The 72,089-nt window shown below is 39.7% G+C and overlaps 1 protein-coding gene and 2 pseudogenes across 1 annotated transcript; 2 read left to right on the forward strand and 1 right to left on the reverse strand.

Annotated features, from left to right (window-relative positions):
* Positions 1-30,585: 30,585 nt before the first annotated feature.
* Positions 30,586-50,663, forward strand: LOC127123696 (leucine-rich repeat receptor-like protein kinase TDR; annotated as a pseudogene).
* A 10,223-nt stretch (positions 50,664-60,886) lies between these two features.
* LOC127123697 (proline-rich protein 3-like) lies at positions 60,887-61,414 on the reverse strand. The gene has a single exon (XM_051053900.1). It carries the CDS (start codon positions 61,412-61,414, stop codon positions 60,887-60,889), a length of 528 nt encoding a protein of 175 aa, XP_050909857.1.
* A 5,145-nt stretch (positions 61,415-66,559) lies between these two features.
* LOC127123698 (leucine-rich repeat receptor-like protein kinase TDR) lies at positions 66,560-68,534 on the forward strand (annotated as a pseudogene).
* The last annotated feature ends 3,555 nt before the right edge of the window (positions 68,535-72,089 follow it).

The following is a 72,089-nucleotide window of genomic DNA, read 5'->3' on the forward strand; positions in this document are numbered from 1 at the left end:
TTGAAATACGTGCTTAAATACATCTTAGTTCAATTTTTAGCATAGTAGTTTTTGGTGCCTAAAATTAATATCATGTTTTGTATTATTTTCTCACATGTTGAATTTGTCAAAGTTAAAATTCTAAAGACCATGATAATTTATTGATACAACACATAATTACGTTGCTAGTTATAGATTTTTTAAGCTTTATTTGAGAGTTTGAATGAGAGAGTTAAAAAAAAGATTCTTTAAAAAAAATATAGAGAATTCTTTAATATTTGTTGAATTTATTTTTCTATGAAATGATAAAATAGTGTTATCATTAGAATATTTTTATTTTTTAGGATACTGTAATAATACAAATTATATTCGAACAATCGGTCAAAACTCTCCAAAACCTTCAAAACTCCTCACCTAAGTCATTCTATTATTTTCACTCAATCTTTCCCTTTTTCCAAAATTCGTTTAATTCACTATGTTATTATCAATAATTTAATATATTTTCTTAACTTATTTTAGTATAAACTATAGAACAGTTTCAGAGAATAATTTCTTAAATTATTCATATTGTATTGTAGTACATATATATACACAAGAGCCCCTATAATTCCTATTCTATTAAGGGAATATCAGCTAACAATTATCACACTGTAGAATTGACTAATTTACAGCAAGCATAATATTTGATTTCCTAATTTAGCTAACACATAGAATACTCTGCATTGAATACTCTGCTTGCCACTACTTTGGTGAGAACATCAGCTAACTGCAATTCAGATCTTACAAAGGGAAAGGAGATCTTACCAAGGGAAAGGAAATTATTCCATCTTCAAGCTTCTCTTTGATGAAATGTCTATCAATCTCTATATGTTTTGTTCTATCATGTTGGACAGGATTATGAGCAATTGATATTGTTGATGTATTATCGCAGTACAAACGCATAGCTTCATTAGGTTTAAAGCCCAATGTGGAACTATTATATACACTACTCACATACATTTTTAACAATTAATATTTAAAAGAATATATTAAAATAACAAAATACATGTACTGGTAACAGTGACAAAGTTAACGTCATTGAAACAATCATACTTGATATATAAGATATCTATTTAATTTTTTTTTTCAATGCACTTATAATTGATGTTTTAGCACAACTACCAACTGAATTTAACGAGATTTAAAACACTTAATTTATTAATTGATCATTGATTTTATAATACATAACATAAACGTGAATATCATATATTTAAATTAAAAACAGTATAGAATATAATGCCGATGCATTATTCTGAATAATTAAAAAAAAGAAATATATATAAATTTGCATTTTTCTTGTGGAAGAAGAGGAGATATGTCTCTTATTAAAAAAGTTTGGGTTTATAGATATTCATCCCTTTCAAATTATAAAAAAGAAAAAAGAAAACCAAAAATCTAGCCTAAAAGACCATTTACAAGGTGAGTATAAAATCAATGGTAAGAATCATCTAAGCCTATGAACTAGCTATCTTATGGAAGGCCATTGTCCATGAGAGTTCAAACGATGAAGATGAATTCATTAAGAGTAATGGCATACATGTCATAAAGGAAAATAGCACTTCTAACCCAAACATCCAACAAGTCTTCTAGTATTATGATCATATTTTGGAGAATGCAAGATGTTGATGTAAAGAAGGGTGAAGAAAGTGATTATAATGTTTTGGATACTCGAAAATCTTATTATATATAGATGAAGGATTTAGAATGAGAATGCCTGTGATTTCTCTTCAACAGTTTGATCTCAATATATATCTAATTAGATTTGATTCAATTATAATCAGATTATTTCAAATTTTAGTTTTTTTATCGGATACAAAATAAAATAAGATCATAAAATTTATTAAAAGGCCTTTATTTTCGGAATGGATTAGATCTCAACTTTTTCTACCATATATAATTTTTTATTATAAAAAGAAATCGTTCGTGGGACCTTTTTACTTTCGATTTTTTAAAATTATTATTTTTTGTTAGTCTTTTAGTTGCTTAATAACCCTTTATCTATCTATCTTTTTTGTTATCCACGTTAGCATTGGTATGCCTTTTTTATTATTATTACTTTATATTAGTTTGATATCTTTTTTATTGAATAATTTTTTTATAAATATGATGATATAAATAGAAGATAATATTGAGAGAAATAAAAGGTCGTTAGAACATCTTTTGTTTTAAAGTAAAAAGAGAGACTATAATATGACATGATTTTTCTCTAACCTATTTTGAATGAATTGAATTTGTATAGATAGACTACGTAAATAGAATTTGTATTTGTATTCAATCAAATTACACTATCTAATATTTCTGATTTTTTTAAAATTTTACAAAATTAATATTAGAATGTGATTTGATTGAAAATATGTGCGGAAAAAGAATAGATTATCAATGTATTATAACTTAATATATTTTTCTTAAATTTATCTCCAAATGAAAAATTAACATCATGGATACCAAATAACTAATAGATAATTAAAAAATATCCAATAATCATGCTTCCATTCAAATCTTAATCAAGACTATACAACCTTATATATATATGGTCTGAGCTACTCGTAGCCTCCTGTTGTCCTATGCCCCACTATATTCTACACATATTTTTATTAATATTGAGATGATTTTTTAATATGTTGAATGAACAATGCTTATTAATACATAAATTAACATTGCATTATATAAAATATAATTGATTCAACTTTTTAGTATGTAATTGCTATTTTGAAATACGTGCTTAAATACATCTTAGTTCAATTTTTAGCATAGTAGTTTTTGGTGCCTAAAATTAATATCATGTTTTGTATTATTTTCTCACATGTTGAATTTGTCAAAGTTAAAATTCTAAAGACCATGATAATTTATTGATACAACACATAATTACGTTGCTAGTTATAGATTTTTTAAGCTTTATTTGAGAGTTTGAATGAGAGAGTTAAAAAAAAGATTCTTTAAAAAAAATATAGAGAATTCTTTAATATTTGTTGAATTTATTTTTCTATGAAATGATAAAATAGTGTTATCATTAGAATATTTTTATTTTTTAGGATACTGTAATAATACAAATTATATTCGAACAATCGGTCAAAACTCTCCAAAACCTTCAAAACTCCTCACCTAAGTCATTCTATTATTTTCACTCAATCTTTCCCTTTTTCCAAAATTCGTTTAATTCACTATGTTATTATCAATAATTTAATATATTTTCTTTACTTATTTTAGTATAAACTATAGAACAGTTTCAATTATCACACTGTACAATTGACTAATTTACAGCAAGCATAATATTTGATTTCCTAATTTAGCTAACACATAATATTTTACCGCTAACATGATATTTTATTGCCTAATTTAGCTAACAAAGAATATTTGACATATTCTAACATCCCCACTCAAGTTGGTGCATGGATATCACACATTCCCAACTTGAATAATGATTCATTGAATACTCTGCTTGCCACTCCTTTGGTGAGAACATGAGCTAACTGCAATTCAAATCTTACAGAGGGAAAGGAAATTATTCCAACTTCAAGCTTCTCTTTGATGAAATGTCTATCAATCTCTATATGTTTTGTTCTATCATGTTGGACAGGATTATGAGCAATTGATATTGCTGATGTATTATCACAGTACAAACGCATAACTTCATTAGGTTTAAAGCCCAATGTGGAACTATTATACACACTACTCACATACATTTTTAACGATTAATATTTAAAAAAATATATTAAAATAACAAAATACATGTAATGGTAACAGTGACAAAATTAACGTCATTGAAACAATCATACTTGATATATAAGATATCTATTTAATTTTTTTTCAATGCACTTGTAATTGATGTTTTAGCACAACTACCAACTAAATTTAACGAGATTTAAAACACTTAATTTATTAATTGATCATTGATTTTATAATACCTAACATAAACGTGAATATCATATATTTAAATTAAAAATAGTATAGAATATAATGCCGATGCATTATTCTGAACAATTAAAAAAAAGAAATATATATAAATTTGCATTTTTCTTGTGGAAGAAGAGGAGATAATTCTCTTATTAAAAAAGTTTGGGTTTATAGATATTCATTCCTTTCAAATTCTAAAAAAGAAAACAGAAAACCAAAAATCTAGCCTAAAACACCATTTACAAGGTGAGTCTAAAATCAATGGTAAGAATCATCTAAGCCTGTGAACTAGCTATCTTATGGAAGGCCATTGTCCATGAGAGTCCGAACGATGAAGATGAATTCATTAAGAGTAATGGCATACATTTCATAAAGAAAAATAGCACTTCTAACCCAAACATCCAACAAGTCTTCTAGTATTATGATCATATTTTGGAGAATGCAAGATGTTGATGTAAAGAAGGGTGAAGAAAGTGATTATAATGTTTTGGATACTCGAAAATCTTATTATATATAGATGAAGGATTTAGAATGAGAATGCCTGTGATTTCTCTTCAACAGTTTGATCTCAATATATATCTAATTAGATTTGATTCAATTATAATCAGATTATTTCAAATTTTAGTTTTTTATTGGATACAAAATAAAATAAGATTATTTAAATAAAAGATCAAAAAGTTTATTAAAATGCCTTTTTTTTCCAGAATGGATTAGATCTCAACTTTTTCTATCATATATAACTTTTTATTATAAAAAGAAATCGTTAATGGGACCTTTTTACATTGCATTATATAAAATGTAATTGATTCAACTTTTTAGTATGTAGTTGCTATTTTGAAATAAGTGCTTAAATACAACTTAGTTCAATTTTTAGCATAGTAGTTTTTGGTGTCCTAAAATTAATATCAAGTTTTGTATTATTTTCTCACATGTTGAATTTGTTAAAGTTAAAATTCTAAAGAGGATGATAATTTATTGATACAACACATAATTAAGTTGCTAGTTATAGATTTTTAAGCTTTGTTTGAGAGTTTGAATGACAAAGAAAGAGAGAGTTGAAAAAAAAAGATTCTTTAAAAAACTATTGAGAATTCTTTAATATTTGTTGAATTTTATTTTTGTATGAAATGATAAAATAGTGTTATCATTATAATATTTTTAATTTTTAGGATACTGTAATAATACAAATTATATTCGAACAATCTGTCTAAACTCTGCAAAACCTTCAAAACTTCTCAAATACAAATTTTTAGTTCTCCAAATTAGAGGAATTTTGATTTTTGAATAAAAATAAATTCCTCAAAACCCTCCTCACCTAAGTCATTCTGTTATTTTCACTCACTCTTTCCCTTTTCCAAAATTTCTTTAATTCACTATGTTATTATCAATACTTTAAAATATTTTCTTTTCTTATTTTAGTATTAACTGTAATATAAATTTTATTAATAAAAGAATTATAATAGTTTTGATAAAACTTATCTAAACTGATAAATATCAATATCTCTTCACTCAAATTTAAATCTTAAATATATTATTTATATATATTTTTATAATTATTGTCATTTATGTATACAAAATAAAAATTGTTATACCAATAATATTTATTTATTATTAAATTATATATACTTTACACATAAAAATAGTGTATTATACTCCAAATATAAGTTAATTGATTTGTACATTGCTAAATAATATAAAACATTTATACATATATTCAATTACGTCTCACAAATATATTTTTTTCTTAAAATATGTTATAAATAATAAAAAAAAGTGACATTATAAGAAAATTTAATTTATATATAATTAATTTTTATTATGCCCCGAAGACACATATATCATAATATATATATATATATATATATATATATATATATATATATATATATATATATATATATATATATATATATATATTGTTGGATGTTATATAAGTCAAATGCAATGTAACTATGATCAGAAGCATGTTTGGAGAATAGCTTATTTGAGAAGCTATTTGAAAAAGCTGCCAGAATGTTGCAGGAAAACCAGAAAAATACTTTTGTTTTTAGGTTGTTTTTGTTTAGCTTTTGTTTGTTACTTTGTTTAGTGTTAGTAGGCACTATATATACATTTTGTAACATGTTGAATGAATTAAGGCCATATGATTTTTACCCTCTCAATTAATCTCTATTCTCTCTAAAACTTCATCTTCCCCAATCCTCCAATTTCACCAAAATTATCCATCACCTCCATTGATTCACATACAAGCTTTTGTGCTTGTTCCAACATTTGGCATCAAGAGCATTGGTTCCGATCCTATTCCGCTACAATGTCCGTTTCAAACGACAAGATCCCCACCAATCTTCCCATTCTTGATTCAAAGAACTACAACAAATGGTGCAAACAAATGAAAGTTTTGTTTGGCTACCAAGACGTGCTCGATGTGATTACTACCGGTGTTACCCCTCTGGTTGAAAAGGCTACAGCTTCCCAACAAGCCACTCACAAAGAAGAGAAGAAGAAAGACTACAAGGCTCTCTTCTTGATACATTCTTGCGTCGATGAAGACAACTTCGAAAAGGTTGGTGATTGTGACTCGGCGAAGAAAGCTTGGGATATACTCGAGAAGGCGTATGCGGGAGTTGACAAAGCGAAGGTGGTGAGGTTACAAACTCACAAGAGGCAGTTTGAATTACTCCAAATGGAAGAGAAGGAAACGGTCAACGATTACATAACGCGTGTGACGCGTTTGGTGAATCAAATGAAGGCTTGCGGTGAGTCGGTTTCGGAGGAAAACATTATGTCGAAGGTGTTGCGTTCTTTAACGGCAAGATTCAACAACATTGTTGTTGCGATTGAAGAATCGAAGGATCTCAAGACCATGACGAAGGATGAACTACAAAGTTCATTGGAAGCTCATGAACAAAGGATGGATGAAAGAGGAAACGATAAGGCAAAAGCGGAAGTGGCTTTGCAAGCTCGTTTCAATGAGAAGAATAAGAGATCGAAAGGGAAATGGTCTTCTAGAGATAAGAAGAATTTCCATAATTTTGGTGGAAAAGATCCACAAAATTCAAGAGGACAAAGAGGAGAAGGAACCTCCAAGGATGGTAGTCAAGGAAACTACAAGTCGCTCGACAAAAGTACCAAGAGATGTTACAATTGTCAAAAGCTTGGACATTTCTCAAGAGATTGTCGTTTCAAGCGCAAGGAGAGTGATTCGGATGAAGCTAAGGTTGCTAGGCAAGAAGTGGATGATGATAGCACACTTCTTGTGGTGATTACGGAGGAGAATAATGGCATGGACAACAGTATAAAGTTGCTGGACAACAACTACTGCAGTGCAGAAAAAGTGCAGAAAATGCGTTCGGAGAAAAACGCATTAGTAACGGTTCGAGATGGAGGCCAAGGTAGTGATGAGTGGTACTTGGATCCTGGTTGTTCGATGCATATGACGGGTAGAAAAGATTGGTTCGTGAAGATCAATCAAGCCACGCGAAGTAGAGTGAGATTCGCGGATAATACGACTTTAGCGGCCGACGGTGTCGGTGATGTCTTGATCATGAGGAGGGATGGTGGTAATTCCTTGATCAAGGACGTTTTGTACATTCCTGGAATTAAGTGTAACCTTTTAAGCATTGGCCGATTACTTGAAAGGAATTACACAATTCGCATGGAAAACAAAGTATTGCGCGTTTTGGACCAAAATGGAGTTTTGATCCTTAAGGCTCCTATGGCTTCCAATAGAACTTTCAAGATTGATTTGAAAGTTATGGAGCATTGGTGCTTAGCTATTGCTGCAAGTCGTGAGGAATGGTTATGGCACTACCGTCTCGGTCATCTCAACTTTCGTGATCTCGACGCGTTACAAAGACATGGTATGGTGTCCGGGCTGCCAAGGATTAATATTCCAGCTGAAATATGTGAAGAGTGTGTTCACGGGAAGCAACACAAGAGTAATTTCAACAAGGATGTGGGTCATAGGACCAAGCATCACCTTGAGGTGGTGTGTTCCGATGTATGCGGACCGATGCAAGTCAATTCCTACGGTGGCAATCGATACCTTGTCATGTTTATTGATGATTTTAGTAGGAAGTTGTGGATTTACCTCATTAAGAGGAAGGATGAGGTGTTTGAAGTGTTCAGACGGTTTAAGTCAATGGTTGAGCGCCAATGCGGTAAAAAACTCAAAACTCTCAAAACGGACGGTGATGGTGAATTCACATACGGTGAGTTTATGAGCTATTGCAATGATGAGGGGATAATCCGTGAGGTGGTGCCTCTCTACACTCCACAATAAAATGGCATTTGAAATTCTAGTTAACAGACTTTCGATGTCACACTGGATGTTATGAGATCCAATTCTGCGCAGACAAGAATTATGCATGTCATACGGTGAACTGACTTGGGGTATTTTGCTTTTTATCGCAATGTCGCGGATAGCAAGAGTCGCCACCGACTTTTCTTTTATCCAATAAGGAAAGGTGGAAAAGAACAGGAAAGACCTCAATAGATTTTGGGTTCGGGAGGTACATTATACAAAGGGAAGGTATTAGCACCCTTTGTATCCATGGTTATCCATGGGCTCTTAATTGCTGGATCACTTATATTTTTGTCTGAAAAGTGTTGGTGAATTGTTTAAAAATGTTTCGAAAAGAGAGTTTAACTTTGTAATGATTCTCGTATGAATGTATACAAAGTATTTATCCCGTTTGATTTTGAAAAACAGTTTAGAAAAATATAACTTGGTAATGATTCTAGTATGAATGTATACCAAGTGGTGATTTTCTAGGACTTGCAAAGTGTGAGGGGTGGAAAATGTTTTAGGTTATGATCCAGTAATTGAGAGTTATACCTTCCTAAGGTCGTTATGGGCATTTCCTATCCTTATGAGGGTAAAACTGTCCTTACTATTGAGAAGTGAGTAGTTTTATCCTTTGGATGTAAAAGGGTCATTGTAGGGTCATCGATAGGTCATTGAAGGCAACAATTGTAAGGATACCTTAGCATTCGAAGGGACGATCATCATTTAACCGTAGGCTACACCGAAGGGTCATCGAGGGACAAAATCGTATTTTCGAAGGCAACATCCGAGGGACCATGATTTATTTTATGATGATTTAACCGAAGGGTCTTTGCTAAGTGTATCCCTACATTCGCGGGACACGACCGTTATACCGTAATACCGTAGGGCAGCAAAGAGAGGTCCAAGATCACATATTTAAAGGCCGTATTTTACAATCAATTAGGCAATTAGGATGAATCTCCACATTAAAATCAATACATTAAAATCAACTAAGTAATTGAGGGTGGATCTCCACATTAAAATTAATACATTAAAATTAATTAGGTAATTTAGGGTGAAACTCCACAAAGGGCATCCCACAAATAAAGTGGAATACCTATCTAGCTAGCTTTCCCGGCGATGTGTGAACCTTTGCAAAACTCAGCAAACATGTCAGAATACCAAATTAGGGTGCAATCGAGAATTACACCACAAAAGAAACCAGAACAGCAGTAGGGTCAGATAAACAATGCATGGCTATGATAAACACATGACAGGTGGGCAAAAGTCAGAACAGAAAAGTCGGTTGCTGTCGCGTTCGCTCCTGCTTCGCCTAGCGAAGTCTTAGCGAACACTCGTTGCATGCTCGCTTAGCGATGTGCTAGCGAGCGGCTGCGGATTCCGGTTTTAATAACGATATAATGGCAGCAAGCTTCACACCTTATAGCATTCATTACAGAGATTATGTGGTTAGACATTCAGATGTTCATGCATACTTAAATTCATATGTAAAACTTAAGATAGTTTCATAAATTCAATCATGATACCATGTGCAAATTAAGAACATAAAGTAGTAATAGCAATGCCAACCTGTTTGTAATCGAATTGTAACCTTGAATTGGCCGATCGGATCGAATTGAGCAGAAGTGACCTTGCTGCCGCCGGCTTTTCCTTCAGGGTTTCCTTTAGAGTTACTCGGAATTCTCAGGGTTAGCCTCCAGGGTTTTCCGTCTGTGAACGCTAGGGTTTGCTTGCTAGGGTTCTCCTTTCGTCCTTTTTCGTCCTCCCTTTTTCTGACTGGAGTTGTGGTATTTATAATGCCTTTTTTCATGACCTAATGGGCTCAGAGTGAAGCCCAGAATTTTCTGTTATCTGTCAGCTTCGCTAGGCGAGCGTGTATCGAACGTTCGCTAGGCGAGCGTGCAGCGAACGTTCGTTAGGCGAAGGATTTGCTCGCCTAGCGAGCAGGCCAGTTTGGGCCATTTTCTGGATTGGGCCACTCGTAAGCTGGGCCTTTGTTCCTTTAAGATCAGTGTCATAAAAATGAGTCGGAGTGCCCTGAAAAATGTCTTGAAATATTAATGGGCAAATTTTGGGGTATGACAGCTGCCCCTGTTCAATATTCTTGAACCGAGAGAGTCAGAATGGTATGTACGCCATTCGTGGTCTGGAGGTGGAAGATTATTGAACACTTAGGATGCCCCAAAAATTTGCACTTGTCAATTAGTTAGTCTTGATGGAGATGGGTTTAAAGATGCCATCTAGGAAGTTTGATGATGAGAGCTTCAGAGTACGTCGTACGTTAGAAGATATCTGAAGTCATGGGTGTCACTGGGTCATACGCTAGACCGTATAGTGAGTCATTCATTAGGCCGTCGACTTCACTGGGGAGTTAGAATGGGTCATACGCCGCTGGGGATAACAGATCAGAATGGATCATACGCTAGATCGTATCTGAGTTGCAGAATGGGCCATCTGTTAGGCTGTATCTGACGAAAAGTAGTCGTACGCTAGACTACACCTCGGGATGTACCGTACGCTAGGTAGTATCTGAGGAATGAAGATCCGAATGGGTCGTACGCTAGACCGTATTGTTGGAGGAGTAATATGTTGTGCCGAATCAAAATGAGATAAGAATCCGAATGAGTCATACACTGCTGGGGATAAAGGATCAGAATGGATCGTACGCTAGATCGTATCTGAGTTACGGAACGAGCCGTCCGTTAGGCTGTATCGTTACTGGGGGTGAAGGATCAGAATGGATCGTATGCTAGATCGTATCTGAGTTGTAGACCGAGCCGTCCGTTAGGCTGTACCTGATGATGAAGGGGGTAGTCATACGCCAGACTACACTTCAGAATGTACCGTACGCTAGGTAGCATTTGAGGCCTTAAAGGTCCAAATGGGTCGTATGCTAGACCGTATTGGAGTTGTTGAAGGTCGGAATGGATCGTACGTTAGATCGCATCTGAGTTGAAAGAGTCATATGTTGAGCTGAATCAGAATGAACCGTACGCTAGGCTATATCTGATAGTATTTGTATATGTTGTATTTGCAATAAATGTCTGGGATGGGCTTATAGATGCCATCGTTAGGAGGATGTCAGAATGAATGTTGACATGGAGTATATATGAAAGATATAGTTGAATCCTGAACGTAATTGATGAGGATGTCCGTCTGAATGGACCTTTGTTTTGACTGTATCAGGGGAATAATTAACCTGAAAAATAAAGTTAGCTTCATGCCATGTCATGATGCATGAGATGTTTTATGCTTTCGAAAATAACTGCGAACGATGTATGCATGCGTATGCTGTGAAATGATGTAATGAATGAATTATGCATCTGAAAAGTTCTTCCAGAGGACTCTACTGGGGAAAACAAATCTCAATCTTCTGGTTGGGAGATACTGGTATCGATGACCCTTTCTTAGCCGGGGATGCTTGATTTCTGTCTGATGGTAGAAATGTTCAACAGAAGCCTGGCTGGGGGTGGAAGAGATGACCCATTTGTCTAGTAATGCCACTCTCTTCTGGGAATGACTGGCTTTGCTGGGGGATAGGATTAGCAACGGATTCATTGGAAAGCATGATTAGACCTTCTCCTCGATCCTGAAGTGTAGTAGTAATCGCTATTTCTATTTTATGCACGCATTTTTGGTAAACATCGATCATATCCAAATGCATATATTAATTCGAATTAAATCAATGGACGCTTATGCAAACAAAACAGAGAAAGTAAAACAAAAGCATTTTTTTTAAACTAAAATTATATTGATTTCGAAAGAGGGCCTATAAACAGGCAATTTTGTGTACAAGGAGACAGAAATCCTAGTAAGAGGAAATTGTCAAGAAAACAAAGAGAAAGTTATGCCGAAAACGTCCTATTGACTTTAATTCCCCTACTGCCATTATGTCTTCAAGCCTCTCATCTCCTGCTGTCGGATAGAAGTGATTAGCTTGTTCAGTCCTTTGAACTTGGATGAAGCTGTCTGAGAACGGGACATAGTCATACGCTTTGATCCCTAATTTTTGCCTGGACCGCCTTTTCAAGTTTTCAATCCACCAGGATACCCCTTTTTGCCCAAGCCTCCTTTTCAGGTTTTCGACTTGCCGGGTGTACATTTTTATATGTTTATCCCTAAGTTTTGCCCGAACCCTTTTGGTTCGCCGGGATGCCCTTACTTTTGCCTAGGTACGTCGACCTAGCAGGTCTCTTTTATGCGTAGTATTTTTTGACCATGTCTGCGTTCACGGGATGCGGGAAGTCTTCGCCGTCCATTGTAGCTAGTATCATGGCTCCACCAGAGAATACCTTCTTAACTACAAACGGCCCTTCGTACGTGGGAATCCATTTGCCTCTGGGATCACCCTGTGGTAGAATGATACGCTTTATTACCAAATCGCCAATTCGATATACCTGTCTCTTGACTCTTTTGTTAAATGCCTGGGTCATGCGCTTCTGATATATCTGTCCATGACACACAGCCGCAAGTCTCTTCTCATCGATCAAGTTTATCTGGTCGAGTCGGGTCTGAATCCATTCATCTTCATCTAAGCCCGCCTCTTTTATGATTCTTAGAGAGGGAATCTGGACTTCCACTGGTAAAACGGCTTCCATTCCGTAGACTAAAGAGAAAGGAGTTGCTCCTGTCGAAGCGCGTACTGAAGTGCGATAACCGTGAAGAGCAAACGGTAACATCTCATGCCAGTCTTTGTACGTCACCGTCATCTTTTGTATGATCTTCTTGATATTCTTATTAGCAGCCTCCACGGCACCGTTCATCTTTGGCCGGTACGGAGAAGAGTTATGGTGTTTTATTTTGAACTACGTGCAGAGTTCAGTAATCATCTTGTTGTTCAAATTAGTACCATTGTCAGTAATAATTCTTTCAGGGATGCCATATCGACAAATGAGATTATTCTTGATGAATCGTGCCACCACATTCTTGGTGACAGAAGCGAATGAGGCGGCCTCTACCCACTTTGTAAAGTAATCAATAACAACAAGGATGAAACGATGCCCGTTAGAAGCAGTAGGTTTAATCTCTCCAATCATATCAATGCCCCACATTGCGAAGGGCCAAGGTGCTGTCAACACGTTCAATGGAGCAGGAGGCACATGTACTTTATCCGCATATATCTGGCACTTGTGACAAGTTCTGGAGTGATGGTGACAATCAGCTTCCATGGTAGACCAATAATACCCTGATCTCAGAATCTTCTTGGCCATTGTATGTCCACTAGAGTGAGTCCCAAAAATACCGTCATGCATGTCTTCCATAATCTTTTCTGCTTCCTTTTTATCCACACAACGAAGCAAAGTCGAATCATGATTACGTTTGTATAATATTCCATTACTCAAAAAGAACTTAGCGGAGAACTTCCTCAGAAATTTTTTGTCATTGATGGATGCCCCTTCAGGGTATTCCTGAGTTTCCAAATATCTTTTTACTTCGTGGAACCAAGGTTTCTCCTCTACTCCATCAGCGTTAAGTTCATAACAATACGCTGGTTCATCTAACCGTTCAATGGTGATCATGGGAGCTTCGCTGCCCCATCTGACTCTGAACATAGATGACATGGTAGCCAATGCGTCTGCCAACTGATTCTCTTCTCGTGGAATGTGTTTGAATGTAATCTCTTCGAAGTATGGGATTAATGTTAACACCCGCTCTCGATAAGGGATGAGATTCGGATGTTTAGTGTCCCATTCTCCTTTGATCTGACTGACTACTAGGGCCGAGTCTCCATACACCCTCAAAAACTTGATTCTCAGGTCTATAGCAGCCTTAAGTCCCAAAATACATGCTTCATACTCAGCCATATTGTTGGTGCAATCAAAGCATAGTCTGGCAGTGAAGGGCGTATGGCAACCCCGGGGAGATATAATTACAACACCAACACCGTTGCCCAATGCATTAGAAGATCCATCGAAAACCATAGTCCATCGGGATCCAAGTTCGGGTCTTTCATCCGGTCCATGTTCTTCCTGATCAGTAACAAGCATGACATCTTCATCCGGGAACTCAAAATTCATAGATTGGTAATCATTCACCGCTTGATGAGCCAAATGATCGGCTAGCACGCTTCCTTTGATTGCTTTCTGGGTAGTATACTGGATGTCATACTCTGTTAAAATCATCTGCCATCTTGCTATTTTTCCGGAGAGGGCAGGTTTCTCAAATATGTATTTGATAGGATCCATCTTAGAAATCAATAAAGTGGTATGATTCAACATGTATTGTCTTAGTCGGCGAGCAGCCCAGGCCAAAGCACAGCAAGTTTTCTCGAGCAGTGAGTATCTTGTTTCACAGTCGGTAAACTTTTTGCTAAGGTAGTATATGGCATGCTCTTTTCGGCCAGACTCGTCATGTTGTCCCAACACACACCCCATTGAATTTTCTAACACGGTCAAATACATGATTAAAGGTCTTCCTTCAACTCGTGGCATCAGAATGGGAGGTTTTTGAAGATACTCCTTGATTTTGTCGAAAGCTTCTTGACATTCATCATTCCATCTCATCTCTTGATTTTTCCTCAGTAGTTTGAAGAGGGGTTTGCAGGTAGCAGTCAAGTGGGAGATAAATCGGGCAATATAATTCAAACGTCCCAAGAAACCTCTGACCTCTTTATCTGTACGGGGAACTGGCATTTCTTGAATAGCCCTCACCTTAGCCGGGTCAACCTCAATCCCTTTACCACTGACAATGAAGCCCAAGAGTTTGCCGGATCTTACTCCAAAGGTGCATTTGTTCGGGTTCAACCTCAACTTGTATTTCTTCAACCTCTCGAACAGTTTGTATAAATGACCGAGATGCTCTCCCTCAGTATGAGATCTGGCTATCATGTCATCCACATACACTTCTATTTCATGATGGATCATATCATGGAACAAAACCACCATAGCACGCTGGTACGTTGCCCCTGCATTCTTTAAACCAAATGGCATTACTTTATAACAGAACGTGCCCCATTGCGTTACAAACGTAGTTTTCTCCATGTCCTCAGGCGCCATCTTAATCTGGTTATAACCTGAGAATCCATCCATGAATGAGAATACCTTGTGTTGAGCGGTGTTATCTACCAGAACATCAATGTGCGGAAGTGGAAAGTCGTCTTTGGGACTCGCTTTATTCAAATCTCTGTAGTCTACACACATTCGCACCTTGCCATCCTTCTTCGGCACTGGTACCACATTAGCAACCCATTGAGGATAAGAAGTAACAGCCAGAAAACCTGCATCAAATTGTTTCATAACCTCGGCTTTGATTTTCTCAGACATTTCAGGACGCATGCGACGAACCTTTTGCTTAACAGGATGACAATCTTCCCTCGTTGGCAGCCGATGTACTACTATATCAGTATCCAGTCCTGGCATGTCGTCATAAGACCAAGCAAAAATCTCTACATAGTCATGTAACATCTGAATCAACCTTCTTTTGACACTGTTTTCCAAGCCTGCTCCTATTTTGACTTCTTTCTTGTCTACTTTGGTACCCAGATTTACAATCTCAACTGACTCCTCCTGCGGCTGTATAGTCCTCTCTTCTTGCAGTAACAGTCTGGCAAGTTCTCCAGGTACTTCACAATCTTCCACACTTCCATCCTCGGCTTGGTAGATCGGATTTTCAAAGTCATAATGAACAGTAGTAGAACTATTATCAACAGGATCCAGAGTGGGTATGGATCTGCAATTCGTTACGTGAGTGTGTGTAAGAAAACATAGCTTGTTTGGAAGATGACAGAAAAGACAAAGAGCGCAATATTTGAATGCAAAAAGTCCATTGATTTATTGAATATGAATATGCTTATGAAAATGACAAAACCCTTAACAAATTAGCTATTGTGCCCCGGGCATAGACACAACGCTTGGAGAAGTTCAATTGTAAAAAAAACAAAAATTTGCAACACCAAAATAGACAATAACAATTACTCCTGACTAAAGGAAATCGGGATAGTGTCTTCAGCCTTCCAATTATTGAGTCCGTCGCCAATTGTTGGGAAAATCCAGCTATCCAGGTCGCAATCGCTGTCAGCGTCTTCTACAGCATTAATTTGACTCTTGGCTACCTTCTCAGAGCTAAACCCCAGGCCAAATTTGTCAGACTTGTACGGTACGTCGATCAGTTGACCCCAGCCAGTACATCCACCATCTTCAACCACAGCTTGAGCGTCCTTCAGGGAAATCATAGCAGGAGGAGTCCGAATAACCTTGGGCACACCGGAAGTTGGCTTAAGGACAGGATTGGTCGGAGGAACTACTTCAAATGACTGACAAGGAGTCTCAATGAATTCACCATCCATCTCGACGTATCTGAAGGCATGCACACTACTGACAATGTACTCTTCTTCTCCACACACGGTGACAATTTTGCCCTCTGTGGGATACCTCAGCTTTTGATGGAGAGACGAAGCTACAGCACCTGACCCATGAATCCAAGGGCGTCCCAGTAAGCAGGAATAGGCAGGACGAATGTTCATTACATGGAAGGTAGTATTGAAGACTTGAGGTCCTATCTTGATAGGGAGGACTACTTCGCCATGGACAACACTCTTCGCACCATCGTAAGCACGTACCACAATGTCACTAGGTTTCAGTTCGATGCTTTTACAGTCCAGCTTATCCAGCACAGCTGTTGGTAGCACATTCAAGGAAGAGCCATTATCGATCAACACATGAGACAAAGTGATTCCCCTACACTCAATGGAGATATGCAGGGCTTTATTGTGATTCTTTCCCGCTGGTGTCAGGTCAGCATCGGAAAAGCCTAGGCCATTGTCAACAGCCAAGTGAGCAACATAAGTTTCGAACTGATCGACAGATGTTTCCTGAGGCACATGAGCAGTCTTCAAGAATTTTATCAATGCATTGGCATGAGATTCAGAAGATAACAGCAAGGATAACATCGAGATCTTAGACGGGGTATGCCCCAACTGTTCTACCACATCGAAATCACTCTTGCGGATGATTTTCAGCACTTCTTCCATTTCCTGTTTGGCAACATCTTCGGGAGTAACTTCGACCGGTGTCTCTGACTGAGAAGGATTGACTGGTTCCTTTCCTCGAGTTTCAAGGACAGGAGGTGAGATTTTTGGAGAGAAGATCCTTCCACTTCGAGTAATTTTACTAGTCCCAACGATGCCATTAGGATTAGTAGAATTGTCAATTTGCTTTACGCCATGGACGTAAACATCACCGCCATAATTCCACGGAATAGCTTTGCTTGAGGAATACGGGATCGGGCCAGGTGCAGTAATGATTAGGGGAGCTACCCTGGGCTCAACAGTAATCTTCACAGGCGCCCTAGTAGCGGTAATCTTCACTGGAACTTTGGACCTAGCAATCACAGATATTTCTTCAATAGGGTTTTCCGCCTTAGGAATCTTTTCGAAGAGAACTGTACGATCATCCATCAGCCGTTGAATACCATTCTTCAATTCCCAACAATCATCTGGTTGGAATATACAGAGATTGCAATCTTCAGCACAACCTGGAAATAAACCAGCTTGCAATAAATTCCTCTTTATGATCGGGAGAGGAGATGTTAAGTCCGCCACATTGGAAACGTGATCGTCGTCATCCACGGCATTAACCGTCTTGTCATGATTAGGCATAGGAGCAGTGATGACATTAGGGGTCTCCGGAGGCTCAAACTCAATTTCTCTAACTTCGATCATATCCTGAATCTTATTCTTCAATGACCAGCAATCGTTTGTATCATGCCCGGGGCTATCGGAGTGATATGCACACCTGGCATTAGGGTTATAACGAGAAGAAGTAATGTTGGGATTCGTAGGAGGATCTCTGAGGGTGATCAAATTTGCCTTTAGCATTCCCTGCAGTGCCTGTGCCAAGGTCATATTGATCCTGGTAAACTGCCTTCTTGGCCTGTCTTGTTTGGGCTGGAAGTTTTGAGATGGTGGTGCTGCAATCGTAACTGCTCCGATGTCATGGTCACGGTTTTTCTTGTTACGACCCTTTTGACCGTACACAGCATTTGATTCATTCCTCCCCTGATAGGACCTTTTGGTGCTTGCAGAGGCAGCCGCCTGTATCTTTCCACTTCGGATGCCGCTTTCAACACGTTCACCTGTCAATATAAGTTCAGTGAAACCTGATGAAGAACTTCCCAGTAGATGGCTGTAGAATGGGTCGGTCAGTGTGCCCATGAACATATCCACCAATTCTCTGTCAGTCATAGGGGGTTTGACTCTGCCAGCCAAATCTCTCCACTTTTGAGCATATTCTTTAAAGCTTTCTTTAGATCCCATAGTCATATTCTGCAGCTGTAGTCGGGTAGGCGCTAGTTCAGAGTTATACTGGTACTGTTTATAGAAAGCTGTTGCTAAATCAGTCCAGGTGCGGATGTCAGAGCTCTCGAGCTGATAATACCATTCCAACTGTGTGCCAGACAGGCTCTCTTGGAAGAAATGGATCCATAGCTTCCTGTCAGTGGTATGCGGCTGAATCTTTCTCACATAAGCTCTCAGATGCATCTGAGGACAGGACGCACCATCGTACTTAGTGAAAGTGGGGATTTTGAATTTGCGAGGAATGGTCACATCGGAGACCAGACCCAAACTTTCGAAATCCAGACGGGGCGCCTTCTGACCCTCCATAGCTAGCATACGTTCTTCCAGCAACTTGTATTTATCATCTCTTGGAGAGTACTGTTCATTTTCATAATCTTCATCGTCGTCCTCAGGGTTGAAGAGATCGACATTCTCCTCTTCTGAATCATTCTCTGTCTCCTCTTCTGGACCATTCGGGATCCCAAACTTGACTCCTGCGGCCTGTCCTTTACGCCTTCTGCCCGGGTTAATGAAACTCACAGCTTTCTTGTCCTTCTTCTTTTCGAGCAAAAGAGCCTTCAGTTCCTCCTGCCCCTTGGATAAGCTTAGCATCATCTCCTTGAATTGAGCATTCTGAGTCTGGAGATCTTTGACAGTTTGTTCGAGATCCATTTTTCTGTTTAGAAGGAAGACCGTGAGAACATTGAACTTGTAGAATACCTGTTATGCAGAGTTATGTTATGCTATGCAATGTATGAAATATTTTCAAGGACTTTTGGAATTTAACTTTGCGTAAATCACCAACAAGAGAGAAATGTTTATTGCTAATTTCTTTGACCAATGTTCATTACAAAAGGAATAATAATAAAAATACAATGAAAGCTCAAGTCTCCCAGGGGCGGCTTCTTTTTGGGCGAAGATACGTATTGAGTCTTCGTTCCTCATTAAGCTGACTGGTAAGTTCTAACACTTTCTTCCTTTCTGCGACGAACTGAGTCTCGAAAGTATCCCTTTCCTCTCTCAACTGGATCCAGGATCTCTTTAGTTCCTCAACATTGGTAGGCATATCTGGATAAGGAATGATCTGAGGAGCACCTCCTTCAGCTTTAGGTTCGACAATCTGAGATCCGATTGCAAGATATGGCATGACAAGTTCACGAGCTCTGGCGCGTACCCATCTGAGATAAGGTTCCATAGGAATAGAATTTTTCTGTCCTAACGTACCTCTCTTCACCATGCCCCAAGCTCGTACAAATCTTTGACGGAGGCCTTGGGAATCGTTGTCATAGTCGAACACAATGCCTTCGATGATCATTTCATGTGGACCATCTCTTCGAGCACAACCAAACTGTCGCAGAGCTAAAGCAGGATTATAAGTAATACCTCCTCTTATTCCTAGGAGTGGTACATTAGGGAACTCGCCACAACGGTCAATGATGGTAACATTTTCCTTGAACTGAGGACACCAACAGATGTCTGGGTGGGAGAGCGACATTATCCTTTGAGACCATTTCAAATTCTGCTCGTTCTTCAAGACCGATTGAGGAAGGTGCGAAATAAACCACCTAGACAACAAAGGTATGCAGCACATGAGAGTCCCTTGCTTCTTCATGGTACGAGTGTGGAGGGAATGCAAAATGTCTCCCAGCAAGGTAGGTACAGGGTTATGAGTGAGAAATATCTTAATAGCATTCATGTCTATGAATTGGTCTGGACTAGGGAATAACACCAAGCCATAGATTAGCAATGCCAGGATGTCTTCGAAAGCACGGACATTCATAACTTTTAAGAATTCTCGGGCCTTATTTGTCAGGAATTTGGCCAGTAAACCCTTAACTCCACTCCTTGTTACCCAATTAGCTTCAATGTCGGACTTCGTCATGTGTAAAGCTGCGGCAACTTCTTCAGACTTCGGAACCTTTTCTAAACCACCGAACGGTAGTTGATCAAGGATAGGTATCCCAAGCAGTCTGGAGAATTCTTCCAATGTGGGTACCAACTGATAATCTGGGAATGTGAAGCAATGATGTTTAGGGTCGAAGAACTGGAATAAAACTCTCATCATATCTTCTTTGAACCCAGTGGTAACTAAATTGAGAAGAGAACCATGTCTCTTGATGAACTGCGCATGATCGGAAAGTTCTGACACTAAGTTCTTGAGTTGAGGAGAGATTGCTACAAGATTAATCCGGATGGTCTTCCTGGGAGCCATAGCTTTACAAAACAGAGCAAAGTTAAATCCCTAAGTCCTTGAAATGGTTATAATGTCATGATATTATGATGTTATGATGTTATTATGTTATGATGTTATGTAAACAAACACAAGCAAGTCACACAACAATCACTCCTAAGTTTTAAGGCTTGCATGAGTTCCATAGGTAAGTACCCTCCCTACTGAAGTTTGGTTGGTTCAACCTGTCCTAGAATAGTAACCGGGTTCTAAAAGGATCTCCAATCATTGACCTTCCTTCAAGTCCACTTCAGTGCAACACCAAGTGGTTGACCGAAGCTTCCCTAAAGTCCAATCTCAAGGAGTGTAGTATCGAGTCTCGACCAACCCCAGTCGGAACCGAAGTCAGTTATCTCACTACTTTCTAATGGCCAGGATGAGTCAATTAGGGTTCTAAAGGTCTGGTTAATGCTTTAATGACACCACGCAGATGCCAAATTTTTCCTCAAGTAAACATGAGGAACATCAGGACATCCAAAGTGTCACATTAACCGTAGCCATCATTTTAACCATTCCAGTATACGCCGGATAGTCGCGATGATCTATTGCTACTTACCTAAGGTACACTAGATCCGGGTGTAGGATCTTTCACTCAAGAATACCCAAGCAATCCCTTAAAAGTAAATCAGACAATTTTAAATAAGTGATCTTGTTTTTTTTAAGGTAACCTCTCTTGTAAGTATCCCCAGCAGAGTCGCCAGTTCTGTCATACGGTGAACTGACTTGGGGTATTTTGCTTTTTATCGCAATGTCGCGGATAGCAAGAGTCGCCACCGACTTTTCTTTTATCCAATAAGGAAAGGTGGAAAAGAACAGGAAAGACCTCAATAGATTTTGGGTTCGGGAGGTACATTATACAAAGGGAAGGTATTAGCACCCTTTGTATCCATGGTTATCCATGGGCTCTTAATTGCTGGATCACTTATATTTTTGTCTGAAAAGTGTTGGTGAATTGTTTAAAAATGTTTCGAAAAGAGAGTTTAACTTTGTAATGATTTTCGTATGAATGTATACAAAGTATTTATCCCGTTTGATTTTGAAAAACAGTTTAGAAAAATATAACTTGGTAATGATTCTAGTATGAATGTATACCAAGTGGTGATTTTCTAGGACTTGCAAAGTATGAGGGGTGGAAAATGTTTTAGGTTATGATCCAGTAATTGAGAGTTATACCTTCCTAAGGTCGTTATGGGCATTTCCTATCCTTATGAGGGTAAAACTGTCCTTACTATTGAGAAGTGAGTAGTTTTATCCTTTGGATGTAAAAGGGTCATTGTAGGGTCATCGATAGGTTATTGAAGGCAACAGTTGTAAGGATACCTTAGCATTCGAAGGGACGATCATCATTTAACCGTAGGCTACACCGAAGGGTCATCGAGGGACAAAATCGTATTTTCGAAGGCAACATCCGAGGGACCATGATTTATTTTATGATGATTTAACCGAAGGGTCTTTGCTAAGTGTATCCCTACATTCGCGGGACACGACCGTTATACCGTAATACCGTAGGGCAGCAAAGAGAGGTCCAAGATCACATATTTAAAGGCCGTATTTTACAATCAATTAGGCAATTAGGATGAATCTCCACATTAAAATCAATACATTAAAATCAGCTAAGTAATTGAGGGTGGATCTCCACATTAAAATTAATACATTAAAATTAATTAGGTAATTTAGGGTGAAACTCCACAAAGGGCATCCCACAAATAAAGTGGAATACCTATCTAGCTAGCTTTCCCGGCGATGTGTGAACCTTTGCAAAACTCAGCAAACATGTCAGAATACCAAATCAGGGTGCAATCGAGAATTACACCACAAAAGAAACCAGAACAGCAGTAGGGTCAGATAAACAATGCATGGCTATGATAAAACATGACAGGTGGGCAAAAGTCAGAACAGAAAAGTCGACTGCTGTCGCGTTCGCTCCTGCTTCGCCTAGCGAAGTCTTAGCGAACACTCGTTGCATGCTCGCTTAGCGATGTGCTAGCGAGCGGCTGCGGATTCCGGTTTTAATAACGATATAATGGCAGCAAGCTTCACACCTTATAGCATTCATTACAGAGATTATGTGGTTAGACATTCAGATGTTCATGCATACTTAAATTCATATGTAAAACTTAAGATAGTTTCATAAATTCAATCATGATACCATGTGCAAATTAAGAACATAAAGTAGTAATAGCAATGCCAACCTGTTTGTAATCGAATTGTAACCTTGAATTGGCCGATCGGATCGAATTGAGCGGAAGTGAACTTGCTGCCGCCGGCTTTTCCTTCAGGGTTTCCTTTAGAGTTACTCGGAACTCTCAGGGTTAGCCTCCAGGGTTTTCCGTCTGTGAGCGCTAGGGTTTGCTTGCTAGGGTTCTCCTTTCGTCCTTTTTCGTCCTCCCTTTTCTGACTGGAGTTGTGGTATTTATAATGCCTTTTTTCATGACCTAATGGGCTCAGAGTGAAGCCCAGAATTTTCTGTTATCTGTCAGCTTCGCTAGGCGAGCGTGTAGCGAACGTTCGCTAGGCGAGGGTGCAGCGAACGTTCGCTAGGCGAAGGATTTGCTCGCCTAGCGAGCAGGCCAGTTTGGGCCATTTTCTGGATTGGGCCACTCGTGAGCTGGGCCTTTGTTCCTTTAAGATCAGTGTCATAAAAATGAGTCGGAGTGCCCTGAAAAATGTCTTGAAATATTAATGGGCAAATTTTGGGGTATGACAATGCAGAACTTAAAAGTAAAGTGCAGTAAATAACACAAGAAATTGTTTACCCAGTTCGGTGACACACACACCTACATCTGGGGGCTACCAAGCCAGGGAGAAAATCCACTATTAGCAGTATTAATCCAGGCCTTAAACCACCTGTTTAATCCTATCACTTAATACCTACCCAATGCAATTTCAATCTTAAACTAAGACCAGAGTTCCTACTCACTCCCCCTTAATCACCTCAGTGATTACAACCTTTAATTTGTTTAAAGTTAAATGGCGAAGTTATACTTCAAACAACTCTTGATTGTGCTTAACAGCTTTAATCAAGAAACACAGCACTCACGCTTAAAAGCTTAGAGTGACACAACACTTACAACTCAATGAACACCCTAGTCCAATGCAATCATCTAGGTGATAATTGCTTGGCTCACAAATACAACCTAATACAAACCACAATTAAAATACAGCAGTGAAATACAATGATGTATTTAATGCTTCACACTTCAAAAACCCTGAATTGCTGAAAGTAGGATTGCCATCCTTTTATAATGCAGCACTTGGGCCTTGTACTTGAATTTCCTAAAATTAAGGTTAAGCAAGTTAACCTAATTTCCACATATTAGGGTGCTAACAAATAGGCTATTTGTTAGGGCTCTTGAATTTAGCTCCTCTGTTAGTTTCCTGGATTTTAGAACAGCTGTTAGATTCCTGAAAAACAGCCTGAGATAAATACTGAAACAGAAAAACTAACTAGCCTACACTTTAGCATATGCTGTCAGGAATGAATGTCACAACATTCAGTTTGACGTCCAGAACGTAGGCCATATGCTAGGTCTGTTATTCTCCTGAAAAACAGACTGAAATAAATACTGAACTGTAGCAGAAAAACCAACCTGCCTATAATTCAGTATCTTCTATCAAGGATGAATGTCAAAACATTCAGTTTGACATTCAGACAGTAGGCTATGTGCCAGGTCTGTTATTCTCCTGAAAAACAGCCTGAAATAAATACTGAACTATAACAGAAAAACCAACTAGCCTATAGTTCAGTATCTGCTGTCAGGAATGAATATCATAACATTCATTGTGACATCCAGACAATAGGCTGTGGGATAGGCCTGTTATTCTCCTGAAAAACAGCCTGAGATAAATACTGAACCATAACAGAAAAATCAACTAGCCTATAGTTCAGTATCTGCTGTCAGGGATGAATGTCATAACATCCGGTTTGACATTCAGTAAGTCCTGTATTGAATGACTGTCATAAAGAACAGAAAATCAGCCTGCTGTTAGTTTCCTGAAAATCAGCCTGAGATAAATAACAGAAAAACTAACTGGCCTGTCAGGAATGAATGTCATAACATTCAGTTTGACATTCAGAGAATGCTGTCATGAATGATTATCATAACAGAACAGAAAATCAGCCTGAAATAAATACTAAACTATAACAGAAAAACTGATTAGTCTATAATTCAGTATCTGCTGTCAGAGATGAATGTCATAACATTCAGTTTGACATTCAGTAAATCCAGTATTAGCTAATCCTGCAGCATACTACTTAAGCATGTCATGACATCAGTCAAGACATCTAAGTACAGTAAGTGTTTTAACACAAAATGCAGCCAATCAAAAACATCTACAAACTCCCCCTTTGGAATTTTTTTGGCTAAAACACCTTGGCATCACAACAGAGTTCACAGTAGCGGAAAACACACATCCAAGCAGAGAATTAAATTGGCTAATACACTCAGCACTCATAGAAGTTAAACTTCAAATAGCAGCAACACAAGTAGAATGCACACAACACTATAACCTCTTGTTTAGAAGACCTTCAAACAGCAGCAGCACAAGTAGAATGCACACAGCACCATAACCTCTTGTTTAGAGGACCTTCAATGAAATCTCAATGAAATCTGTTGTCCTGGGGTACATTTGTACATTTGTTACTCCCCCTTTTTGTTAAAAATGTTGCCAAAGCAACACTTAATATTACAGACCAACAAAAATAAAATTACAAGCAAATTTCAGAAATACACACTTGATTTTACTTCACAGTTTCAATCAAGAATACACACTCTTGATCTTGCTTTACAGCTTTGATCAAGACTACACCCACTTGATCTTGCTTCACAGCTTTGATCAAGTAGACCCACAGTCTTGCTTCACAGCTTTAGAGTGACGAATTTCAGCCACAAATCAGATCTTCAATCAAACACAGATTGCCATTAAGTGTGCAATCACAAAACACCAGACATTCACACTAAATGTTCTGTGTACAGGGTGTCATGACATCGGGTCTGACATCCTGGAAAATTCCTGCATAATTCCATAATTTCTTTTATAACTTCCATCAGGTACAATCATATCAGATGCCATGACTTTGTGTATGACTTCTTGAAACACTTCTGCATGAACATGTTCTTGAACTCCAGCAGGTACATATCATATCAGATTCCATGACCTTGTGTATGACATTCTGAAACAAATACTTCATGGACATGTTTTTGAACTCCAGCAGGTACATAGGGTATCTTATGTTAAGACATCACACATAACATCTTGTGAACACTCTTTGTTTTACCAAAATTGCTCCCCCTTTGGCAAATTTTGGCTAAAATATATATCTTTCTTTTTTGTTCACAAGGTAAACTATCAGCAGTTAAACAGCATAACAATAGTTTAAACAGCAGTAGAAGCAACACAATTACTAGCTTTATAGTTACTAGTAATACACACATGCACAAGGGTACTTCTTCTTCCCCTAAATCTGTGCAACAAAAAACAGAATTACTAGTTAAGGATGCAACTAGTAAGACACACAACTGCACAAGGGTACTCCTTCTCCTCCTAAATCTGTGCATACATCAGATACTAGTAACTCCAGCACCTGTACCAGCCAGAATGTCATCCTGACATCTGCTTCAACATCAACACATGTGTACCATATCAGACATCCTCTTTGACATACTGTAACTCCAGTACCTGTACCAGCCAGAATGTCAGTCTGACATCTGCTTCAACATTAACGCCTGTGCACCATATCAGACATCCTCTTTGACATCTGTAAACAGAACAACATTCTTGTTTTAACACCTGTGCACTTCCTTCAACAATAGTTGTCCTTCAGTTCAGCTACATACACAACTGCTTCCACATTCCACATCAACACTTATCAACCCTTCTCCCCCCTTTTAGTCAAAATTGACCAAAGGTGACAAATTAGACAAAATAAATGTCAATTAGTCTATCAGAGAATGTTAGGACAGATGTTATAACATTAAACATGTTAAAACATAATAGTTAAGCAGTGCAAACCATCATCATACACAGCTGTGATAGCTGAGATAATGAACAACTCCAAGGAACTCATTAAGAGCCCAAAAAGTTACAAACAGACATCAATGAGGCCTGCCAGCATCCAACCATCAGCACCACATCTTTTGCCACAGCACATTCTTCACACAAATTAACAATAAATTCCTTTGTCAACATCTCATAACACTTGTTGCAAGTGAAATAACTAGTATCTGTTGACCAATCAGAGCACACTTTCAATTGTTTAATAATCTGAGATATTAAACAGTAAATTCCTAACATCATTAGTTGCTATAATTCCTTAGAAAGGCATATTCCAAATTTTCCCCTTAAATTCTCAAACTGAGTAGCATCTAATGTCATGACATTCTGAGTGACATTATACTCAGTCAGCATTTGTTTCATCCATACCAGTTGGGAACAACGACTACCAGATGCTATGTACTCAGCTTCTGCAGTGGGTAATGATACACAGTTCTGTTTCTTCCTTTCAACTACACCATTTTGTTGAGGAATAATAGGTGAGGACAACTCATGACTTTCAATCTGCATAGGTCCCATTAATTCCATGTGCAACAGTTCCATAGTTTTGGATGTTGTAGGATGTCCAAGCTTAGGATGTGACATCTTGGTTAGCTTGCCAACCTGACATTCTCCACAGACTTTTCCTTCATCCATAAGCAGCTTTGGGGTTCCTCTAACTGCTTCCTTGGATACGATCTTCTTCATTCCTCTTAAATGAAGATGTCCAAGTGTTCTATGCCACAACTTCACTTCCTTTTCTTCCTTGGCTAAGACGCACATTGAGGAGTAGTTTGAGACTTCAGGTTCCCATAGATAGCAGTTATCTTTGGATCTGGATCCTCTCATAACTTCCTTATTTTCTCCATTCTTCACAACATATTCTTCCTTAGTGAACTGTACATTGAAGCCTTGATCACATAGCTGGCTTATGCTGATGAGATTAGCAGTTAGACCTTTTACTAACAGCACATTATTCAGTTCTGGAACTCCAAGACTGTTCAACTTTGTCGTATCTCAATGAAAAAATGAGAACACGACCTAGCGAAACGCAATCGCACGCTCACAATGATGGACTGAACAGAGTCGCCACCGAACTTTATTTATTCCTAAATAGGAAAGGGGAAATATCGATAAAACCCAAGAAAGAACGACAATGATTATTGGTCGTCGCAACCAAATCAGGGTCCGGGAGTCGATTACGCAAGGGGAAGGTATTAGCACCCCTCACGTCCGTTGTACTCAACGGGAACCATTAGGTCAGTTGTGCGCGTTAATGTTAGTTTGAAATGTTAGGCTTTTCAAGTTATTAGGTAGGAAAGAAAGAATAGAAGAAAGGAGAATATTTTTTGGATTTTCGACGAAGGACTAAACCTAAGTTTTTTATTAGTGGGCCTGACAAGATTTACAAATCCTGCTCCTACGTATCTCAATAGAGAAGTCAAGGCTTACGTAGTTCTGGGTAGAAAAATGTTTGTTTGTTGGTCGATTTTAGCGAAAGCTACTTTGTGTCAAATCGACGAAAACATTGTTGGACTACCCAAAACAGGTGGAAAAACATTGTCTTGCATTGTTTTGAAACAAAGTACTTTTCGTTTGAGAAAAGGTTTGAAGGGTTAATCGCACGGCGGCGAGAAAAAAAATTGATTGGTTTGATGTGTTTTGAGTAATGGCGAGAACTTGGATGAACGAGATATCCATCTCGAATCCTAGTCTCAGGAGTGCATGGTATACACCACGTTCCATTTCCATCTCATTTGCAAAAATGTTTAATAAGCATTAAGTGTTTTTTGAGGTTTGATTGAGAAAGGGTTTAAAGAAACCGTATTAACAATTTTAAATGATGGCGAGAGCTAAGATAGGCGAGGCATCCGCCTCGAATCTTAATCTCAGGAGTGCGTGGTATACACCACGTTCCGTTTCCATCTTTATTGAAAGGTGTTTAGATAGGAATTAAGTATTTTGAGTTTTTGTTGTGAAAATGACTTGACACTAGATCAAGCATTGATGGACGTTTAAGAGAAATATTTGAATGAGTGTTTGAGAGAAAACAAAGTAGATAAATTTGGATGATGGCGAGAACTAGGATGAGCGAGACATCCGTCTCGAATCCTAGTCTCAGGAGTGCGCGGTATACACCATGTTCCATTTCCATCTTTATTGAAAAGGTCTTGAATATGAACTAATATTTTTTTGATTTTTTGATTATGAAAAATGGCTTGACGTTGGATCAAGCGTTTGATGTAGGTTTGAAAGAAATGGAATAGAATGGGAGGAAGAAATGAATTTGATTTGTTTATTGAGAAAATACTCGACGTTGGATTGAGTCTTATTTTTTTGATATTTTTGGAAATTGTCGATTTTATTCTTGTGTTAGTAGCTAACTAAACAGTCAAGCGAATAAAGAAATGAAAAGCAGTAAAATTATTACACATCGGGGGAGTGGGGTACATTTTGTCAAATGGGGATTCAAAGTACTGGAATAATTAAATCGGGCCCAAACAAAAAATAATGCAATGTATGGGTGTAAGTGCACGAGAACTGTCTCATTGTAAGAAGGCCCAAGAGTAAGCCATGTGAAGAAAATAACACAACAAGTTATATTTACAACACACTTAAAAATTAAATCAAAAAAAGATAAAATCGGGATTTGCACGGATGGAAATTGAGGGACACAAAAACCCTAAATAATGTGCTCAAAGTCGGTTTGCACATGTTGACAATAATCGAAATGTCATATGCGATTAACCAAAACGCGGCGAAATACTATCAATATATCGATGAAAATAATCATAGATAAACAACATGGAAATTGTTGAATCCATAAATTAAAATCGAGGTTTAACAATTAAAATAAATAAAAGGGGTAAACATTAAAAAATGAGTATGGGAGAAATTAGGTAAAAATAAACATGGGAGGATTAAAAAGAATAACATAAAAGAAATTAAAATGTTGCAAAACCAAAATACCACACACAGGTATTGAACCCACCACTCAAAGGGAGGTGAGATTACTTCCCCTCCACCCGGCCACTGATGGTCCCTTATTAGCCTAACAACGACCCAAACATATGACCAAAGAACCAAATGAAATAAAAATAGAAAAAAAATGAAAGTCAGCATGGGCCACAAACACCTGGGCCGAATGAACACCCAATAGCCTCTTAGACTGTCTGGGTTCGGGTCAAAGGTGAACCGTTCCGGCCTGGCCCAAAAATGAGGAAGTAATGGGAATACCAAACCAAAACCATAGCCGCATGGCCGTTGGGTGGTTATCAAGGGGACACGGTTGCCATTAATGGCTAGCTGGCACTTTTAATGAAGAGCCACCGAAATGAAAAGTCCAAAACTTTAAAACAAGGAGACAAGTCTTTAAATGTATTAAACATAAATTAAAATACAATACTATTATTTGTCTCTTCTTTTGTTTAAAGGGAAGACAAACTATCAGAACTAAGGAAAAACTCTTCCTTTGAAAAACAAAAGTTGGTCAATGCGAGAACAAATAATACCACGAATGAAATGCAAAGAAGGAAGAAAACCAAACATAAACCACAAAGAAGGATAAGGATGAAGCAGAAATCCAAGAGAAAGGAAAAACCAAGCTGGAATGAACCTACGCTTACCTCTTCACAAAGAGATCATCAGCGTATGTTGGATCGTTTTTCTTCAAAGGCTCTCCCTCGTCGACTCCTTCTTCACGTACTCGCTCGCGTACTCCGCTTTCGAAAAAAGCTTCATCCAAACGCCAGCGAGATGAAGCTCTAGGGTTCTCTCCACAGAGCGCCGCCTCCAGGTTCTTTTCACTCTGTCTCGTTTTAAATTTTCTAGGGTTTTTTCCTCAATCCAATGCTCATGCTTCTCTCTTTATCTGATGATATGTGGTCCTGCATTCCGTACCATCCTGAGCTGGCATTATCCGTTAGAGAAGGATTCATTTTCAAAGACCCCTTTGTGAGTGGTGGAGTGAGTCTGTACGAGAAAATGCCTTGGGATTTTTTCCGCTTCTAACCTTGTGGTCCCCTGCTTCTTCTCATCCAAATCCATTTGCTGTTGGTAAATAAGTAAACCCTTTGAAAACAGATTTGAATATGTGTTTTAACGGATTATACTGATTTGTGTCTTGTTGTTGACTTGGGGTAAACCGTCTCTTTTCGCAGGGCTTTGGTGCGATTCATTAGGAGGCAAAATGTTGTGGCATTGGCTCTGTGTATTGCGTTGCTCTTGATGACGTTTTAGGTTATGTTGCAATGAAAACAATAAGGGGGAATAGCAGAAAGTTAGACCAGAAGCTTGTAGATTCATTTCTTGCAGAAGTTGAAATACTAAGCAAAATTCGGCATAACAACATTGTGAAGTTGATGTGTTGTATCTCAAGTGATGATTTTCTACTACTTGCATATGAGTATCATGAACATCAGAGTCTTGGTAGGTGGCTACAAAAAGAATAGGACATCGGTTGCGTCCAGTACGGTTCATCATGACATCATTGATTGGCCGAAGAGATTGCATATAGCCATTGGAGCTGCACAAGGTTTATGCTACCTGTATAACGATTGCTCGCCGCCTATTTGTCGCATTACGCGAAAAACCGGCGGGAAAACAAGAACAACAGAGCCGCCACCGTGCGTTATTTATCCCAAAAGAGGGAAAGGAAACGCTCAGAGTAAACCTGGAAAAGACATGGTCTCGCGACCAAAGAGAATGGGATCGGGAGTCGGCTATGCGAAGGGAATGTATTAGCACCCCTACGCATCCGTCGTACTCGACGGGATCCACGCACAATAGGAAGGAAAATGGTTGCTAAAAACGCTGCTCATACACACACACACTGGCTGAAAGAGACGCAAGAAAACAGACTGAAACGGACTCGGTAGGATACCGTATCCTGGGCCTACTTAGTCTATCAGGCATAGACATCAGAGTCGAAGTAGTTCGGACCGGGGAAACGACACATGCTCGCTAGGATGTCGCATCCTATGCATACGTATCTCCTCGGACGAAGGAGAATCAGAGCATTTGTAGCTCGGCTGACACGCACACAAACAAAAGCAGGCAAAGGCAAACGTGGAGCCTGAATGCCAATCACTGGTCTTACATCAGCATCCGAACCAACAAACACACACAGGAAACCAACTGCCAATCGCTGGACTTACGTCGGACTCCAACCAGAAAAGGAGAAACAAACTCACACAAACAAAACAAAAGGGCGAACGTGGAGCCCGAATGCCAATCACTAGACTTACATCAGCATCCGAACCAAAACACACACAAAGGGTGGTTAAGACACAAAGGGTTGAAAAAGAAAAAAGGCGGAAAAAGAAAAAAGGCGCCCGGAGAGATCAGCTCATCTCCTGCCTACGTACCTCATCTGGTATGAGGATCAGGGCGACGTAGTTCCCCTACGCAGGGAAAAAGGACTAGCCTAACCAGATAACAGAGGGAGACACAACACTAGGGAGACTACGACTCGAGCCTAGATGTTGTCATGCAAAATCGTCCCTAAGTTAAGGTTTCTAGCTAACTTGCACAGGAAGCAAGCCTATCCTAAACATGACTTGCACAGGAAGCAAGCCACACCAAACCTAACTTGCACAGGAAGCAAGGGTCTCGATTGCAACTAGGGCAAGAGAAAGGGGAGGTCTCAATCGCAACGAGGGCGAGAGAAAAGAATTAGTGTTAGTTGTTAGTCAAACTCGACAAGACATCGCATCTCGTGCCTACGTATCTCATCTGGACATGAGAATCAGAGTTGCCGTAGTTCGGCTAAACTATTCCCGTTGGTTTGTGTTTTTTAAGTGGACAACGTCACTGCGCAATCTACCTGATGCTCGACCTTTGGAGACTTACTCACCTGTAGTAGAAGGAGTTAACGTATCCTTAAGAGGGGATAATGTTTGTTTGTGTTTTAGGGAAGCTCAAGCAAGAAAGGAAGTCCTATACGAAGGAACCGTGCTACCTTAATTGACATGCAAACGAGACTACGCGGAGTCTAGCAAACCTAGGGGATACATTCACACCACACAAGCACATACAGCATGAAATAAACACACCAACAAGGGGCTCAAACATCAAGGCTAGGTTTTAGTCGAGGGGTCATATCAACCTCAACAAACAAACCACTGGAACTGGGCAGTGTTAGCTCTTAACCTTGCCATTGAGGGGCTAAGGTGAAGCAGATGAAAGGTGAGTGAAGATAAGACTTCACAGCTCTTATCCCTGGCCTGGGAGAGCTTAAGACAAGAATGTGTGGGTTCAGAAAGTGGGAACCCTTCTACACATTTGAAACTGACTCAACTGTACAATTGTACAAGATCTTGGGTTTGTATCTGCAATGCATCAACACAGTGGTGTGAGCAAAGCAGATGACACATAGAATAGCAGGGGATAGATTGCATATCCCTTGGGTTCTGCCAATTGCCTCTTCACTTAGGAGGTCTTTGAATATGTACAAGGACAAATGTAAACAGTCACAAACATTACCTCTTAAGGAGGACTTCAGACAGGTGCCTGGCCAAGTAACAGGCCAGGTCTTCCATACTACATGAAGATAGAAAGGTATACCTCAATGCAAATTGCTTAACAAGCAAAGCAAAGCAAAAGTTCACAAGGAACTGAGCAACTAAAAGCACCTGAAATAGTCAAGCAGACATTAGTATACAACTTCAAGATCAAAGCAAAAGGAAACAGATCAACAGTCAATCATAAGCAAGTGAATGTGCAAGGCACAAGGCTCAAGGCATGTAAGCCAAGCAACCTACAAAACAAAGCATTTTAGTCATGATAAACAAGCAAACACAACCAAATTGTATTGGTCTCATTGGACAATTGTTGGTTAACCTGAAAAAATGAGCTCAAATGTGAGTAACAGGACCACTAGGGCAAGCCTAGGGTCAAAAGAGAATGAGAAAGTTAAAACAGCAAGTGGCAAGTATCCAAAATCATGTTCAAACAATCAAGAAATAAACCCAATTGGTTTCACATTCATATCAATTATTATCATCATTTCATGAACAAGTTAGGTCAAAGCATGGCATTTAGAAGCTCATAGAAGTCAACAGCAAGACTTGAATCAAAATCAATCTCAAACATTTCCAAAAATCACCAAATAAATCATGATCAATCACAACCCACAGCATGGTAAGCATGTCAAATTTCATCTCATTTGGACAAGTAGAAAGTGGTCAATGAAAATCAGAAAGGCAATGCAATTCCAAACATGCTCAAAGAAGTCAACCAAACATGCATCAACTTGAAAAAATCATAAATCAGTGATAGCATATGAGAAATGAATGGGACTAAAACCATGGCAAAGATTAAGATGTCTACTAATCACATATCAAATTTCATGTCCATCTAATAAAGTATGAGCATTTCACAAAACAAATGGGAACAAGTGTCACAAAAAGTCAACATAAGACCAAACAGGGGACAAAAATCTCAATCAATTGGAAAATGCCATAAACAAATCCACAAAAAATCACATGTAAACTAGACATACTCAAGCTCAATCATGCAAAAATTCAATCCATTTTGAGGTCAAGAAGCACGGCTATGAAAATCATCAAGTTGCACATCAATGGTGTGACACAAATTGTCACACCCTAATTCAAAAATTCATAACTCTCAAACCAGATAAGATAAATTCACAAACTCTACACCAAAATCACCATGGATGTGTCTAGTTTATGCACAAAAAATTTGGAAGCCATTGGATAATGCATCACCATTTCACAAGTGTTTTGGCAAAAGGTACAAAATATGAGCATATGAACAAAACCCTAGCACCAATTAAAATCCAGCCATCCAAAAATTCTGGAAAAAATATGACAAAATAATAGAGATCATGATGAATCTAATGCAAAAAATCCCATTCAAATTGGATTAAAAATGATGGAGTTATGATTTTTACAAGATGATGATCAAAAATGAAATTAAAATGAAAAACAACATTATTTAATAGGTCATGTGCCACGCTGAATGGCAAACTTGTAAATATGAGGGTCACTTATTCAAACGCGGCGTTTAGCATACATGAACGAAATAAGTTGATTGGTCGGTTCAATGGAACAGTAACAAGGCCATGCAATGCACGTGAAGACAGAATTATGGGCAGCTCATGAACATCCTAGGGTTTGTACAGTAACCTTCATCTTCTCAAATTCGACTCAAAATTTTTCATGCCCAGAAACACAAATTGAATACATCAATGTAATCAGCAGACAACAAGCATGCATAATCTAAAAGCCATTTCCATTAAATCAACTTAAACAGCACGAATCAAACCAAAACATATTTCAACAACAAACTTAAAAGCTAGATTTCTCAGCCAATATGCAATCATTTTCAACCATTCAAAGTTCATTAGAATCATGGTAAGAAGACCTATCATAAGCATGTTATAGTTTGGTAAATGGAGCAGATCGAAAACTCACTTGATTTTGAAGTAACTGATGGAACAATGAGGATTTGGCTCCAAATGCCTGAAACAGCTGCTCCACGAGCTTCCTGAAGTTGAATGGAGGAATGATTATGGCTCAGCAAGGCTTGAAATAGTCCAGATTTTGAACTGCCATGGGAGGGGATTGTTAAAACAGTCGTGAATCCCTTACTTCCAGCTGGGATTTTAGGCTTGCAATAGGCTCAAAATGGTTTGTGAATGGTGAAGCAAATAACCCTAGCTCGTGTGCTTTGGGATTTTTCAGAAAAATATGCAAGGTGAAAGGATGAGCATTTGAGAGAAAAATGACTTTTCTGTATGTTTTTAGTGGCTGCTAGGGTTTTTAGAGTGACAGAAAATGAGTTAATATATGTCTGTTTAAGGTTTACTTAATGTATGCTAAACATAATTTGGTTAAAAAATGAAATTTGCTAATTGGAGTGATTTGGCCTAAGTGGATGGTGCATGAGCAAAAGCCACGAAATTGGGCTTGCAACAAGTCAAAAATACCATTTCTGAACATATTTGAAAGGCCAAGTGGATTAGAAATGGTTAAATCAAAAAGTCAAAATTTCACTTCACTTAAAAATAATTCAAGTGAGTCAAAAAAGGCCATTTTGATCCATGAGGTTTTGGTGCATGAGGGTTACATTTTTGGAAAGAGGAGGTCAAATGTGACTTGTTGGAAAAAACCCCACCCAAATTGGCCAAATGGTTTGAGAGATATGGCCTTTTGAAGTTCAAGAATTTTTGAAAATGATTTGATCATATCTTGCAAACCATACAGGGGAATTGAGAGTTCTTGGACGTTTTGGAAATGGGAGAACAAGATCTTCAACTTTCATGTTGGGCAAAAATTCATTTGAAGCTTGTATCATGATGTAAGTTTGGGGTCAAGAAGTTTCCATTTTTGGCAGTTAAAATTACAGGTCCAGTTTCTATTTTTGGAAATTTCTGATTTGGCTTCAAATTCTTCAATGATGATGTTTGCCATGATATATGAGGCCTATTTGGGCATGAATGAGCCCTCTCAAACCAAATCCAACCATCAAAACCATAAAATCAGACACAGTTGACCAAGTTTGACTTTTTAGGGTTTCTGACTGACTGTGCATTGACTGATGACTTCTGAACATCCAATCCTTGACCAAAACACTTTAAAAGGATCCCTAGGTCATGTGAACATGTTGGACCAACCCTAGGGCCTTGGCTCAATGGAAAATGCACTGACTTGCTTGACTAACTGATCTCCTGACCAGCTTGACCTAATTCTTCTGACTGGCTTGCACTTGAGGCAAAGGGACAATGCAACGTTATGCAGTGGACCATGTTAATGCTATGACCTAATAATGAAAATGTATGTACAATGATAGGTGCAAATTTGAGGTGCTACAGCTGCCCCTATTCAATCAGCTGGGAACCCGAACGGATGATAGCAATGGCTGTCAGACTTTCAGGGTAAACAGGGATTGAATACCAAAGAACCGTAGAATTTGCACAAACTGGATATAATACAAGAATGCCTGTCAGGATCGGCAAAGAAACAGTCTTGAAAGAAAAATCCGTCTGGAACGGAAAAAAGAAATCGGCCTGAATACCGAAACGGAAACGTCGACCTGGATACCAAAATAAATGGTAACACAGGGATAACCATGGCCTGAGCGCCGCTCGTCAGTCTGAATACTGAGCATCGGTGTATGAGAGATTTGATGTCGATCTGAAACATCGGAAAATTGGCCTGGACGCCACTTCGATCTGAATACCGGAAAATTGGCCTGAGTGCCATAAGTACATCGACCTGATCGTCGGAAACTTCTTCGGTCTGAATACCGGAAAAACATAAGTACATCGACCTGATCGTCGGAAACTTCTTCGGTCTGAATACCGGAAAAACATAAGTACATCGACCTGATCGTCGGAAACTTCTTCGGTCTGAATACCGGAAAAAACATAAGTACATCGACCTGACTGTCGGAAACTTCTTCGGTCTGAATACCGGAAAAATTGGCCTGAGTGCCAAAGCGTGAATTGGTTTGTGTTCCAAAACACTCAACATCCTGAAGAGGGCTAGAAAAGCAAACTTGTTAAAGGATGGACATTCGATTCCACCAGGAATACGAATCTTACTCGACTGGGGAGGACGACTTCGACCCAAGAGCGCATGAGACATATTATCTATAGCCGTCAGAACGTAGATAATAACCTCGCATGGAAGATTATCCATAACCGGGTTGTAGGTTGTTAAATGAATAAACGACCGAAAACATCCTGAAGAGAGCGAAGGCAAACTTGTTAAAGGATGGACATTCGATTCCACAAGGAATACGAATCTTACTCTGCTGGAGATAACAATCAAAAGATTGACCAAAGAGTGCATGAGATATATTATCTTTAGCCGTCAAAACGTAGATAATAACCTCGCATGGAAGATTATCCATAACCGGGTTGTAGGTTGTTAAATGGATAAACGACCGACATCATCCTGAAGAGAGCGAAAGCAAACTTGTTAAAGGATGAACATTCGATTCCACAAGGAATACGAATCTTACTCTGCTGGAGATAACAATCGAAAGATTGACCAAAGAGTGCATGAGATATATTATCTATAGCCGTCAGAACGTAGATAATAACCTCGCATGGAAGATTATCCATAACCGGGTTGTAGGTTGTTAAATGGATAAACGACCGAAAACATCCTGAAGAGAGCGAAAGCAAACTTGTTAAAGGATGAACATTCGATTCCACAAGGAATACGAATCTTACTCTGCTGGAGATAACAATCGAAAGATTGACCAAAGAGTGCATGAGATATATTATCTATAGCCGTCAGAACGTAGGTAATAACCTCGCATGGAAGATTATCCATAACCGGGTTGTAGGTTGTTAAATGGATAAACGACCGAAAACATCCTGAAGAGAGCGAAGGTAAACTTGTTAAAGGATGAACATTCGATTCCACAAGGAATACGAATCTTATTCCGCTGGAGATAACAATCGAAAGATTGACCAAAGAGTGCATGAGATATATTATCTATAGCCGTCAGAACGTAGATAATAACCTCGCATGGAAGATTATCCATAACCGGGTTGTAGGTTGTTAAATGGATAAACGACCGAAAAGAAAGGCATCGGTACCAGGACTAGGTATGCAAAGATGACCAATCAAAAGAGGATAAAGTTGCTAACTCTGAGCAAATATCCAAAAAGAAGGGGAAGACCCAATGGGGACAATACTGCTTGATCAAAGCAAGTATCCAAAGGGGAAAGAATATCAATATCACAAACCGGATACTGATAACTGCAAAGAGGGGATTACATCTACCGGTTAGTAGGCAGAAAACCACGGAAAAGTAACCAGTCATCGATAGGATGAGCACACAGGGTTAACTCCAACAAGAGGATGAAAGTGAGATTTTACAACTACCAGCTAGTAGGTAGAAAACCACAAAGATAGGACTTACAACTACCGGTTTGTAGGTAGAAGCCACAGAAAAGTAACCAGTCATCGATAGGATGAGCACAAAGGGTTAACTCTGCTAGGGGGTGAAAGTGGGATTTTACAACTACCAGCTAGTAGGTAGAAAACCACAAAGATAGGACTTACAACTACCGGTTTGTAGGTAGAAGCCACAGAAAAGTAACCAGTCATCGATAGGATGAGCACAAAGGGTTAACTCCAACAAGGGGATGAAAGTGGGATTTTACAACTACCAGCTAGTAGGTAGAAAACCACAAAGACAGGACTTACAGCTACCGGTTTGTAGGTAGAGGCCAACAAACTCCGCTGAGGATAAGATGAATGAGTGTCGATTAGTGAGCGACTATTCATTTATGCCCCAGGGAGGCACGGGAGACAGCCAACAGGAAGCCAATTCAGGATCGATCCAAAAGGCAGACTGAAACAAGACTCATCCTAATGAGGAAAGAACTCAATAGGGAAAACCCATCCCGTGTAGGGAGGGAACGGAAGCAACCGTCATCCACGAGGATGTATCTCAGTGGGGAAATGGCAGGAAAGGATAGACACTTTCTGCTTAAGGGGTTGACTCTACATGGAGAGATCAGACACACCCAACTCTACTAGGAGGATCTACTGGAGAGATCTGTATTAACAAATAGCAGGAGACAACCATCAACAGATACATGGCAACAGCTGCATCATGAGTATCCAAATGTTATGATTATGCATGTATGCATTCTACCTAAAATGTATGATGAATGCTGACAAACAGACATGCTCAACACACAGGTCCGGGAATCAACCATCCGGAGATAAAACCAAAGTCACCAGAGAGCCAAGAAAATCCACTAGAGACTGGGACAATAGGGAACAATCATCCTGCGGGGAGAGGAGAAGACTGCTCGGCTGGAGAGACGAACGCTAACGTCTTCAGTAAACACTCTGCTTGGGGGAACCGCCCCACAAAAGTATTCCAACAGCAACCTTGCTGGGAATGCCCCACGGTAGGGCTCAAACAAACCTATACTGGAGATGCCCCACAATAGGGCTAACAGGGACTTGGAGGAAGAATGTTGTACTGCCGGGAACATGAAGATAACAACTTCAACCAACACTGCACTGAGAAACCTTGCTGAGGAGAAACCACAAGGGGTTCGACAGGAGAAAGATAAAGTTATGCTCGAGATACGAACAAATGTCTTACCTGTTGGTAATCATACCACCCTCGGGAGAGCACTGCGGATCTCCTAAGTATCCTTCCGTCATCGTGAACGTTCACTCTGTTTAAGAACAATTTTTTTGAAAAATTTGTTTATTTTGAAAACAATGATACTTTATCAGTTAAAACGTGCAAAACATTTGTTGAGTTGAAAACAAATAAGAGTGCAAATAATGGGATAAAAGCTCAAATTGATGTGATGGAATGGTAGTCTGCAAAGGGCGAGACTCCATAGATCTGTACAAGTTTGAAATCGGTGATATATATTGAAGAGGGCTACATTGAACATAATGACCTTTCCTCTACCATTCCGAATTTTCGATGTATTCGGAGCTTCAGTCGACGACGAATCGAGAATCCCTGACGGATGACAGATATACAGCACAGTCTTGTCAAGATGCAGTTACTTGCCAAATCCCTAATTTTTGCCTAGATTTCCCCAGTGTGAGGTGCTCAATCTAGCGGGATGCGAATTCTCTTTTTTTCAATGTCTCTAACTTTTGCCTGGATCGCCCTTTCGGGTTTTCAATCCACCGAGACGCTCCTTTTTGCCTAGGTCGCCCTTTGGGGTGTTCGACTTAGCGAGCTATTCTGTTTTTTTTTTGTTTAGGCGAAGTATTTCTTGACTGCATCGGGATTCACAGGACGAGTGAACTTCTTCATCCATTGTAGTAAGTGTCAGAACACTGCCTGAAGAGGCTCTCTTGACAACATATGGACATTCATAGCTTGGGGATTCACTTGCCCCTGGAATCGGGCACGAAAGACAAGACTTTCTTGAGCACAAGGTCCCTCGGAACACATGAGGCTTGACCTTCTTATCGTGTGCTTTCTTCACTCTCTGCTGATATAACTGACCGTGACACATGGCAGTTGATCTCTTCTTTTCGATCGAATTCAGCATCAGCCAACTAGGGACTTTGAGGGTGCTATTTCTCTTTTGTTTTTTTTTCTTTCTTTTTCTTTCTTTTGATTTCTTTTGATTTCTTTTGATTTCTTTTGATTTTGCACCCTCTCTTTCTTTGTTTTTTTTTTTGATTGATTTTTTTCTTCTCTTTTTTTTTTTATTAATGCCCCAGTTGGCTGTTCTGCTGATTCTCGAGATGCAGCTGAGTGATCTTCTTTTCTTGCTCAAGAAATCGGGAAATCTCGTCAGGAATCCCTTCAACATCATCTTCGTCCGCCTCAAATACAGGGAATTCAAAATTGGGAGATGACGTCCGATCATTATGTTCAATGGGTTTGAGAAACAAACCTGCATAAAGATTTTGATATGAAAAGCTCTTTGAAAATCAAACAAGACAATCGTTATGCAGATGAAAAGATTGCTTTTATTCTTGTTTTTAAGGTTTTTTGTGATCACCAATTTCATGTAAATAGCGAAAAGAGAAAACAAATGGAAAAACAAATGTTTAACATGAATTTATTTGAATGAAAATATCATTGCACAAAATGTTGCCAACAATGCCATCACTTCTCCTTTTGGCATGGGAGAAGGGTTTTTAAACAAAGTGATTATTACAAAGACTTATGAACAACTGTAGGAACGCCCACAGTGACCCAATTGTGATAGATCCCACCGGGGATGACAACCGTCAGTATCTCTTGCATCAGCAGCTTCTGTTTTCTGAACAACCCTTCTGAAGAAAAAGTCGGCGCCAGCCCAGGACTTGTTATCTTCAAGCTTGATTAACACGGGGACCTAAATCCTCCAAGATCAGAATACCTGACCTCACAAGGTCTTGAACCTTCATCTTCAGCTGGAAACAACTATCCACATCATGACCAGGAGCACCCGAATGATACACACAATGCTGTTCAGGCCTATACCACCACCGAGGGTTGACGGGTATGGGCGGCGGGTCTCTGGGAGTAATCAAGTTCCGCTCTAACAGAGAGGGATACAGTTCGGCGTAGGACATGGGGATTGGATCAAAAATGATCTTCTTCCTCTCATTACCCGTGCCAACTTGAATATCAACGGGAGGCTGGTAAGCCTGCTGCTGAGGATGACGTTGTTGACGCTGATGCTGCTGAGCTGGTCTTCTCTGTTGCTGTGGAGTTTGAGTTGCTGGAATAGTCACAGCGGCGACTTGCCGATATGGTCCTCTATTTGCACTCCTTCGACGGTGCACGGCATTCGTTTCATTCTCTCCCCTTTTGGGTGCCCCAGAGAATGGCTTCTTAGAACTTGAAGAGTTTGAAAAGCCATGATCTTGAATCTTTCCTGCTTTGATAAGGCTCTCAGTCCTTTCCCCACAGACAACAACATCGGAAAAACTACTGAACGGGCAGCTTCCCATGCGATCCATGAACACACCTTGCAAGGTTCCAATGAACATGTCAGTCATCTCTCTCTCCAACATCGGAGGTTGCACTCTTGCGGCTAGTTCACGCCACCTCTGGGCATACTCTTTGAAGCTCTCCTTATCTTTCTGATACAAGCTCTGTAACTGAGTTCGGCTCGGCGCCATGTCCATGTTGTGCTTGTATTGCCTTAGGAAGGCCTCACCCAAATCCTTCCAGCTTCTAACTGATTCTCGCTTCAGATCCATGTACCAATCCAAAGACGCTCCAGATAAACTGTCTTGGAAAAAGTACATCCACATCTTTTCTTCATCAGTGTAGGCAGAGATCTTCCTGAAGTACGCCTGCACGTGGGTGCGAGGACAAGAAGTGCCATTGTACTTGTCGAAAGAGGGTGCTTTGAATTTGTAGGGGATCTTCAACCCTTCCACCAGACCCATATCGGTCACATCAAACCCAAGGGAGTTCTGACATTCCATGGCTCGGATCTTCTCAGCAAGAGCATCCACCTTTCTGTCCCTTTCTTCGGTTCTTACAAAGTCATCGTCTTCACTGAGGAGAGTAAACATGTCCTCCTGTCTGTCAACAAGTGAAGCAGGATGACGAACTGGAGCCCGGGTAGCTCTGACATTGACCTCTGCAGCAAGAGGCTGACCATTGATTCTAATACCCCTGAGTTCATCCCCGACGGCATAGTCGTTAGTGGGAGTAGCAACATGGATAGTCTCATGGGCCTGGGCAGGTGCAACAACAGGAGAAGCACGGTTGGATGTCTGAAGCACGGTCTCTTGTCTCTGAACCAGGGCCCTAAGCTCTTCCTGACCTTGAGCAACCCCTTGCATCATGTTCATGAACTGGGCCATGTTCGCCCTCATCTCTGCCAACTCAGTCTGAACCTGATCCATACTTCTTTGTTGATTGAGTCTGGTTGAATACCGGTGTGATCTTCGATCAGCTATCCTGTCTGACACAGGAACCAGAGTGAGAAGTCTTGTCCCCAAACATGTCTGTAATGCAAGGATGATATGTGCATGATATGCGTGATATGGGTATTATTTTGTCATGAATGATCCTGATAAAGGATATGCGTATGCGAGTTAACTTTTTCTGTTTTTTTTTTATGCATTATTATTTTTTCGAAAATAAATATGCTGTGATGCAAATGATGTGAACATGACTGGTCAGGCTGTGCGTCTCAAGGCACAGGGTCAAAGCTTTGGCTTGAATTCTGAACCACAACTCATCTGAAACCCAAAGTCATCTGAGGAACTGTCATCTGAACCCATTCTTAGAAACCAAATCATCATCTGAACGAGTACCCTCAAATTCAGCCCAGGGATCCGAAATAAACGGAACCCTCTGATCAATACCAGGGTCAAACCTCCGGCGTCCAGAAACAAATATCCAGAATTTATAGTCACCATCAGTACCGGGAGTCACCAACTGTACCTGTTAAAATGATCATTCCCGCCCCACTCACGGGTGTCGTCTAGGCCAGGGTAAGGTCGAGAGAAACGCAGCATAAATAACCTTTCGCAGAATATCATCCTGTGCACACCCGATGTATGCACCGATAATATCCCACCAGGGTCTGAACTGCTCGTGATATCAATGTTCCGCTAAGTGGCGTACACCACCCGCTTCCCATGAATCACTCTATTCCTAGGTTTCCTAGATTTCACTCATAGCCTGGGTATTGGGCCTTTTACCTCGAGTAACTCCCACCCCAAACAGAGAAACACAACACAGCCAGCAAATGAATATGAATGAATGCAAACATTAATGCAAACAATAAATGCAAACAGTAAATGCAAATATATACAAATGAATGCAATAAATAAAACAGCACAAAGCAACCAAAACCCTAACCTAGAGAGCGCTAGGAGAGACTCGCTTAGGGAAGACGGACCAGCACAGGTCAACTTCTCTATATCCCCAGCAGAGTCACCAGCTGTCGCATTACGCGAAAAACCGGCGGGAAAACAAGAACAACAGAGCCGCCACCGTGCGTTATTTATCCCAAAAGAGGGAAAGGAAACGCTCAGAGTAAACCTGGAAAAGACATGGTCTCGCGACCAAAGAGAATGGGATCGGGAGTCGGTTATGCGAAGGGAAGGTATTAGCACCCCTACGCATCCGTCGTACTCGACGGGATCCACGCACAATAGGAAGGAAAATGGTTGCTAAAAACGCTGCTCATACACACACACACTGGCTGAAAGAGACGCAAGAAAACAGACTGAAACGGACTCGGCAGGATACCGCATCCTGGGCCTACTTAGTCTATCAGGCATAGACATCAGAGTCGAAGTAGTTCGGACCGGGGAAACGACACATGCTCGCTAGGATGTCGCATCCTATGCATACGTATCTCCTCGGACGAAGGAGAATCAGAGCATTCGTAGCTCGGCTGACACGCACACAAACAAAAGCAGGCAAAGGCAAACGTGGAGCCTGAATGCCAATCACTGGTCTTACATCAGCATCCGAACCAACAAACACACACAGGAAACCAACTGCCAATCGCTGGACTTACGTCGGACTCCAACCAGAAAAGGAGAAACAAACTCACACAAACAAAACAAAAGGGCGAACGTGGAGCCCGAATGCCAATCACTGGACTTACATCAGCATCCGAACCAAAACACACACAAAGGGTGGTTAAGACACAAAGGGTTGAAAAAGAAAAAAGGCGGAAAAAGAAAAAAGGCGCCCAGAGAGATCAGCTCATCTCCTGCCTACGTACCTCATCTGGTATGAGGATCAGGGCGACGTAGCTCCCCTACGCAGGGAAAAAGGACTAGCCTAACCAGATAACAGAGGGAGACACAACACTAGGGAGACTACGACTCGAGCCTAGATGTTGTCATGCAAAATCGTCCCTAAGTTAAGGTTTCTAGCTAACTTGCACAGGAAGCAAGCCTATCCTAAACATGACTTGCACAGGAAGCAAGCCACACCAAACCTAACTTGCACAGGAAGCAAGGGTCTCGATTGCAACTAGGGCAAGAGAAAGGGGAGGTCTCAATCGCAACGAGGGCGAGAGAAAAGAATTAGTGTTAGTTGTTAGTCAAACTCGACAAGACATCGCATCTCGTGCCTACGTATCTCATCTGGACATGAGAATCAGAGTTGCCGTAGTTCGGCTAAACTATTCCCGTTGGTTTGTGTTTTTTAAGTGGACAACGTCACTGCGCAATCTACCTGATGCTCGACCTTTGGAGACTTACTCACCTGTAGTAGAAGGAGTTAACGTATCCTTAAGAGGGGATAATGTTTGTTTGTGTTTTAGGGAAGCTCAAGCAAGAAAGGAAGTCCTATACGAAGGAACCGTGCTACCTTAATTGACATGCAAACGAGACTACGCGGAGTCTAGCAAACCTAGGGGATACATTCACACCACACAAGCACATATAGCATGAAATAAACACACCAACAAGGGGCTCAAACATCAAGGCTAGGTTTTAGTCGAGGGGTCATATCAACCTCAACAAACAAACCACTGGAACTGGGCAGTGTTAGCTCTTAACCTTGCCATTGAGGGACTAAGGTGAAGCAGATGAAAGGTGAGTGAAGATAAGACTTCACAGCTCTTATCCCTGGCCTGGGAGAGCTTAAGACAAGAATGTGTGGGTTCAGAAAGTGGGAACCCTTCTACACATTTGAAACTGACTCAACTGTACAATTGTACAAGATCTTGGGTTTGTATCTGCAATGCATCAACACAGTGGTGTGAGCAAAGCAGATGACACACAGAATAGAAGGGGATAGATTGCATATCCCTTGGGTTCTTCCAATTGCCTCTTCACTTAGGAGGTCTTTGAATATGTACAAGGACAAATGTAAACAGTCACAAACATTGCCTCTTAAGGAGGACTTCAGACAGGTGCCTGGCCAAGTAACAGGCCAGGTCTTCCAGACTACATGAAGATAGAAAGGTATACCTCAATGCAAATTGCTTAACAAGCAAAGCAAAGCAAAAGTTCACAAGGAACTGAGCAACTAAAAGCACCTGAAATAGTCAAGCAGACATTAGTATACAACTTCAAGATCAAAGCAAAAGGAAACAGATCAACAGTCAATCATAAGCAAGTGAATGTGCAAGGCACAAGGCTCAAGGCATGTAAGCCAAGCAACCTACAAAACAAAGCATGTTAGTCATGATAAACAAGCAAACACAACCAAATTGTATTGGTCTCATTGGACAATTGTTGGTTAACCTGAAAAAATGAGCTCAAATGTGAGTAACAGGACCACTAGGGCAAGCCTAGGGTCAAAAGAGAATGAGAAAGTTAAAACAGCAAGTGGCAAGTATCCAAAATCATGTTCAAACAATCAAGAAATAAACCCAATTGGTTTCACATTCATATCAATTATTATCATCATTTCATGAACAAGTTAGGTCAAAGCATGGCATTTAGAAGCTCATAGAAGTCAACAGCAAGACTTGAATCAAAATCAATCTCAAACATTTCCAAAAATCACCAAATAAATCATGATCAATCACAACCCACAGCATGGTAATCATGTCAAATTTCATCTCATTTGGACAAGTAGAAAGTGGTCAATGAAAATCAGAAAGGCAATGCAATTCCAAACATGCTCAAAGAAGTCAACCAAACATGCATCAACTTGAAAAAATCATAAATCAGTGATAGCATATGAGAAATGAATGGGACTAAAACCATGGCAAAGATTAAGATGTCTACTAATCACATATCAAATTTCATGTCCATCTAATAAAGTATGAGCATTTCACAAAACAAATGGGAACAAGTGTCACAAAAAGTCAACATAAGACCAAACAGGGGACAAAAATCTCAATCAATTGGAAAATGCCATAAACAAATCCACAAAAAATCACATGTAAACTAGACATACTCAAGCTCAATCATGCAAAAATTCAATCCATTTTGAGGTCAAGAAGCACGGCTATGAAAATCATCAAGTTGCACATCAATGGTGTGACACAAATTGTCACACCCTAATTCAAAAATTCATAACTCTCAAACCAGATAAGATAAATTCACAAACTCTACACCAAAATCACCATGGATGTGTCTAGTTTATGCACAAAAAATTTGGAAGCCATTGGATAATGCATCACCATTTCACAAGTGTTTTGGCAAAAGGTACAAAATATGAGCATATGAACAAAACCCTAGCACCAATTAAAATCCAGCCATCCAAAAATTCTGGAAAAAATATGACAAAATAATAGAGATCATGATGAATCTAATGCAAAAAATCCCATTCAAATTGGATTAAAAATGATGGAGTTATGATTTTTACAAGATGATGATCAAAAATGAAATTAAAATGAAAAACAACATTATTTAATAGGTCATGTGCCACGCTGAATGGCAAACTTGTAAATATGAGGGTCACTTATTCAAACGCGGCGTTTAGCATACATGAACGAAATAAGCTGATTGGTCGGTTCAATGGAACAGTAACAAGGCCATGCAATGCACGTGAAGACAGAATTCTGGGCAGCTCATGAACATCCTAGGGTTTGTACAGTAACCTTCATCTTCTCAAATTCGACTCAAAATTTTTCATGCCCAGAAACACAAATTGAATACATCAATGTAATCAGCAGACAACAAGCATGCATAATCTAAAAGCCATTTCCATTAAATCAACTTAAACAGCACGAATCAAACCAAAACATATTTCAACAACAAACTTAAAAGCTAGATTTCTCAGCCAATATGCAATCATTTTCAACCATTCAAAGTTCATTAGAATCATGGTAAGAAGACCTATCATAAGCATGTTATAGTTTGGTAAATGGAGCAGATCGAAAACTCACTTGATTTTGAAGTAACTGATGGAACAGTGAGGATTTGGCTCCAAATGCCTGAAACAGCTGCTCCACGAGCTTCCTGAAGTTGAATGGAGGAATGATTATGGCTCAGCAAGGCTTGAAATAGTCCAGATTTTGAACTGCCATGGGAGGGGATTGTTAAAACAGTCGTGAATCCCTTACTTCCAGCTGGGATTTTAGGCTTGCAATAGGCTCAAAATGGTTTGTGAATGGTGAAGCAAATAACCCTAGCTCGTGTGCTTTGGGATTTTTCAGAAAAATATGCAAGGTGAAAGGATGAGCATTTGAGAGAAAAATGACTTTTCTGTATGTTTTTAGTGGCTGCTAGGGTTTTTAGAGTGACAGAAAATGAGTTAATATATGTCTGTTTAAGGTTTACTTAATGTATGCTAAACATAATTTGGTTAAAAAATGAAATTTGCTAATTGGAGTGATTTGGCCTAAGTGGATGGTGCATGAGCAAAAGCCACGAAATTGGGCTTGCAACAAGTCAAAAATACCATTTCTGAACATATTTGAAAGGCCAAGTGGATTAGAAATGGTTAAATCAAAAAGTCAAAATTTCACTTCACTTAAAAATAATTCAAGTGAGTCAAAAAAGGCCATTTTGATCCATGAGGTTTTGGTGCATGAGGGTTACATTTTTGGAAAGAGGAGGTCAAATGTGACTTGTTGGAAAAAACCCCACCCAAATTGGCCAAATGGTTTGAGAGATATGGCCTTTTGAAGTTCAAGAATTTTTGAAAATGATTTGATCATATCTTGCAAACCATACAGGGGAATTGAGAGTTCTTGGACGTTTTGGAAATGGGAGAACAAGATCTTCAACTTTCATGTTGGGCAAAAATTCATTTGAAGCTTGTATCATGATGTAAGTTTGGGGTCAAGAAGTTTCCATTTTTGGCAGTTAAAATTACAGGTCCAGTTTCTATTTTTGGAAATTTCTGATTTGGCTTCAAATTCTTCAATGATGATGTTTGCCATGATATATGAGGCCTATTTGGGCATGAATGAGCCCTCTCAAACCAAATCCAACCATCAAAACCATAAAATCAGACACAGTTGACCAAGTTTGACTTTTTAGGGTTTCTGACTGACTGTGCATTGACTGATGACTTCTGAACATCCAATCCTTGACCAAAACACTTTAAAAGGATCCCTAGGTCATGTGAACATGTTGGACCAACCCTAGGGCCTTGGCTCAATGGAAAATGCACTGACTTGCTTGACTAACTGATCTCCTGACCAGCTTGACCTAATTCTTCTGACTGGCTTGCACTTGAGGCAAAGGGACAATGCAACGTTATGCAGTGGACCATGTTAATGCTATGACCTAATAATGAAAATGTATGTACAATGATAGGTGCAAATTTGAGGTGCTACACTATTGTTCACCGAGACGTGAAAACAAGTAACATTCTTTTGGATTCACAATTCAACGCAAAAGTTGGTGATTTCGGTCTTGCCAGGATACTGATCAAGCCAGAAGAACTTGCCAACATGTCAGTTGTGGCTGGCACATTTGGATATATTGCTCCAGGTAAAAAAACAGTTTCAAATTCCCGTTTTCTCATTAAATTCGACTATCTTAAGTTATTAGATCTTAATGTTTATTTCGTGCATGAATTGCAGAATATGCTCAATCAATTAGAGTCAATGAGAAGATAGATGTTTACAGCTTTGGAGCAGTTCTATTGGAACTGACAACTGGAAAAGAAGTTAATCCTGGAGACGAATACTCGTCGCTTGCAGAATAGGTGTGGCGCCATATTCAGATAGGAACCGATATAGAAGAGCTTCTGGACGAAGATGCTGTGAAACCAAGTAACTTGATTGAAATGATCAACATCTTCAAATTCGGGATTATGTGCACTTCAACACTTCCAGCTAGTAGACCATCAATGAAGGAAGTCTTGAAGATATTGATCGGTTGCAGAGATCTGCAAGCCAATGCGGAGAAAATTGTTGATATCTATGATGATGCTCCACTTCTTAAGAATTTGAAATGGGAAAAGCAGGTGGAATATTCATAATAACAATTAAGAAGTTTGCATTAAGTTCCTCTAGAGTTAGGAAGTGTACTTTAAAATATAAGTAAACTTTGATAATGTGATAAAATACATGCACATTGGTAACAAACTAGGAAATTGAGTTTTTGACTGACAGTTATAGCTCCATGTTTCCTCTTTTAAAGTGCACCATTCACTTTAAACTTCAAAGAAGATAAATCCAAAGCTTTGAATACGTTACCTATCTGATAATAAACCTCTTTGACATGTTTTGAATATGAATCACTTGAAAAACATTCTATGTTGGAAATGATGCAGGTTTGGTTTGACGGTGCACCGACTAATGAACAGACTGTTTTACAAGGTTAGTATTGATCTGAGTTTTGACTTGCTTCAATGGCGTGAGTCCCTAATGTATCAACGCGTGTTTCCAGTTCTGTTGCCTTTTGCTAGCATTAGCCTGGACTCGGTTTGTTTACATGGCTCGAAACACTTATGGTTGGACCAAGTTTCAATAGCTTTTGGCGTACATTGCAAGCTTGCTTTCATAAGTTAAAACTTGAGTTTCTTCACCTGTTTCAGGTAGCATTGTAGCAGAAATACTCCAGCCTGAACTTCGGGCTGCGGTGGCTAGAAGAAATGCAGAATTGGCATGGCTTTGAGATGCAGGGAATAGCATTTGGAGGAGGTTCCACGTTGTGATTAGCAAATAGTTTGCCGGCTTTGGTTTCATCATCATGTAAAACAACGGCTTTATACAATTCTGTCATAATTATATACAAGTCATTTCATTTTTTGATAGGCTTATGGTTAGAATCCTTTGACCAATTCAGAAACATCCAGGTTTTCATTGTGATTCGGTTTTGATTGACTTGTTTGCTTTAACCACTTAAAAGTCATAACCTTTGAACCATTCTATAATTTTCTTTTTCTGCAACCAAAGCGTAAGGACCGGCCAACAAGCGTGAACCATGGCATGAGCTATTATACTATTCATGTGCAGTATCAGCACCCTGCTTGGGAGATTCCTAGGCAATGGAACTTCAGCAGAACTAAGCATGTTCAAAGTAACGTTTGTTACCCTACCAAAAGTACTGGTGCTTCCCAGCACAGACAGAACTGCAGACTCATATCTTGAAGCAAATCCATAAAATATTAAGCGATGAAGCAAATAGGTTGCAAGGGAGGCAACATCATGTCGAGGTTTTGACAGTATCAACTCCAACAAATGGCAATAACCTTCACTAAAACCAGAGGGGATGCTTTCATCTTCCCGGGGCCACCATCCTAAAAAAGCTTCACATCCAACGGTATATCTAGTAGCCCGCTCTACAACACCAGGAAGCAGAAGCGTAATAGTAGTAGAATCTTGGTCGTCCTTCATAAAAAACGTTTCAATCTACTGCATTCCCCCACTATTAACAAATTGAAAACAACTCTCTCTACTGGAACATAGTAAATAAGCCATGCTCAATCCTAGAAGAGCGTGTTCATTCCGAGAAAGAAAGTGATCTCCTATAAATGAAGAGTGCGTTCTGAAATGATTAATCTGATTAAAGATATCCACCAGTGTTTTGGAATCCAATATTTCAGTCTCCAATTCAAAATAATGTTCCTCCGGTGAACATTCAGAGAATTCAATCTCACTCTTTTGCTTAAAACCCCTATAGACATCAGTGAGATCTTTTCATGCCTTGTTAACAATATTGTGCAACTCTTCAAACTTCTTAGCTCTCTTCCCTATCTAATATCTCCCACTGATTGATTCACATATATCACCAGAAATGTAGGAAGAGATTGTTGATACTACAATACTTACAACATCATCTCCAATATGTCCATTATTACCAATCTCTGATAATTCTAAAATCTTTAACATCAACTGTAAAAAAGGTTTGACTTCAAGAGAAATATCTGCTATAGGAACTGGAATAGACAAGACACTCAAAGAAGAACGTAAATCTTCAATATCAAAGTTAGTAGAATGCAATGCAAGTGGCAGGTCTTTAAGCTTAGTAGTTGTGTTGCCAAAATTCATAACATCAGGAAACAGTGGATATGCCCATCTATGAATTATATCTTTGCTGATAGTGGCATAGCTCCGGAAATTATCGACCCTTGTGGCATAGTCTTGAGCGGATTTCATGCACAAATATTTTATATCCCATTATATCACCAACGAGCAGTCCCTTGACAAAATGGCAGCAAAGATGTTGGTAGTCAAAATTTCCAAGACAAATGGCAAGGCCCAAAGGTCTATGGAATAGCGGGTGGTGATGGGTCAAAACAAAATAGTGGATAGCTTCATGACCAGATGAAATGGTCATGACGAGAAATATAAAGGAGTTTTTGATGGGAAAAAAATTTCAGGGCCAAAATCGGGGTATGACAGTTGCCCCTATTTAAACATCCTCCACCAAAGGAAAATGAAACAACATTTTTCATCGGATCGTAGTGGGGGATGGTTAAATACCATGGAGACCCAGATTTTGAACCTGAAAAAATGAAAATGCTATGATATGATATGCATGGATGCAGGACTCTTTATTTCTAAATTTATCTGTTAGGGACATAGTGAATCCTTAACAGGAGATGCTACTAGACAGACCGATCTGTGGGGAATATTGATGGTCCACAGGGAGACAGACAAATGGTAAAAGCCAACTCACTGGGGAAAACAATCCTGCTGGAGAAACAGACACACACTAGAGAATACTCAAAGTGAAATTCGATGAACGACACTTAGAATACAAGAGATTTCGGCAGTAAGTTCACACATGACTTACTAAACCCGAATATGAAAAATTTCTACAACAAGTTCATACATGACCTGACAATACTGAAATAATCATAAAGTAAGATTCTTTAAAAAAGGTTCATACATGACCTGGTAATACTGGAATGAAAGCTCAACAGCAGGTTCATACATTACCCGACAATGCTGGGGAATATCAAGAAGTTCTGACAGCAGGTTCAGACATGACCTAACAAACTCAGAAAAATTCAAAAAGAGTATATCAACAGGTTCATACATGACCTAATGACCAACTTGAACATTTTGAGAAAATTTCCACAACAAGTTCATACATGACTTGACAACATTGGAACAAAAGGTTCAGCAACAGGTTCATACATGACCTGGTAATACTGGAATAAAGGCTCAACAGCAACGGGTTCATACATGACCTGACAATGCTGGAACATTCAAAGAATTTTCAACAACAGGTTCATACATGACCTGAAAACACTGAAATAATCATAGAGAAAGATTCTTCAAAACAGGTTCATACATGACCTGGTAATACTAGAATGAAAGCTCAACGGCAGGTTCATACATGACCTGACAATGTTGGGGAATATCAAGAATTTCTGACAGCAGGTTCAGACATGACCTAACAACATCAGAAAAATCAAAAAGGGTATATCAACAAGTTCATACATGACCTGATGACAAACTTCAATACTTTGAGAAAATTTCCACAACAAGTTCATACATGACTTGACGATACTGGAATAATCAAAGAGAAAGATTCTTCAAAACAGGTTCAGACACGACCTGGTAATACTAGAATAAAGGCTCAACAGCGACGGGTTCATACATGACCTGACAATGCTGGAACATTCAGAGAATTTTCAACAACAGGTTCATACATGACCTGACAACACTTCAGAAAAATTCAAAAAAGTATATCAACAGGTTCATACATGACCTGATGACAAACTTGACTATTCAAAGAATTTCAATTAACAGGTTCATACATGACCTGACAAAATTGGAACAAAAGAATTTCAATTAACAGGTTCATACATGACCGGACATCGCTTGGGAAAAATCAAAAGGAGTTTTATCAATAGGTTCATACATGACCTGAGAATATTGGAAAACATACAAAGCAAGTTTCATCAATAGGTTCATACATGACCTGACACTTTAGAATACATCTGATAGTTCTGGAGATTTCTCACAAGAAATTCATCCAATCACAGATTTTGGAGATTCCTAACAGGGAATTTATGCAAAACAAAGATAAACGGGAGTCTTCTTATAAGTAGACCATCCACGCAAAAAGGCTACGATGATTCTTTACAGAGAAAATCAAACAAAACCTCCAAGCTTCTGGGAACTCCTCAAGATGGTGAGTCATACGTGGCTTCCACGGAACCATCAGGAAAGACAGGGTATTCAAACTCTCTGTATGTGCCAACAACAATTGGACTTTGACCGTAAGCAATGGATTATAACCAGATTCTTTAACGGATTTTGCCAACAACAATTGGACCTGATGAAATCCATTAGTAAACAAATACCGGCTACAACGAAGTTTGCCAGCAACAACTGGACTTGAAATGATGTTGGCGACAACCAAACTTCAGATATCAATCACAAATGTATTTACAAACAGACTGACAGTGATGCCAACGACAATTGGGTTTAAAATAAATGCTGGTTACAACCCGACCTTAAAGGATACCAGTTACAACTGGATTTGGTCAAAGACACTGGTGACAACCAGACTTAACAGACGATGCCAGTAACAATTGGTCTCAGAGGTCAAGGGATACAATCAACAACGAGACCTGAGATTATGCAAATGAGCGCGAAGCACTTCGGGCTATGCATGATTTAGAATTTGCTTATATGCATGATGTATGAATGATCATGAAATGCAAATGCTGACAATATATAGACTGGAAATTAGGGAAAGCTTTATGGAGGTACTGAATCCTCAACACCAACAACTCAACCAAAGGAGTGAGTAAATGCATCAAAGGGGGATCTATCAAGCTGAACAGTTACAACTGTCCCGATAATCCTTCCAGAGCATGATAAATTTGTGCTCTCTGGAGATAGATATTGATCATCCAAGGGGAGTCTTGCAACTTGAGACTTGCGGGGAAAGACGAAAAATTTCCTTTTAATATTTCCACATGTCAAAGCAAAATTGTGTTTCTCAATATGTTGAAAAATTGTTTTTGAGTTCAAAATTCATTATTAACAAATAAATGACATTTTGTATAACAAAGAAAACCAGAGAAAACAGCAAATGATAGAATTTAATAGGAAAACTTGTATTTATTCAAGAATGGTAGCACACAAATGGTGTAGCTCCATAGAATGTTACAAATTTGAAAATGGCAATAGGGAAAGGTTTACATTGAATCGCAATGACTACTACTATCCCTAATAACAATGACTCCACGAGACCTCGCTTCTGAAGGGAGTAACTAGATTGATCTTCCACTTTCAGCTCTTCTATGTTGATCAGTGACGAACCGACGCAGTCTATGCCTTTTGTCCCTAATTTTTGCCTGGACCGCCCTTTCGGGTTTTCAATCCACCGGGACGCTCCTTTTTGCCTAAGTCGCCCTTTCAGGTTTTCAACTTAGCGAGCTACCATTTTTTTTATCCCTAACTTTTTCCTGGACCTCCCTTTCGGGTTTTCAGTCCACCGGGATTTGTTAGGCATAATATCTTTTGACTGCATCAGAGTTCACAGGGTGAATGAGCTCTTCGCCATCCATAGTTGTGAGAAATAGAGCACCTCCAGAGTATGCTCTCTTTACAACGTATGGGCCTTCATAGTTGGGAGTCCACTTCCCACGTGAATCTTTGTGTACTGGCAAGATCTTCTTGAGCACGAGATCTCCTTCCTTGAACTCTCGAGGACGGACCTTTTTGTCAAATGCCTTCTTGATTCGTTACTGGTACAATTGTTGATGGCACAGTGCGGTCATCCGCTTCTCATCAATGAGATTAAGTTGATCGTAGTTGTTTTGGATCCATTCAGCTTCGTCCAACTTGGCTTCCATCAATATTCTCGTTGAAGGTATCTCTACTTCGACTGGGAGAACTGCGTCCATCCCATACACTAAGGAGAATGGGGTTGCCCCTGTTGAAGTGCGGACTGAGGTCCGGTATCCATGCAAAGCAAAGGGTAGCATCTCGTGCCAATGCTTATAAGTTTTAACCATCTTTTGCAGGATCTTCTTGATATTTTTGTTGGCAGCTTCAACAGCACCATTCATCTTTGAACGGTATGGAGAGGAATTATGGTGGTCAATCTTGAAACTCTCACATAATTCTGTCATTGTCTTATTGTTCAAGTTTGAACCGTTGTCGGTGATGATCTTGCTTGGGATTCCAAAGCGGCAGATAATCTCCTTCTTGATAAAGCGAGCAACCACATGTCTCGTTACATTGGTGTAGGAAGCAACCTCTACCCATTTAGTAAAGTAATCGATGGCAACCAGGATGAAGCGATGACCATTGGAAGCCTTCGGCTCTATAGCACCAATCATGTCGATGCCCCACGTTGAGAAAGGCCAAGGTGATGTCAAAACATTCAGTAGTGTTGGCGGTACATGCACCTTATCAGCATAAATTTGGCATTTATGACATTTTCTTGCATAGCTGAAACAATCAGACTCCATGGTCAACTAGTAATAGCCAGCTCTCAAAATCTTCTTGGCCATGGCATGTCCATTAGCATGGGTTCCAAAAGATCCTTCATGAATCTCCTTGATTAACATGTCTGCTTCACGTCTATCCACGCATCTGAGCAGAACCATGTCATGGTTTCTCTTGTAAAGCACATCATTGCTCAAAAAGAATTTGGACGTCAACCTCCTCAGAGTTTTCTTATCCAACAATGTAGCATCTTCTGGATACTCTTGACTTAAAATATATTGCTTGATGTCATGAAACCATGGTTTACCATCAATTTCTTCTTCAATCAGCTGACAGTAGGCAGGCTCATCTCTTCGCTCGATTCGAATAAGTGGAGCTTCATTATGGAATCTGACTTGGTACATTGATGCTAATGTTGCCAAAGCGTCAGCCACTTGATTTTCTACTCTTGGGATGTGATGGAAAGTGATATCATCGAAGTATTCTATCATCTTCACAACATGAGCACGATACGGGATCAACTTCGCATCAGGAGTCTCCCATTCACCTTTGACCTGATAGATCACCAAGGCTGAATCTCCATACACCTCAAGGATCTTGATTCGGAGATCAATTGCGGCCTCAAGACCAAGGATACAAGCTTCATATTCGGCGACATTATTCGTACAATCAAAGCATAACCTCGTTGTGAAAGGAGTAAAACCACAGTTAGGATTCATCAAAACAACTCCCACACCATGACCACTGTAATTGGAAGAACCATCGAACACGAGCTTCCATCGAGATCCTAGTTCTGGTCCTTCATCTGGGTCTGGGGTCTCACAATCCTTTATCACCATTATATCCTCATCGGGGAAATCAAACTTCAATGGCTGATAGTCTTCAACTGGTTGGTGAGCAAGATATTCTGCTAACACACTTCCCTTGATTGCCTTCTGGGTTACATACTGGATGTCGTACTCTGACAAAAGCATCTGCCAACGGGCAAGTCTTCCAGTCAAGGCAGGTTTCTCAAAGATGTACTTTATCGGGTCCATCTTCGAGATCAACAAACTAGTATGGCAAATCATGTACTGCCTCAAACGACGAGCGGCCCATGCTAGCGCGCAACAAGTTTTCTCCAAAAGCAAATATCGACTTTCACAATCGGTAAACTTTTTACTCAGATAGTAAATAGCATGTTCTTTTCGACCAGTTTCGTCATGTTGCCCCAGCACGCATCCCATTGATCCTTCAAGCACAGTCATATACATTATTAATGGCTTTCCTGGGACATGTGGAATCAAAATAGGAGGCTCTTGCAAGTATTGACGAATCTTCTCAAAAGCACTTTGACAATCAGAATTCCATTCAACAACTTGATCTTTTTGAAGCAATTTGAAGATAGGCTCGCATGTGGCCGTCATGTGTGAGATAAACCTTGAGATGTAATTCAAACGTCCAAGGAAACCTCTAACTTCTCGCTCGGTGCGTGGAGCGGGCATTTCTTGTATAGCTCGGACCTTGTCAGGGTCCACCTCAATTCCTCGTTGACTAACGATGAAACCAAGCAACTTCCCTGAACGGACACCAAATGTGCATTTTGTAGGGTTTAATCGTAATCTAAACTTTCTGAGGCGTTCAAACAGCTTCTTTAGATGGTTCATACGATCTTCTTCATTCAGAGACTTAGCGATCATGTAGTCAACATAAACCTCTATCTCCTTGTGCATCATATCATGGAAAAGAGTGACCATAGCTCTTTGGTAAGTTGCCCCGGCATTTTTGAGACCGAAAGGCATTACCTTGTAGCAAAAGGTGCCCCAAGGGGTAATAAAAGTAGTCTTCTCTATGTCATTTGGAGCCATCTTGATTTGATTGTATCCAGAAAAACCATCCATAAAGGAGAATACAGCAAAACTTGCAGTATTGTCTACCAGAGTATCAATGTGTGGTAGAGGGAAATCGTCCTTTGGACTAGCTCTGTTCAGATCCCTATAGTCAACACACATCCTCACCTTTCCATCCTTTTTGGGCACAAGTACAATACTAGCTACCCATTGTGGGTACTTCGCCACTGCAAGAAAACCAGCGTCAAATTGTCGTTTGACTTCTTCACGGATCTTCAGAGCCATATCTGGTCTTGTTCTTCGAAGTTTCTGCTTTACTGGAGGGCAGTCTGGCTGAAGCGGAAGCTTGTGCTCAACGATGTCGGTGTCTAGACTTGGCATATCCTGGTATGACCATGCAAATACACCCACATATTCTTGTAACAGCTTAACTAATCTCTCTTTGATGCTTGCTTCAAGCGCGGTGCCGATTTTGACTTCTTTCTTCTCTTCCTCTGTGCCAAGGTTGATTGTTTCCACCGGTTCTTCATGTGGCTGAAGGGCTTTGGACTCGTGCTCGAGCAGTCTTGCCAATTCGTCGGGGATGTAACAATCTTCTTCACCCTCTTCTTTCGCTTGGTAGATAGGGGAGTCAAAGTTATGAGAGGGAGTAAAGTCATTGGATTCAACGGGGTTATCATTTATTCTGCATGTTTGAATGATTGATTTCTTTAAAAAAGTAAAAATAAAAGATGCATAAATGAAAAGTTTTTTTTTTGTTTTTGAAAAGATTGCCATTTTCTAAAGAGAAAGCAAAATAAATGAATAAGAAGAATTTAACAAAATGCCTTTCATTCATTGATAATGATTATTTGAAAATGAAAAGGGGACCTACAACATGATCCATTAGCCTTAGGCAGAGCTAAGGATTTGAATACGACAATTATTACTTTGACAAAGGAAAATTTTCGGGGATCTCAACCGCCTTCCAGTTGTTCAAAGCTGTCTCACACCGGTAAACCAAACATGGCTCATCTTCATTTTCGGTGCTGCCTTCAATTGCATTGACCTGATCTCCATGGATGAATCCTGTGCTGAGGAATACTTCTTGGATGCTTCGGGTGTTGTCCTTTGTAGGGACTCAGGCTCCTTTCGCAGCGGAAGACACATATCCCAGACCAAAGCGATCATGCTTCTCACGAATATCAATAAGTTAACCCCCAACCTTCAGGGTTTCCTCCTTCAATGCTAGACTTTGCGCTTTTCAGAGAAGCGAAAGATGAACAAGCTTTCCCAACAGGGTCCTTCATCTCCACAAAAGTGGCATTGGCTATTTCAAGAGCTTGGAAAGAAGTTTCCAAAGCGTCCTCATCAGCCTCGATGTATCTGAAGGATGAAAGGTGACTAACCACAAAGTCCTCTTCCCCAGAAATAATAATCAGTTGATTGTCCACCACAAACTTCATCTTTTGGTGTAGAGTGGAGGTGACTGCCCCTGCAGCATGAATCCAGGGACGTCCTAGTAAGCAGCTATACGCTGGATTAATATCCATGACTTGGAAATTAATCGGGAATACATGAGGGCCAATCAATATGGGCAGTTCCACCTCTCCAATCATGGTTCTTCTGGAACCATCAAAAGCTTTTACTACCAAGGCACTAGGCTTCATAGCTGGTCCTTGATAAGATAACTTGGCGAGTGTTCTCTTTTGCATAACATTCAGAGAAGATCCGGTATCAACCAACACTCTTGCCAAAGCATCATCTTTGCATTTTACTGAGATATGGAGAGCACGATTGTGATTTTGTCCATCCTCAGGTAATTCCTCTCCGTTGAAGCTCAAAGTATTGCAGGCTGTGATATTTACAACTACTCCATCAAATTGGTCTACTGTTATACTTTATATTACATGAGCTTGAGCAAGCACCTTTAACAAAGCTTCCATATGGGCTTGGGAGTTCAATAACAGAGATAGAATAGAGATTTTAGATGGTGTCTGATGCAACTGGTCCACAACCTTGTAGTTACTTCTCTTGATTAACTTCAAGAATTCCACAGCATCTTCGGATTGGACCACTTCGGGCTCTTTAGCAGGAGTTACAACTGTTGATTCCTTGTTTGGCCCTTGAGGAGTCACATTGAATTCGGACGCATAGACTCGACCACTACGGGTCATTCTGCTCATTCCTGCAATATTGGTGACGTCTTCACTTACAGTTTCTGTCACTTCAGCGTCTGCACTTCCTTCAACAACCTTATCCACAACAGTAATCTCATATTTCCAAGGCACAACCTTGGTGCTCTCGTAGGGAAAAGGCGTGGGCATACATATTTCCACAAGCAACGACTTACTATTCACTGGAACCACTCCACCACTATAATATGGGATTTCAACTGGTTCAGGTAAATTGAAACAAGGTTCAATTACCAACACATCTTCGTTCTTCACAGCACTGGATATTTGAAGCACTCCTTTATCCATCAAATCTTGAATGTTGTCTCGTACCACCTGACATCCCTTTGGGTATGTGGCACACTCTTCACAATTTTCATGATTAACATTAATCATGCCAGTTTCCACCAATCGGGCATGGAATGCTGCCAAAGGAGTCTTTACATCGTCCACCTTATCAACCGTAACACTAACAGAGGCGTCTTCAATGGCATTTACTGCAGATTTCCATGGGGAGGAAGAGGATTGTTCTTCACATTTGGTCCCATGTCCTTAAAAGACAAGATCTTGCTCTCAATCAGTTCACGAACCCTATGCTTTAGAGCGTAACAACCCTCTAGGTCATGCCCGGGGGAACCTTCATGGAAAGGACAGTGTGCATTAGGGTTGTACCATGGAGGAAGACGATCAGGTGGAGGTCCCATAGGTCTGGGAACCACCAAACCCTTTTGCAACAAGGAGGGATAAAGCTCAGTGTACGACATTGGGATTGGATTGAAGGTCGCCCTCTCCCCTTGTCTCCTATTTTGGTTTTGAGCATTTTGCCTTGGCGCCTGAGCTCTCGGCTGTTGATAGACAGGAGCTTCTAGTGCTTGTTGATAAGCTGGCGGAGCCGCAACACGTTGTTGAACTGGAGCTGGTCGATAGACTGGAGGCGCTTGATAAGCCTGAGCAGGGTGTTGATTGAATGCAGGCGTCACAGCAGCTACGTATGGCTGAGGAGCGTATTGGACGGGATACATGGGTTGCTGATAGGGAATTGGTTGTTGAACATATTGCTGAGGTGGATATTATTGTGGTCTCCTTCTTGGAAGAGCTCTTCCTTGACCAACAGTCACAACATTTGTTTCCCCCTCTTTCTTCCTGGGAAACCCTCCAGAGAACTTCTTTTGATTAGCATTTGAAGTTCCAGCTACAGCCGCCAGTTTGCCATTCCTTACACCATATTCAACGCGAGCTCCTATAGCCACAAGCTCTGAGAATCCCAAGGAAGCACTTCCAACCATCTTCTCGTAGAATTGGGGTTGGACCGTGTCGATAAACAGTTCGGCCAATTCTTTCTCAGCAAGAGTGGTTCAACCTAAGAAGCCAGTTCCCTCCATCTTTGAGCATATTCTTTGAAAGACTCCTTGTCCTGCTGGAACATGCTTTGCAATTGCCTTCTGTCAAGCGCCATATCCATGTTATACTTGTAGTGTTTTATGAACGCGTCTGACTGGTCTTGGAAACACCTGATCCTATTCTGATCCAGACTTAGATACCATTTGGAAGGAGCCTCACTTAAGCTGTCCTGAAAATAGTGGATCATCAGCTTGTCGTCCTCCACGTGTGCAGCCATTTTACGGTAATATATGATGAGATGGCTTTTTGGATAAGTATGCCCCTTGTATTTGTCGAAGTCTGGAGTTTTGAATTTGGCTGGAATCACCAACCCGGATACCAGGCACATTTCTTTGGCAGCAGATCCAAAGACGTGGTGTCCTTCTAAATCTTGAAATTTCTTCTCAAGGAGCTGCATGTTCTCCTTTACCTCCCTGAAGTCCTCAAACCTTACTTCGTCACCAGCAACTGTTGATTCGACAGTCTGATACATGTGGTTTTGATGTTCATAATGAGGAATATGCCTAGCATAGGCAGCTGGTGGAACCACAGTATGGATGACTGGACGTGCATCAGTGTAAACCGGTAATGGCACGGCTTGTTGGACAGATTGCCTCATTTCGTGCACCACCTCCGCTCGGGGGACGAAGTCATAAGGTAGCCCATACGGAGGAAGGGTTAAGGGTAACGTCCTCTGAGGTGGGACTTCCACTGCTGGGCCCGTGGTCTATGAAATCACGGTCGCTTGCGGAATCTCAAACCTAAAGGTTAAAGCTTGCAGCATCTCTCGCATCTGGGACATGCCTCCCTTTATTTCATCTAGTTCAGCTCTAACTCGGGCGCTTTCTTGTTCTTGTTCAGCCATTCTCTGTCTTGCTCTGGCGCGAGTATTATACTGGTGTTCAAAATTCAGCGTGAAACTGGAGGAAGAAAGGGCGGAGTGAGACTCTTTTTTTGAAAATGCATGAATGCATGTATGGATGCATCTGACACTTTGATAAATCCAAGAATTTTGCTTTTTATGCGTATGCAATGAATGGATGGATGCAATGTTTTTTTTTGGGTACAGGTTCAAAGGTCCGAGGTATGGATAAATTTGATTGCTTTCCAAGAATAGGTTCTCACTGGGTATGATCTAGGGCTTTGTTACAAAGGATCCCCAGAGTCATTGATTCATAAGAATGTTTGACGCTTACGGGAAATACTTTTCGATCGTCAACTCCATCAAGGCAATCTATTCTGGGTGAGGTTCTCGTACCAACTCTTACGAATTATTCACCTCGGGAGTCCGCACTACGCAACCATCGACTTGGTTCTAGACAGGGTACTCAGAGTCATGGATTCAAAAGACTGTTTGACGCTTACGGAAAATACTTTTCGGTCGTCAACTCCATCTAGAGAATCTATTCTGAGCGAGGTTCTCGTATCAATTCTTACGAAGTATTCACCTCAGGAATCCATACTACGCAACCATCATTTCTAGTTGGCCAAAGGTTCAATGTTCTAAAAGGTTCTTAGAGTCATGGACCCCTTTGAAACATCGAAGCTTACGAGGTATACACCTCAGGCGACAATATTTGCAAAAGGATCTACTCTAAGTGAGATTCTCGTACCGACTCTTACGAAGTATTCACCTCGAGAGTCCGTACTACTCAACCATCGTCCTATCTTATGTTTTTTCACTCTAGACTCGGGTGTAGAGTCTTTCCCACATGGTTCACAATCAAATACCCAAATACCAACAATCACAAAAGAACCAATATACAACAGATATATCAATATAATAATAAAGATAATAAAAAGCAATAAATAAGGAAAAGCCACACAATTAAACAAACAAAGGCACACAAACATCCTAACTAGGCTTGACACACTTAGGGATTGGGTGGGATCCCCAGCAGAGTCGCCATCTATCGTACCTCAATGAAAAAATGAGAACACGACCTAGCGAAACGCAATCGCACGCTCGCAATGATGGACTGAACAGAGTCGCCACCAAACTTTATTTATTCCTAAAAAGGAAAGGGGAAATATCGATAAAACCCAAGAAAGAACGACAATGATTATTGGTCGTCGCAACCAAATCAGGGTTCGGGAGTCGATTACGCAAGGGGAAGGTATTAGCACCCCTCACGTCCGTTGTACTCAACGGGAACCATTAGGTCAGTTGTGCGCATTAATGTTAGTTTGAAATGATAGGCTTTTCAAGTTATTAGGTAGGAAAGAAAGAATAGAAGAGAGGAGAAATTTTTTTGGATTTTCGACGAAGGACTAAACCTAAGTTTTTTATTAGTGGGTCTGACAAGATTTACAAATCCTGCTCCTACGTATCTCAATAGAGAAGTCAAGGCTTACGTAGTTCTGGGTAGAAAAATGTTTGTTTGTTGGTCGATTTTAGCAAAAGCTACTTTGTGTCAAATCGACGAAAACATTGTTGGACTACCCAAAACAGGTGGAAAAACATTGCCTTGCATTGTTTTGAAACAAAGTACTTTTCGTTTGAGAAAAGGTTTGAAGGGTTAATCGCACGGCGGTGAGAAAAAGAAATTGATTGGTTTGATGTGTTTTGAGTAATGGCGAGAACTTGGATGAGCGAGATATCCATCTCGAATCCTAGTCTCAGAAGTGCGTGGTATACACCACGTTCCATTTCCATCTCATTTGCAAAAATGTTTAATAAGCATTAAGTGTTTTTTGAGGTTTGATTGAGAAAGGGTTTAAAGAAACCGTATTGACAATTTTAAATGATGGCGAGAGCTAAGATAGGCGAGGCATCCGCCTCGAATCTTAATCTCAGGAGTGCGTGGTATACACCACGTTCCATTTCCATCTTTATTGAAAGGTGTTTAGATAGGAATTAAGTATTTTGAGTTTTTGTTGTGAAAATGACTTGACACAAGATCAAGCATTGATGGACGTTTAAGAGAAATATTTGAATGAGTGTTTGAGAGAAAACAAAGTAGATAAATTTGGATGATGGCGTGAACTAGGATGAGCGAGACATCCGTCTCGAATCCTAGTCTCAGGAGTGCGCGGTATACACCACGTTCCATTTCCATCTTTATTGAAAAGGTCTTGAATATGAACTAATATTTTTTTTGATTTTTTGATTATGAAAAATGGCTTGACGTTGGATCAGGCGTTTGATGTAGGTTTGAAAGAAATGGAATAGAATGGGAGGAAGAAATGAATTTGATTTGTTTATTGAGAAAATACTCGACGTTGGATCGAGTCTTATTTTTTTTGATATTTTTGGAAATTGTTGATTTTATTCTTGTGTTAGTAGCTAACTAAACAGTCAAGCGAATAAAGAAATGAAAAGTAGTAAAATTATTACACATCGGGGGAGTGGGGTACATTTTGTCAAATGGGGATTCAAAGTACTGGAATAATTAAATCGGGCCCAAACAACAAATAATGCAATGTATGAGTGTAAGTGCAAGAGAACTGTCTCATTGTAAGAAGGCCCAAGAGTAAGCCATGTGAAGAAAATAACACAACAAGTTATATTTACAACACACTTAAAAATTAAATCGAAAAAAGATAAAATCGGGATTTGCACGGATGGAAATTGAGGGACACAAAAAACCTAAATAATATGCTCAAAGTCGGTTTGCACATGTTGACAACAATCGAAATGTCATATGCGATTAATCAAAATGCGGCGAAATACTATCAATATATCGATGAAAAGAATCATAGATAAACAACGTGGAAATTGTTGAATCCATAAATTAAAATCGAGGTTTAACAATTAAAATAAATAAAAGGGGTAAACATTAAAAAATGAGTATGGGAGAAATTAGGTTAAAATAAACATGGGAGGATTAAAAAGAATAACATAAAAGAAATTAAAATGTTGCAAAAAACCAAAATACCACACACAGGTATCAAACCCACCACTCAAAGGGAGGTGAGATTACTTCCCCTCCACCCGGCCACTGATGGTCACTTGTTAGCCTAACAACGACCCAAACATATGACCAAAGAACCAAATGAAATAAAAATAGAAAAAAAAATGAAAGTCAGCAGGGCCACAAACACCTGGGCCGAATGAACACCCAATAGCCTCTTAGACTGTCTGGGTTCGGGTCAAAGGTGAACCGCTCCGGCCTGGCCCAAAAATGAGGAAGTAATGGGAATACCAAACCAAAACCATAGCCGCATGGCCGTTGGGTGGTTATCAAGGGGACACGGCTGCCATTAATGGCTAGCTGGCACTTTTAATGAAGAGCCACCGAAATGAAAAGTCCAAAACTTTAATACAAGGAGACATGTCTTTAAATGTATTAAACATAAATTAAAATACAATAATATTATTTGTCTCTTCTTTTGTTTAAAGGGAAGACAAACTATCAGAACTAAGGAAAAACTCTTCCTTTGAAAACAAAAGTTGGTCAACGCGAGAACAAATAATACCACGAGTGAAATGCAAAGAAGGAAGAAAACCAAACATAAACCACAAAGAAGGATGAGGATGAAGCAGAAATCCAAGAGAAAGGAAAAATCAAGCCGGAATGAACCTACGCTTACCTCTTCACAAAGACATCACCAGCGGATGTTGGATCGTTTTTCTTCAAAGGCTCTCCCTCGTCGATTCCTTCTTCACGTACTCGCTCGCGTACTCCGCTTTAGGAAAAAGCTTCGTCCAAACGCCGGCGAGATGAAGCTCTAGGGTTCTCTCCACAGAGCGCCGCCTCCAGGTTCTTTTCACTCTGTCTCGTTTTAAATTTTCTAGGGTTTTTTCCTCCTTCGAATGCTCATGCTTCTCTCTTTTATCTGATGATATGTGGTCCTGCATTCCGTACCATCCTGAGCTGGCATTATCCGTTAGAGAAGGATTCCTTTTCAAAGACCCCTTTGTGAGTGGTGGAGTGAGTCTGTACGAGAAAATGCCTTGGGATTTTGTCCGCTTCTAACCTTGTGGTCCCCTGCTTCTTCTCATCCAAATCCATTTGCTGTTGGTAAATAAGTAAACCCTTTGAAAACAGATTTGAATATGTGTTTTAACGGATTATACTGATTTGTGTCTTGTTGTTGACTTGGGGTAAACCGTCTCTTTTCGCAGGGCTTTGGTGCGATTCGTTCGGAGGCAAAATGTTGTGGCATTGGCTCTGTGTATTGCGTTGCTCTTGATGACGATTTAGGTTATGTTGCAGTGAAAACAATAAGGGGGAATAGCAGAAAGTTAGACCAGAAGCTTGTAGATTCATTTCTTGCAGAAGTTGAAATACTAAGCAAAATTCGGCATAACAACATTGTGAAGTTGATGTGTTGTATCTCAAGTGATGATTTGCTACTACTTGCATATGAGTATCATGAACATCAGAGTCTTGATAGGTGGCTACAAAAAGAATAGGACATCGGTTGCGTCCAGTACGGTTCATCATGACATCATTGATTGGCCGAAGAGATTGCATATAGCCATTGGAGCTGCACAAGGTTTATGCTACTTGTATAACGATTGCTCGCCGCCTATTGTTCACTGAGATGTGAAAACAAGTAACATTCTTTTGGATTCACAATTCAACGCAAAAGTTGGTGATTTCGGTCTTGCCAGGATATTGATCAAGCCAGAAGAACTTGCCACCATGTCAGTTGTGGCTGGCACATTTGGATATATTGCTCCAAGTAAAAAAACATTTTCAAATTCCCGTTTTCTCATAAAATTCGACTATCTTAAGTTATTAGATCTCAATGTTTATTTCGTGCATGAATTGCAGAATATGCTCAATCAATTAGAGTCAATGAGAAGATAGATGTTTACAGCTTTGGAGCAGTTCTATTGGAACTGAAAACTGAAAAAGAAGTTAATCCTGGAGACGAATACTCGTCGCTTGCAGAATAGGTGTGGCACCATATTTAGATAGGAACCGATATAGAAGAGCTTCTGGACGAAGATGCTGTGAAACCAAGTAACTTGATTGAAATGATCAACATCTTCAAATTTGGGATTATGTGCACTTCAACACTTCCAGCTAGTAGACCATCAATGAAGGAAGTCTTGAAGATATTGATCGGTTGCAGAGATCCGTAAGCCAATGCGGAGAAAATTGTTGATATCTATGATGATGCTCCACTTCTTAAGAATTTGAAATGGGAAAAGCAGGTGGAATATTCAGAATAATAGTTAAGAAGTTTGCATTAAGTTCCTCTAGAGTTAGGAAGTGTACTTTAGAATATAAGTAAACTTTGATAATGTGATAAAATACATGCACATTGGTGACAAACGAGGAAATTGAGTTTTTGACTGACAGTTATAGCTCCATGTTTCCTCTTTTAAAGTGCACCATTCACTATAAACTTCAAAGAAGATAAATCCAAAGCTTTGAATACGTTACCTATCTGATAATAAACCTCTTTGACATGTTTTGAATATGAATCACTTGAAAAACATTCTATGTTGGAAATGATGCAGGTTTGGTTTCACGGTGCGCCGACTAATGAACAGACTGTTTTACAAGATTAGTATTGATCTGAGTTTTGACTTGCTTCAATGGCGTGAGTCCCTAATGTATCAACGCGTGTTTCCAGTTCTGTTGCCTTATGCTAGCATTAGCCTGGACTCGGTTTGTTTCCATGGCTCGAAACACTTATGGTTGGACCAAGTTTCAATAGCTTTTGGCGTACATTGCAAGCTTGCTTTCATAAGTTAAAACTTGAGTTTCTTCACCTGTTTCAGGTAGCATTGTAGCAGAAATACTTCAGCCTGAACTTTGGGCTGCGGCTGCTAGAAGAAATGCAGAATTGGCATGGCTTTGAGATGCAGGGAATAACATTTGGAGGAGGTTCCACGTTGTGATTAGAAAATAGTTTGCCGGCTTTGCTTTCATCATCATGTAAAACAACAGCTTTATACAATTCTGTCATAATTATATACAAGTCATTTCATTTTTTGATAGGCTTATGGTTAGAATCCTTTGACCAATTCAGAAACATCCAGGTTTTCATTGTGATTCGGTTTTGATTGACTTGTTTGCTTTAACCACTTAAAAGTCATAACCTTTGAACCATTCTGCAATTTTCTTTTTCTGCAACCAAAGCGTAAGGACCGGCCAACAAGCGTGAACCATGGCATGAGCTGTTATACTATTCATGTGCAGTATCAGCACCCTGTTTGGGAGATTCCTAGGCAATGGAACTTTAGCAGAACTAAGCATATTCAAAGTAACGTTTGTTACCCTGCCAAAAGTACTGGTGCTTCCCAGCACAGACAAAACTGCAAACTCATATCTTGAAGCAAATCCATAAAATATTAAGCGATGAAGCAAATAGGTTGCAAGGGAGGCAACATCATGTCGAGGTTTTGACAGTATCAACTCCAACAAATGGCAATAACCTTCACTAAAACAAGAGGGGATGCTTTCATCTTCCCGGGGCCACCATCCTAAAAAAGCTTCACATCCAACGGTATATCTAGTAGCCCGCTCTACAACACCAGGAAGCAGAAGCGTAATAGTAGTAGAATCTTGGCCGTCCTTAAAAAAAAACGTTTCAATCTGCTGCATTCCCCCACTATTAACAAATTGAAAACAACTCTCTCTACCGGAACATAGTAAATAAGCCATGCTCAATCCTAGAAGAGCGTGTTCATTCTGAGAAAGAAAGTGATCTCCTATAAATGAAGAGTGCCTTCTGAAATGATTAATCTGATTAAAGATATCCACCAGTGTTTTGGAATCCAATATTTCAGTCTCCAATTCAAAATAATGTCCCTCCGGTGAACATTCAGAGAATTCAATCTCATTCTTTTGCTTAAAACTCCTATAGACATTAGTGAGCTCTTTTCTTGCCTTGTTAACAACATTGTGCAACTCTCCAAACTTCTCAGCTCTCTTCCCTATCTGATATCTCCCACTGATTGATTCACATATATCACCAGAAATGTAGGAAGAGATTGTTGATACTACAATACTTACAACATCATCTCCAATATGTCCATTATTACCAATCTCTGATAATTCTAAAATCTTTAACATCAACTGTAAAAAAGGTTTGACTTCAAGAGAAATAACTGCTACATGAACTGGAATAGACAAGACACTCAAAGAAGAACGTAAATCTTCAATATCAAAGTTAGTAGAATGCAATGCAAGTGGCAGGTCTTTAAGCTTAGTAGTTGTGTTGCCAAAATTCATAACATCAGGAAACAGTGGATATGCCCATCTATGAATTATATCTTTGCTGATAGTGGCATAGCTCCGGAAATTATCGACCCTTGTGGCATAGTCTTGAGCGGATTTCATGCACAAATATTTTATATCCCATTATATCACCAACAGGCAGTCCCTTGACAAAATGGCAGCGAAGATGTTGGTAGTCAAAATTTCCAAGACAAATGACAAGGCCCAAAGGTCTATGGAATAACGGGTGGTGATGGGTCAAAACAAAATAGTGGATAACTTCATGACCAGATGAAATGGTCATGACGAGAAATATAAAGGAGTGATTGATGGGAACAAAATTTCAGGGCCAAAATCGGGGTATGACAAGCTTACCAACACCTTTGATTCTTCCTTTAGCTCCATCACCAAAGGTCACATAACTGGTAGTATGAGGTTGTCTATCTACCAATAAGTTCTCCATCCCAGTCATATGTCTTGAGCAACCACTATCAAAATACCAGTCTTCTCTGGTAGATGCCCTTAGAGATGTGTGAGCTAATCTAGCAACCCATTGTTGTTTCTTGATGGGGGCATTATGCTTAGATGCCTTCTGCTTAGGTCTGACTTGAGGGGTCTGGTTAGGATAACCATGCAAGCTGTAACAGAAGGGTTTTATGTGACCAAATCTACCACAGTAGTGGCATCTCCATCTTTGAAATCTCTTCTTTTGATGGTTAATCCTCCTGTTTCCCTGATGTTGTGACATTGGTTATGACTCCTGCTTGATTTTCTGAACTTCAGCCTTTAAGCTTTTGAGTTCAGTTGAGGATTCCTTGACAAAGCCTAAACCAGACATAGTTCCTGATTTATATCCCACCTTTAGAATCTCTTCCAAAGTGTCAGTTCCTTTATTCAGCATCCTGATGGATTTTGTCATTTGATCTAGCTTAGAGGTCAGCAAGGTTATCTCACCATTTAGACCATCTATGACTGTCAGATGCTTCTTCTTCTCAGCTTCCAGCTCCTTGATGAGTTTCTTCTGCTTTTCTCCTTGGATACACACTTCTGCACTTTTGACACATAACTCTTTATATGAAGCAGCAAGTTCATCAAATGTAAGTTCATCTCCACTTGAGTCATCATCAGAGGCACATACACTAGTTAGTGCATTGACATGTTTTGCTGATTCTCCTTCTAATTCACTCTCAGAGTCTCTATCAGACCAGGTGACATATAGTCCCTTCTTTTGCATCTTGAGGAAGATAGGACATTCATCTCTAATGTGTCCAAAACCTTCAGATCCATGACACTGGATTCCCTTACCTTGGTCGAACTTTTCTTCAGATTTTGATCTTCTGCTGATGTCAGATGAAGAGTTCTTGACATTTGGTCTACCTTTTTGATCAACCTTCTTTATGAACTTGTTGAACTGTCTTCCAAGCATGGCTATAGCTTCTGATATGCTTTCATCACCACCAATATCTCCTTCTTCTGAATCCTCTTCAGTATTTGATACAAAAGTTATGCTCTTGTTTTTCTTTTCAACATTTTCACACAAGCCCATTTCAAAAGTTTGGAGAGACCCAATAAGCTCATCAACCTTCATATTGCAGATATCTTGAGCCTCTTCTATAGCGTGACCTTCATGGAAAATCTCTTGGGCAATGATCTGAGAATCTTTCTTACAAGTTTTTCTTCAGACATTTTCTCTCCTAAGCCACCAGAAGTGTTGGCAATTTCAAGAATATTCATGTGGAAGTCATGAATAGTCTCATCCTCTTTCATCCTCAGATTTTCAAACTTGGTAGTCAGCATCTGAAGTTTAGACATCCTCACCTTGGAGGTACCTTCATGACTTGTTTTGAGAGTATCCCAAACTTCTTTAGCCAGCTCACAGTGATGCACCAGTTTGAAGATGTTCTTATTTATCCCATTGAACAGTGCATTCAAGGCCTTAGAGTTTCCAAGGGCTAATGCATCTTGCTCTTTGTCCCACTCTTCTTCAGGAATTTGCATAATGATTCCATCTTTACCTATCTTCGTTGGATGTTCCCATCCTTTGTTGACAGCTCTCCAGACCTTGCTATCCAGAGACCTCAAGAAGGCTATCATACGAGGTTTCCAGTCATCATAGTTAGAGCCATCCAGCATGGGTGGTCTATTTGAGAATCCTACATCCTTGTCCATGGTACTAGAAAGTAACGTCCCTAGA

The sequence above is a fragment of the Lathyrus oleraceus genome, chromosome 2 (genome assembly GCF_024323335.1).
Source record: "Lathyrus oleraceus cultivar Zhongwan6 chromosome 2, CAAS_Psat_ZW6_1.0, whole genome shotgun sequence".
Classification (NCBI taxonomy): Eukaryota; Viridiplantae; Streptophyta; class Magnoliopsida; order Fabales; family Fabaceae; genus Lathyrus; species Lathyrus oleraceus.

Bases quoted from the DNA above. Each gene is read 5' to 3' on its own strand.
- LOC127123697 (XM_051053900.1), bottom strand. From the start codon at position 61,414: ATGTATCCCGTCCAATACGCTCCTCAGCCATACGTAGCTGCTGTGACG.